General features: G+C 34.6%; 5 protein-coding genes across 5 annotated transcripts in view; 3 read left to right on the top strand and 2 right to left on the bottom strand.

The window, feature by feature from the left end:
- The window catches only part of LOC147405640 (nucleobase-ascorbate transporter 6-like), a 12,049-nt gene extending 6,400 nt beyond the window's left edge, over positions 1-5,649 (bottom strand). Inside the window, exons 1-8 of the mRNA XM_086433440.1 lie at positions 4,873-5,649; positions 3,841-3,938; positions 3,553-3,732; positions 3,365-3,465; positions 2,792-2,867; positions 2,592-2,651; positions 1,834-2,018; positions 214-310 (exon numbers count right to left, since the gene is read on the bottom strand). Coding sequence (XP_086289566.1) covers positions 214-310; positions 1,834-2,018; positions 2,592-2,651; positions 2,792-2,867; positions 3,365-3,465; positions 3,553-3,732; positions 3,841-3,938; positions 4,873-4,966 — 891 coding nt within the window. The 5' untranslated portion in view covers positions 4,967-5,649. The remainder of the gene's footprint in view (positions 1-213; positions 311-1,833; positions 2,019-2,591; positions 2,652-2,791; positions 2,868-3,364; positions 3,466-3,552; positions 3,733-3,840; positions 3,939-4,872) is intronic.
- Positions 5,650-38,217: 32,568 nt separating this feature from the next.
- Positions 38,218-50,487, top strand: LOC147405639 (uncharacterized). The gene is made up of 4 exons (XM_086433439.1): positions 38,218-38,745; positions 44,145-44,519; positions 44,622-49,018; positions 49,914-50,487. The coding sequence occupies exons 1-3, from the start codon at positions 38,623-38,625 to the stop codon at positions 48,975-48,977; spliced, it is 4,854 nt and encodes a 1,617-aa protein (XP_086289565.1). The 5' UTR covers positions 38,218-38,622; the 3' UTR covers positions 48,978-49,018; positions 49,914-50,487.
- A 2,075-nt stretch (positions 50,488-52,562) lies between these two features.
- On the top strand, positions 52,563-58,844 carry LOC147405638 (xyloglucan O-acetyltransferase 4-like). The gene is made up of 3 exons (XM_086433437.1): positions 52,563-52,966; positions 53,073-53,356; positions 57,811-58,844. Exons 1-3 carry the CDS (start codon positions 52,732-52,734, stop codon positions 58,588-58,590), a joined length of 1,299 nt encoding a protein of 432 aa, XP_086289563.1. The 5' UTR covers positions 52,563-52,731; the 3' UTR covers positions 58,591-58,844.
- A 5,840-nt stretch (positions 58,845-64,684) lies between these two features.
- Positions 64,685-68,420, top strand: LOC147405637 (xyloglucan O-acetyltransferase 4-like). The gene is made up of 3 exons (XM_086433436.1): positions 64,685-64,941; positions 65,120-65,403; positions 67,541-68,420. Exons 1-3 carry the CDS (start codon positions 64,725-64,727, stop codon positions 68,309-68,311), a joined length of 1,272 nt encoding a protein of 423 aa, XP_086289562.1. The 5' UTR covers positions 64,685-64,724; the 3' UTR covers positions 68,312-68,420.
- A 3,243-nt stretch (positions 68,421-71,663) lies between these two features.
- The window catches only part of LOC147405636 (uncharacterized), a 6,796-nt gene continuing 6,370 nt past the window's right edge, over positions 71,664-72,089 (bottom strand). Inside the window, exon 2 of the mRNA XM_086433435.1 lies at positions 71,664-71,924. The gene's annotated coding sequence lies outside the window, so the exon portion shown is untranslated. The remainder of the gene's footprint in view (positions 71,925-72,089) is intronic.

Below are 72,089 nucleotides of genomic sequence, written 5' to 3'. Positions count from 1 at the left end.
TTGGCTAACTTAAAACAGAAATAATTATTAATTCTACTCCCAATAAATCTCTAACTCAATCTCCTATAATGGAGGAATATTATCCTCCTTTTTTGGGGCACCAATATAAATAGAAAACCTAAAATAAATATAGAAACACAACAGATATGTAACACGGAACCAATAAGACATTCAATCCCCACTTAATAAGTTAATAGAGGTAATTAAACAAACCTCTACAAGAGAAACAAATGAAGCAGCCATCATGGCAAAGACTTCGCCTGCATCAAAGGTGGGTGCTCCCCATTGAAATGGATACGGAACTTTTATCCTGCACACACAAATTATAGTACAACAATAATTAATATTCTCTATAACATGATATCTTGCATTCTCTCCACATGGACCGTGATTATACACTTGGATCACTAGCTAAATATAATTATATAGCGACGAGAATCATTGAAAATGCCTCAACATAGAATAAAGCTAACATTTGTACTAACAAAGCATCAACCCTCCTAATCAATGTGTTATGGTAGTTTGCAATTTAGCATATGGCATACATGTGCTACAGAAAAAAGCTAGGGTTCGTAAAAAATTATGTTAAAAAAAGGAAGGGAAGACAATGCAGGCATGGAATGGAACCATGTTTAACATGATTTTGCTTTAAAATTTGGGTTTTGTTAACATCTGCCCTAAGGGCACATGTTAAGGTGCATTAAATACACCTTGGAAATTAATTTTGCTACCCAAGAATGCCCTCAATTTTTTTTTCTAACCAGAAATACCTACAAATGCTTATTTCCAAGGTGTATTTATGGCACATGTTAACAAAATCCTTAAAATTTAGGCACACATGCACGATGCGAGCATGAAAAAATTTCAAGAAATTAAGATGAATCAATTTGAAAAGGCTAGCATAAATGGAAAAACCGACATGTCCCAAACAAATGCATTCAAGAAAAATTTAGCAACACCTTTGAACTATACATGCTGGAATTTTGAGGTAAAAAGGACATTACATGTCAGGTGTACATTAAAGGCACTATTCAACCGACCACATTCAAAAAATGGTCTATTATCCTAGATGTGTGGGATCCAAACAATAGCCTTGGGACTTGTGATCTTTAGAGGAGATTAGGGATGAGTGTGAAACGAAGGACAAGACCCCTTTTTGGGACAATCATTCCTGAAACGGGCGGCCCCGTTAAGTCAAGTAAATTGGATCAAGGTAGCCGAAGGGGGGAACCCTCGGCTGGATTGAATCCTTCCATCCCGGTGACTCACCTTCCTTCGTAGCTTTCCAGACGCGTGTAGCCAGCGAGTGTAGGGGGAACGACGGAGCGAGCCTTATGTGGAAAGAACGAGCCATACGTTTTGCGAGAAAGCAAGCTTCCGCGGGACGGGACCATACGTAAAATAAGTCAAAGGTTTTTAATTGTCTTCCTATGTTTACCATTTTTTGTGCGCGATACACTTGTATGCAAAATACGTGCATCTTAACAAATCATTGAAACATAGAACTAAATTATACATGTTTCAAAAATCAGAAAATTGACATCTTACATGCATGTAGGTATACTACACGAATTTGGTGGGTAAAATTCACCCTAGTAATTTGTAATTGTACGTCCATACCATGGGATATTATATAATGAAAAAGATCATATACGGCCACACACAACTGGATCTCATATCTTGGTTAGCAATTTAACATCTCATACAGGGACACACAACTGAATCACATATTAAACAATGAAGTGCCACCCAAAACAACAATAAATAGATAAAATCTAGAGCTATAGAGAACAAAAACATAGCAGTTACAAAAAGAAAGGCCGCAAGCCTTACCATGGAGCACCATCCACAAGACCAGCACGATCAGTACGACAACTCTGTTGAGTCTTTAAAGGTGCATTCTTATAGGCCCCACCGACGGTGAGAAGATGGGCATAAATCCACACTATCGCCACCGAAAATATAACCGCAAACCGGTCAAATATATGCCACTTTGAGTGTAAAACATGGGGTACGTACTGCAATCAAGCATTTTAAAATTGATACAATTAGTAAAATAAATAGCAATCAGGGAAAGATAATATTAGAAAAACATTTTCCTTAACAACTTATTAAGATTTCAAATCTTACTAAGGGTCGTTGAGTTCAAATGGATTACCAAATTGGCAATCCAACATCACAGCCCCTTAGATTTCATGGAAAACTCAAATCCAAAAAATAAAAGAAAATAAAAAAAATTTGGACTAGATCCAAGGTTTTGAAAATGGACGGGTATTGAACTCCCAAATTTAAAATTAAAATTCAACGGTGAAAAAGGAGTTTTGAATTTTTTCGAAGTCCAGATAATTTGGTCCTCTACAATCTCATCGCATCGGATCATGTTTTGGATGCCACAAGGTGAGCTCAACGACCCTCAGTAAGATTTGAAATCTTACTACATTAGTAAGGCTAGCCTCACTCTTAATATTATTGCTAATTTGTTTGGAATTCTTCAGTGCATGAACAAAATGCAATGACTCAATACTTGCTATCATAATAATTATAAGAAGGAAACCAAAACCTCGTTTGCACGATAAATTAAAGAAAATTACCTGTGCAAAAATTAATAGCACAATGAGCCCAGGCAGCCCAATTTCTACACAGTTAGCAACCTAGAAAATTAGACCCGGTTAATACTTTTTCCAGAAATATTGAATCTAAAACCAAATCAACACCACCATTTTGAAAGAGAGAAAGTTACGAAAAGAAATATAATATAAGAAACAGTGACAAACAAACAACAAATACTTACCCCCGGAAACCCAAGCTCGTAGAGTCCAAACCCAGCTAGAGCTACCAAAGGAACAACTGAAAGCGGACTTAAATACCTGAACAAAAGATATGATTAATCAACACAGCTCGCAGAGTCCGCAATGTCAATCACACATTCACAATCAAGGTTTGAACTTATTTGTTGGCCCCAACTCTTATGAGGCCGATGCTGAGACGAGTCGGGTACTAATAGGGTGGGATGAATCATGCATGACCCATATAGGCTTACATATGAGTGAAAACTCAAAAGAACTTGAGCTAGCCCAATATTACGATGTAGGGTTTTGTTAACATGTGCCTTAAGGGTACATGTTAAGATGCATTTATTAGCATTTGAGGGTATTTTTGGTAGGGAAATTTTTTTAGGGCGTTTTAGGTAATAAAATAAGTTTTGGAGGTGCATTTAATGCATCTTAACGTGTGCCCTAAGGGCACACGTTAACAAGAACCAACAATGTATGACCCGATTGAAACAAATTGCAACTAGGATTATACATCAACTCAATTTCAAGATATATGAGTTTGTAATTCATGGTTAAGATTATAAACCAACCTAACAACATGACGCCAAAGGCCACTAAAGCCAATGACAATTTGAAGAGTTGACGCAATGATAAGGGCACCCTGTATTCCACGCATAGTCCGCTTGAATTTCTGCACATTTAACATAAAAATGGTCAATTGAAATGAAATATTGGTAAGATTGGTAACTTAAAAGGGGTTGGATTCAAATCACTAGACCTCACGAGGGTCATCCACAAATTGATTGTATCGACCAGCAAATATTATTGAAAGGGTGGGAACCACAAACGTATAAGATCCTCCAATCACAGCGGGTAGTCGGGTCCCGAATATTGTTTGGGTCAAGGTGTTTATACCAGCAACAAACAGTAGTGTTTGGATAACCCTTGCTTTCTCTTCCTACAAAAAGAAAAAATAAATATATAAAATCATAGATTAACAATGACATTTTTGGGAAAACAAAAGAATCAAGTATTAAGAAATGGGTATTATTTTTCGAAGTCTTACATTTCCTCCTCCCATCTGAGGAACAAGAGCAGTTGGAATAAGAACTGTTGTTCCAAGCATAACTAAGTAATGTTGGAAACCAAGAAGGAAGGCCTCGGCTGTATTAGAAATACCCAAAAGATGTAGAAAATTATATCAAACGGTTTCATAAGTACCAAAAGGGTTGCCAAAAAAAAAATTCGATAAAAGGACATGAATCAAAACCAAATTGAGTTGAGCAACAACAGAAGAAAACTTTAAAGGGTACAATAAAAATAAAAATAAAAACTGAATTGCTATTGATAAAATAATCAAAACTCAGAGATTTCAACAAAATGAGAAGGGAATTAAAATCTAACACGGCCCCCCAACACAAAAACTAAATAATTAAATAAAAACACAAGATTTTTGCTATGTTCATGCCTTGAATTTTGTAGACAAAAGGAACTATATACCAAGCCATTATTTTTTGTAGGTGGGGTAACTCTTTTACCCAATTTCGTAATTGACTATTCTATGGACAAAGATGATATTTTGGGAAGAAAATGAGTTAATTACAATTTGAGAAACTAAAAGATAAAGTTTCTGATTGGGAAACCTACTGTTATAAAAGGGCAGAAATCATTATCAAACATTATCAACTCTTATCCGTGGACGTAGACATAATCGACCCATGTAAATCTTGTGTTTTAGTGGTTTCTTTCTTGTTTTCTTGATTGTTTCTTATTTCATCGTATACTTCGCTAGATCAATGATCAGTGCTCACAAATTTCGTGGACAAAAGAATAGTTAAATGTAAAAGTAAATCCAAATATTCAACAAAGTAGATAGAGAACTTGATGGGAACCAACCAAAACCAGAGGAACACACACACACACAAAGAGGTGAACTTCAACATTTAAATAAAGTGTAAACTACAAATACACACTAAACACAAAAGAGTTCCAAATTAAAAGGCCTAAAAGAATTTAGAAAATAATAAGAGAGAAAGAAACAAACAACAACCACAATAATAAGAGAAAGAAAGAAAGAAACAACAACTGATAAACTCACGCCATGGAGGAGGACTAGTGATGCAGTAAGAAACATTGGGCAACTGATCCTTCGATGGATGTGGCTGTAATTCGTCCGCTTTGGGAGCTGCCATTATTCTTCAACTTTTCTTCTCCTCTACTAAAAACCCAAAATTACTCTTCAATAAATTACCACAAAACCCAGATCTCAACACAACCCAAATCCCAAAATTCTCACAAACCCACAAAGAAAAAAAGCAGAAATCTAAGTTCACAACAAAGTCACTCTCCTACCACCCAAAGAGTGATTGAGTGTCCGAGTCGACCCAAAATCATTCTTTTAATCTTCTCCACTAAACCAAATTGATTTTTAAAAAAAAAACAGGTGTTGCAGCTCAAAATCACCCTTGAAGTTCACAAACAAGAGCAGAAAAACCAGAAATTGTACAACCTCAAAAAAAAAAACCCACTTCAAATATGAAGAAAAGAGACTTAAAAAACAAGACCCAAATCACCAAATGTGATTATGTGAACAAAGTAACGGAAATACGTGTTGGAAGCCTATGAAATCTGTCTCAGCTACTCTGTATTAATTTTGTTTTTTTATAGTTTACAGATAAAGATAAAAAGGCGTTACAGCCTTACAGCACCGTCACCTCCACCAAATAAGTCCATAATTCCAAATAAAACCCAATAAACACACTAAGGAAAGAACTCTGAAGAAAATCAGAAAGACAAAAAGGAATGAAAGCTTTTTTCAAACTTTTTTAACAGCGAGTCTCTGATGTTACTGACGTAAAATAAAGTTGTGTACTTGCTCTGTCTGGTTAAGAAAAAGAGAAGAAAGAAGAGGACAACCAAACAGATTCTTCTCAAATATTTGCAGAGGATTTATTATAGGGTGATTTAGATATACCCCCTACATATTTTAGTGAATATTTGAGTTTCCCCCCTGTATTTTTAAATTGATGATATACCCTTTGATCTTATTCTTCTCTTGTAATAAAAAGTGAGCTGTTATTGGCACTCCAACTTTTACTTATCACACACCAATTAAAAATAAAGAAAATAAATAAAAGTTGGAGGTGCCAATAGAATCTCATTTTATTTTTTAGATTTCTATTTGTTTTATTTAGATTTTTATATGATCCTTAATCATAACAACAAATAACTATTAAAATTGTTTGAAAGAGTGTTATAATGTTAATATAATACTTTGAGACAAACCTTTGTAATGTTTTACTTTGTACAGTGTGTCTTAATCTTTCATTGGGATACAATAAATAATCCAAGAAATTGAGGTGCAATAAGTAAATTTTGTTGTGCCAATAGCAGGTCTAAAAATCCTTGATATTTCTCAAGAGAGTTTGTCATCTTCAACCTCGTGAGTAATTTTTTAACCCACTCTTCAATGCTAAGATTCTATCTATTTTGACTTTCAAACTTCAATAATAAATTACTATATATCTTGTTCAACCTTCAAACCTCATTATCAAGATAGAAGTTTTATATTGAACATGGTGGAATGTTTTTTTTTTTTTTTTTTTTAAATAAACAAAACAAGGGATTAAGATGAGATTGAAGACTAAAGATGACATTCAATGAAGAAGAAAAAAATTACCAAAGAGGTTGAAGAACTTAAAGATAGTTGGCTTTTGAAAAAAAAAATTAAGATAAATTATATTACCACACCAAATTTTGCTAAGTGCATTCCAATCTATATGAAATATCACCAAAGAATTAGCTCACATCTTTGGGTTCTTAGTAAAAGTTGGTGTGGCATTAGAAACTCTCAAAATAATAGGTTTTGAATATCGATTGAGGATGAGGGTATTTAAGATATTTTACTAATGATAAGAGAAGACTAGGGTCAAGAGGGGCATCATGGTTTAAAAACATAGGGTTATCTCAAATATTAACCCAATGTGGCGGGGTATATATCCGTTGAATGATTTTTTTCAATTTAGGTTACAAAACCTCATTTAATAACACTATTTTTAGAAAATGATTTTAAATTCATAACTTTATGAAAAGTGATTTTGAGATTTAGATAAGAAGATCTCATTTAATTACAATATATCTTTAAAAATGATTTTAAAATCAAGAATCATTAATTTTCTTTTTGATATTTGTAAATATTAAATAAGTATAAATATTAGTGCAAGAAACAAATTACCAAATCATACTAAATAAAATTTCGTAATCACTTTTTTAATCTGAATCAAACGCTATAATGAGTTTTAAAGTTAGATTATTAATAAAAATGGGATTCTAAAATCTAAACCTTATAATCGCTTTAAAAATAGACACTCCAACACTCAGATAAGGAGACAATATTGGGGACTCTTATGGTATCTGAAACGCTTAAGATCGTGTGCCTTAGGTAAAGTCACAAACATTGACACATGGCCCCTTTGACTTCTTCAATCTCCATCTTCTTCATCGCAAGTCGTTCAGCAATGTGGAGTGTCTTCATTGGCTAATACTTTTATGCATAATTACAAGATTGATTGAAATTTCTCTCATCTTTGTTAGAAAATCACTTTTATATATAATAGGTATTGTAATAATTATTAATAAAATCTCCTTATTAATTTTATAGTAAATTATATAAAAGAAATTTCTTTTAACTATTATTTATTGTACAAAAAAATTATCATTTTTTGAAAATATTAAAAACCATTTCGGTAATTAGTTTGAATCAAGATTTTGCCTGCGTGCGGACAACTAAGATGTTTATCAATTTTAAAATTTTCTTGTGGAGATGATAGCGGCAGATTTTTTTTATTTTACGATTTTATTATTAATTCATAAATCCTTAAAATTTTTAAAAATTTGTAAATCCACTCATGACCATTTTGGTAAATTTATGTGTATTAATATTGGGATTATTTAGTATTAAAAGGAAAAGGCAAGGTAGTAGGTCATAGAGACCTTTCGTGGTTGGTTCTAGAATCATAAATGGTACTATCAGTAGTAAAATAATAATATGGGATAATGGATCACTGAAAAGTAAATCCAATTGATAGTGATTGGTTTGATTCAAATTTAAAAAAATAGGTGGGAGTAGGAAGAGAAGAAGACAACAAGATAAGAACGTGGTTGTCTCTTTCCCTCTTTATACGACACGTCGACACCACTTCCATGCATAAAGTTGCGGCTTTGAGCCTCATTCCGCTTAAAAGAAACAATAAATTTAGAGAGTTGCTATTGCCACACCAACTGCGGATAATTCATTGATTTACATAAGAATTGGTGTGCATTAGTAAAAGTTGGTATGGCAATAGTAGTTCTCTAAATGTAGGTGGAAGGAGAATGATTTCATAATGGACCTAGTAACATTGAACTTCAGTGATCCCAAAACCCTAAAAGTTGCCATGTGTAACACTCCTTGGGCCCACTTTTGATAATCAAATTCAATCAGATTGATGATTTTGATTGGGGATGAGATTTTTTTGTTTTATTTTGTCAATCCAATATCGATCTCGAGATTTCATTGTAATCAATTCTTCAGTAATTGTATTTTATAATGTCGAGCATCAGTATTATATCTGTCAACGATTCTTCGATGATTATATTTGATTTGTTTAACATGAGTATCTCCCCATTAAAAATCCTACATCATGTTCTTTTTGGATATTCGGTGCTCGTATGCGCTGCATCTGTGTCTCCATGTTAAGGAGTTACCTTCGATTATTATCAGAGTTAAGATCTCTTGATCATGGATAATCATTGGTATTCATTTTGTGATTTGTGCTTATGATTACGTGTGGTTGTTGTAGACACCTCAATTTGAATGGGCCCTCATTCGAAAGGGTCCAAAAACAGTGATTTTCCGATAAATTTGGCCAACGGGCCTCGAAGGCCCGAAGCATTAAAATCTGACATTTTTGTCAAAATCAAAGTCTCTAACACTTCTCAATTAGTTAGTAGGTCCACCAAAAGGATTCGGCATACTCCCTTCTACCCCGCTTCATTCAAAATACCGATTTTCCAACAAAATAGGCCAACGGGCCCCTAAGGCCCAAAACATTAAAAAATGACAGTTTTGATTAAATCGATGCCCCTAAGACCACCCAATGGTCTAAGGGATCCATCAAAGGGACCGGACTCATCCCACGTCATCCCAACCCTCGTCGTTCCACGCTTACATCAACAACAAAAAAAAATTCGATAAAATTCTTCAACGGGCCCAAAAGGCCCAAATTGCCAAACACGTAGCATTTTTTATCAAACCGACAACTACAAAAATCTAAAAAAAAAAAATTAATAAATTAAAAAAATAGGAAACTTGGGATGCCAACCCATCATTCACCCTCCACCTCTCCATCTCGAAATCTACAAACACCTTAAGCCCATGCAAGGCCCATAAACCCTTAACCCTCTCCTAAATCAATTTCCCACTTTATACCATAACCTAAAATTAACTCCATGTCATCTAAACCCTAACACCTACCTTCCCTCAAATATCCAATCCAAAATCAATCCTAATCAAGCCAAAATGACCCACAATCCTCCTAAACTCAAGTCCAACACTTAAAAAACCCATTAATTTATCCAATTCATTATCCAACCCACTACCTTAACCATCATCCACTACCCACATCAACCAATCACCCTCCCAACATCAAAAGATGACACATGTCATTACCACTATTCACCTCTCTCATCTAATCACCTACCCCCATCACCATTCTCTAAACACTCCATCTAATCCATATCACTTCCCTCTAAAATCACCTCAACCCATACCCTACCCTAACCTAATCTATCCCCATTATCTAACCAACCACATCACAACCCATACCCAACATGCCCTAACCTATCACCATTCTTTAACATCAACAACCATCCACATCACAACCCATATCTACACCTATCATTTACCTTAAAACACTCCAATGAAATCACCTCAACCCATACCCCCCTCATAATCAATTAACCAACCCATACCCTTCTCTTTAATCAAATAACCACAATCAACCAATCAACCAATCTCATCACCTCATCCTCTCATCACATGCATCATCCCCTTCCTCCTCCCAAAAACCAATTTACCAACCTCTTACACAATCCATTCTCCTAAATCTAAACACCTCACCTCTTCAACCAACCTAACACTCATTATCTAAACAACCCTCTTACACCCCCACTCCCCCATCAACCATCACTCATCTCATCCCACCAAACACTCTACCCAAATGGATTTGGATAGGATCTAAACCATTTGGGTTAAAACATAACCCATTTCCCTCATTACAAACTACCCTCATTTACACTCAAAATTTCATATCCTTCACTTCAAAAATTGATGTCATTCTCTATTCTCCCAATTCTTCACCTCATCATACCCTCAAACACCCCCCAAACACCTATAAATACCCCTTCCCTCCTTCCAAAAATGGTTACCAAGTCTTACAAAAAAAAATATATAATCTCTACTCCTCTCTCCTCTACTTTACTACTCTCATATCATCTTCTAAAAAATAAGTTCACTCTCATATTTCATTGGACTCAAGAGAAGAAGATGAATAAGAAGAAGAAAAGGAAATCAAAGATACAAGGTGGGTTCGAAGCACACACCCCCTCTTTCTCTTTATCCTCTCCTTCTCCCTCTTCTAATATCCCCTTCTTCTCTTTCATTTTTATTTTAAATGAGTGGACCCCAAGGCTAAAGGTTCATAAGGGTCATTTCCATAAATGAAATGACCCTATGATCAAGGCGAAAATGAATCCCTATCTTGAGAACAAAACGCACACACGTGGCACTTTTATTTTTCTTTTTTTTATTATCAAATAACCGAGTTGCGTAGAGATTACCGCCACTTGGCGGGGAGAAAAGGGTGCCTAACACCTTCCATTTTCTCCAACCGAGCCGCTTACCCCGAATCCCTAGGGTTGATTAGCCCCTTATCCATTGTGAGTCACTAAAAATGCCAAAAATGACAATTTTTCAAAAATGTACATCGGGTGACCATTCACACCTATTTACAACTTTAATGGTGGCGACTCCAATTCATCGTAGATATGATTGTCGGAATGATGACAACCACGTATCTACAGTTGTGATCTATTTATTCTAAAAGGGATATTATATCCTCTTGGTTTTATAACTTAATACTTCATGAATCGAAACTAGGTTGATTTATCTAAGTCATCTCGTTTTAAATAAGATAAATAATTGTATCCAGAAGTAAAAAATGGAGAGAGGTATTATTGAAAAAAAAATGTGATGGACAATACTAACGTACCAATGAGGTCTTGGATATTAGCATTCCCCATATTTAAATTATTGAAAATAAATAATTTTCATAAAAAATTATAAAAATCCGATTGATTCGATTGAGTTTTATTAACTCAAACAATATTTTTGAAATATAGGACGAGTGATATCAGGTCTCGGATGAATCAATGTAAACATCAAGATGGCTTGGGCAAATCATCTCAATGCTGGTTGATTTTTAAAATAAAGCTTGTTGTACCTTATCATAGTTTTTATGATTATGTGAATACTTGTATACGAATCTCGAGCATCCTTTGTCAATATACTTAATCATTAATTGGATCTCGAGAATTTTCATAATAGGTTTTGTTTACAGGATCAATAATAGACTTTCAGTCCATGAAAAAAAATATATAATCACATGGACATAAAATGAGTAGATTTTATTCAAAATCCGTGTGATTTGAAGTTAGTGGGTTTGGACCCTTGGAGTAGATTTGATAAAAAAAATGGGTTAAATATGGTTTGATGTCCCTTGATCAGAATTGGATACAAATACATCCCTATATATGCTTAGATCCAAATGATATATGGTTTTGAAAATTATATTTTTAAGTTTTTCAAAATATCATTTTCTATTATTTTAATATAACATGAATTCTTATAAAATAAAATGATTATAATTGTAAAATAGTATAATATAGGAATTAACAAATAAGTGTATAGTTAGAAAAAAGAATTGAACGGCCCAAAATTAATTGACTTGACCCAATCCAACCCAAACCAAACCAAGCAATTCGATGGAGGAGAATAGATTCCATAACTTAGATTCAAAATGATTTGAATATGATTTTATTTAGTAGATTCTAAATCGGATTTGAATCCAAAAATCGATTCTGAATATGAATATTCTTCGATCCAGCTCAGGTCCATCCCATTTCAAGCCCTAAGGTTAGAAATCACCAATCATTATGATTTTTTTATGCTTAGAATTAGAATAAGTGGGCACCAAAGAACATGCCACGTGGCACTTTCTTAGATGTAGATTCATTAAAGATATGGTATATAGTAAGGTGGCCTTCTCTTTCAATCTCTTACAAATATCTAATGTTCATTGATGATGGATAATAATGTCACAAAAAATATTATAATAGGAGAAATTAAAAAATAATAGTCCATGATTTCATGAATCAAACCTAATTAATCAAAAGCCAATCATTACGCAACAATTGTGATTGATTGGAGTAAGATTTAGTCTATTTTATTTTACCTTAGCTGTTGCTTTAAAATTTTCAATGGTCAAGATGTTGACTTTTAAGTGTGTTAGCTATTTGAGCCACTTAAAATAATGGTGGGTCCATGTTATCTATTAGGGCTCCATCTTTTCAGCAGTAATAACAGCACCAATTCAAGGCCTTAGCTTGAGTTACACGTGTGGTCCATCATCCTTGATGGGCCCCCAAGACCCTAATAATATTCATGGCTTGTCAAATCACTGGTCCACATTGTTCTTTCTTATGGTTAACATTCAAAGTACATTTATTAAGATGATCTTAACATACCAATCAAACTCAATGATTAAGAAAATTACCATCAAACCCTTTTATATCCTGGTTTTCTTATGTGGTCCATCATCCTTGATGGGCCCCAAGAACACTTATCATATTTATAGCTTATCAACTCATTGGTCCACATTTTTCTTTCTTACCGTTAACAATCAAGTTATATTAATTAATTAAAAGGAAAAATTACTTAAAGGATCTTTTAGAAAAAAAAAAAACAAAATCTTTCTAGTTAGCCCGTAAGTTTCAAGACTTCTCTTAATAGTTTATTTAGTAAAACTTTCTCTTCTAGTCAATTTAAACCCCACTACAGATATTTCTCACAATTGAAATGTCGAAACTGCCACAATCATTTAAATTCACCATTTTCATCCAAAAAATTTTGAATTTTCGCCATCCCAATTGAGTTTCGAAAACTCTATTCTGCTGGAAAAGATTTGAGAAGAAAAAAGAAGTCATTTCAAGCATTTTGAAAATACATGTAAAAATTCGAGATTTTTTAATTCTTTTACTTTGTTTTTGGATGAAAATTGATCAAAGATGGTTTTTTTGGTTTGAAATCATCTGCACAAGTCATTATGTAAAGTTTTTAGTTGATTTTTCCATATATTTTAACTGAAAAAATTTGAAGAAAAAAAAAGAGGAAAATCAATGGGTTTTACAAATGTTGAGCTCACAACTTTTTATTTTTGAGTTTAATATTTTTATTGTCGAGTTTGATATTTTTTTAAAATTGTTGAATTTAATAATAAAAATTAGTGAGCTCGACAGTAAAAGGTGGTGGGCTCAACAATAAAATAAAAATTATTGAGCTTGGCAATTATAATAAAAATTAATGAGTTCGAAAAATAAAAAATGAGTGAGTTCAACTGCAAAAAGTGTGAGCTCAACATTGTGAAAAAAAATTGAATGTCAACTTCATTCTTTATTTTTTGTTATAAATCGTTGAAATAAAAAAAAATGCATCTAAATATCCAAAATGAGAAGTATATCATTTTCATTTATCATGCACGATAAAAAGAAAAATCATCAAACATTATTGGAATCGCCTTTGGAAAACCTAAATATATGAAGAAGATGAAACATGGGTAATTTCAGTATTTCAAAAATATTATAACTTAAGATGAAGTTGAGGGACCATTAAGAAAATAAAATTTACTAAATGGACTAGCGAGAGAAGCCCTGAACCTTAGGGACTAACTAGAAAGAAATCCTTTCACCAAGATCTTTTAAGTAATTTTCCAATCAAATTCAATGTTTAAGAAATCATCATCAAAGTCATATCCCAAAAATTGCAAGGTTCGCTAAATGAATTCTAATCTTTTATTTTCTTTTGTACAAAGTCATGTCTTCTTTTATTAAAAGGATATTCGTATCTGTTTTCATGATCATCATTGGTGTTCATTCAAATCTTATATTTGTTCTCTTTAAAATCTCTAACTTGAATATTTATTATAAATACTTCTTTTCTATTAGAGTTTGGGATCAATAATATATAAGAAAATAGTAGTGATTTTCTGATGCCCCCTCTGACATCCCCTTGATATGGCATGGGTTAGAGCTGGATTACACAACTATACATCACCATAAATATGTACAGTTTTGTATCCCTTGTAAAAAAAATTATGGTCCTAACACATACCACGTCAAGGGGCACGTGTCAGAGGGAGTGTCAAAAAATCATTATTCACAAGAAAAAGAATCGTAATAATCGGACTACCCTACATGGCACACTCAATCGACTCTATTGACATGACAAGTTCGAGAATCAATTTGCACAGTTCAAAATACACAATTGCACTTTCCCATAAAAAAGTGTATCCTGAGACATCCATATCACTGTTCTCGAATTTATCATGTTAGGAGAGTCGGTTGATTGTGTGCCACGTGGGGTAGTCCGATTATCATGATTCTAAGAAAAAAAATGAAAATTAGAGAAAAAGGTAATACACTGGCACTTCCCAAGTGTACAAAATGTTAAATGTTTCAGCTTAAAAGTCTATTATGAGGCCCACAATTGAATAATTTTGATTGATCGATTAGCTGGAGTAGGCAACATCTTCATTAAGGGAAGGAAAAGCTCTTTTGAAGATGATAGAGCTCCATCAAACACTCTCCAATAATGTTTCAACATGTCGGCTTGGGCTGATGGTTGATGTGAAAGTTTGTGGATTCAATTTACCTGAACAGGTGTCCCTCCTCATGTGGTGGGAGTCCCATTTTCTTTCATAATTGAGCCAAATCAATCTTCAAATTAGATGATTAACTCAATGGAGTTGTTATTGCTACACTAACTTTTACTAACACCACACCAATTATGTCCAGCACTTTGATAATTTACGTAGGGATTGGTGTGGCAATAGTAGCTCCATAAATCAAACTCAAAAAAAAAAAAATTTGTTTTTTAATTGGGAGTATGTAATTATTGACAACCATCAATAGTCCTCAAATATAACACTCATATTTAGATAGAGGAAAATACTGAAGTAACATTAACATTGACATTGTATCACACATTGCTGATGTGATGTGCTCCAGTGTTTTTCTGCTAAATTTAGGACCATGGTCATGACGGATAATGCCCCTCCCCTATAAAGATCAAAAGGGATCATCATTATCTAACATTGTAATTTCTTGTATAATGGAAGTCTTTAAGTCAAAAGTTCGATGACCCTATTCTTCAAGCTCGACCCAGCTACAATTGCTTCGGCGAGAACTGTTGTTAGTATTGGAAACGTCCTTAGTTCCTCGATCCATTCCGTGGCTAGAAATCTATCATTGACTAAACAATCATTTGGTTATGCCAATTTAGGCTTTCCTCTAATCAAAGCTATTGTATCGTTTGCCGCGTCTCTGATCTCATCTGTATTCCGATCGAACAAAGAAAGTTTCAATTTCATTTTGACCACTCTCTTTTTAAAAGCATAGAGTGCTCATTCTATTTTATATTGAAAAACTTTTTCACTTGCATAGAATCATAGATGATTTTCATCGAGATACAAATAAGAAGCATCTATAATTTTATGCACACCAATGTCCGAAACGATGTCAATTTCAACGTTAATCCAGCACGACTCTTCGAGAAAAAGCATCTATTGTTTTCTGTGCACTCAAGTGCTACTTCAAGACACTTCAGAAAAAAAAAAATTATCTGATTTTAATGAAATCTTATATTCATATTCTTCTATCTAAAATTTGAGTCTGACTTTTGAAGGAACCCTCCTCGTTACAAGACACATGGCATTTTGAATTTATTTCACATCCTTACATTCCTAGCAAAATTGGAATACCTCCTTGGAAATGCCACGTATAATCCAATGGAGAGGGTTCCTTCAAAATTTTGAAGCGGCCTGCCGACTTCAAAGTTTTTTTGCTAAAATTTTGAAAAAAAGAGTCAATCAAAAGAACTTATTCCAAATCTTTTTTTTTGATTTTTGATTTTTGATTTTTGATTTTTAATTTTGGGTTTCGTACAAAAAGTCATTTTAGGACTTAACAAGATGACAGGTGAAAAGTTTGAACTTTCCCCTCTTTCTTCTTCCCAAGCCTTAGATTCACCTTTTGCACCATATGCTTTAGTGGGAGCAGATCCTCCGTAACTCATCGACAAGTTATATCCCATTGTTTAAATTTATGATAAATTAAACTTTAACCTCTTATTATTTGTGGTAATTCCATGATGACTCCTAACATTTTGACAATTGCACTTATCTCCCCTTTGAGAAACTTTGTTAAAGTTTAGATTTATTTTACCATCTTATCATCTCATTTTATTAATTATTATTTTTTAGATATAAAATAAACTAAATTCTAAAACTATTAAAATGTCCCCGTCATTCGCACTCTAACTCATGAACATGGTTTTCAATCTCGTTCGAAATTGAAATGACTCATTTGAATCATCTCGATCTCGTTAAGTAACGATACAGTTTTGCACTGAGGCTCAATATTCACATCTACTCATGAGATAACCGAGATATCTCAGACGATATTTTAAAAATCTTGGCCGAGTCAACCGATATTTTATAGATTTTAATTAAAATAATTAATTTTTTTATTTTAAATATTTATTATATAAAAATAAACATCACTTTATGACTAAACAGTTATGAGTCTATATTATTTTATTACAAAATTATAATTATTTTAATTTAAATATATGTAAATCAATTCATATTAATCGAGTTTATAGGGTTATTTCATCTGATACAAGTTAACTCGTTCGAGACAACTCGATCTCATCCATGGATGAGACATCAAACCGAGATTGAAAACCATGCTCATGAATCCATTTTTTCACGAGGATATTTTTGTTTATAAAAAAGAATAATAGTTTGAAAAGGGTTAAATGGTCTTTATAATAAAATAAAATAAAAGTCAAATTTTTTATTGTTTGGGCGATGGCAAGTAAATGGAAGTAAGGTGAGTGAGCCCTTTAAATAACTATAGGGGAGATAAGTGCAATTGTCAAACGAGTCATCTCGGTCTCGTTCACCTACAATACAGATATACATTGTGTCTCAACATTCACATCATCTCGCAAGATAAACAAGTGTCTCGTACGATATTTTAAAATCGCAGACAAGCCAGTAAAACTCAACCGACTCAACTGGGATTTTGATTAAAATAAATTATTATTTTTTTATAATTTAAATATGGGGGAATGCTAACGCCTAAGACGTCATGAGGACGTTAACATTCTTCAACACTTTCACTTTTCAAAAATACCTTTGTCCATTTTATCTTTTAGTGAAAAATAAGGACATTTTGGTCTTTTACATAATAAATATGTGTTAATATGTCTTTAATAAATATATTTATTATATCGACATTAATTGTCAAAGTATAAATTCCGAACAAAATATTTAAATCTAAAGATTTAAATATCCTTAATATTTACTGTGTAAAAGATCAAGATGCCTTTGCTTTTCTCACTATAAGGCAAAATTAATAGAGGTATTTTTGGAAAGTAAAAGTCTCGGGGAATGCTAACATCCCAAGTCTTGATCGTTAGCATTCCCCATTAATTATTTATTAAATAAAAAAAATATGATTTTAAGATTAAACATCTTCTAATCTACTTTGTTTTATTTAAAAAATTATAATTATTTTAATTTAAATATATGTAAATCAATTATCGTAAATCAAGTCAAATGGTTTCTCTTTTTAAGACAACTCGATCTTGTCCACGGACAAGATGAGACGTCAAATCTAGTTGTGAACCATGATTACAAGAGGATTGAGTTGTTATTTTGACTTATGTGGGTCTAATCAAACCATTTAAATTTATTTAATGTTATATATTAGTTATTTTATTTCAAAAACACAAAATCCGGTTGACTTGAATTTTGATAAATTTGACCTATATTTTCAAAATATCAAACAAGTCTACCTGGATGTCGGACAAGTCAATGTGATGGACGATTCACATTATCCATCTCACTCAATAGCCTCCAAGATCAAGGTCATTCACCTGAATCATCTCCACATTCGAACGAGTTTTAAAACCATGCCCATTTTGTTAATTGTCCAAAGAATTTTAAAAGTTAAAAATAATATTTTATTTATATAATTATAAATAATTTTTTAAATACATTAAAAGATTTATTCAAAGATAATTTTTAATTTTAAAAATATTAATTAATGTGGGGATATTTACGAAAAGGTAGCCAACTTTTGACAAATTTACGATTCCGGTTTATTGTTCATTTTATTTACCAAAACGTGAACAATAACGATATCAGAGGTTTCAAAGTGACTATCTCATAGGTTTCGCTACTTTTAATGTGTAGACACCCGAATTTGAGCGGGTCCTCGACGCAAAAATGCCAAAATAGTGATAAAAGTTGCATCGGGCCCTCAAAGCCCAAGCCCCCCAAAAGCCTTATCTCAATGATCCAAGCCTACTCCCAAACCCACACTATGCTACCCAAGCCCAACAATTCTTCTTAAACCCATGAACCCCAAAACCATCTCTCTACTACCCCTAAGCCCAACCTAAGCTAAGCCCATCACATAAAACCCAAACTATTCTCCTAAATCCAATCCACATAAACCCAACTCAACTAAAAACCCAATCCATCATAAACCCAATTCAATCTAAACCCAAGCCCATCACATAAAACCCAAACTACTTTCCTAAACCCAACCCAACCAAAGCCCAACTCACTACCCAAACCCAATCCAAACCATCATCATCACATCAAACCAATCACCAAGAGATGACACATGTCATCATCTCCTCCCACCTCCCTCATCTAATCAACTCAACCCATAACCCTACCCTAACCTAACCTATTCCCCATCCTCTCATCATCAACCACTAACATCATAACCCATACCCTACCCTAACCTAACCTATTACCCATCCTCTCATCATCATTAACCAACTCCATCACTTCCCTCCAAAAAATCAACTCAACCCATAACCCTACCCTAACCTAACCTATTACCTATCCTCTCATCATCATTAACCAACTCCATCACTTCCCTCCAAAAATCAACTCAACCCATAATCCTACCCTAACCTAACCTATTACCCATCCTCTCATCATCATTAACCAACTCCATCACTTCCCTCCAAAAAATCAACTCAACCCATAATTCTACCCTAACGTAACCTATTACCCATCCTCTCATCATCATTAACCAACTCCATCACTTCCCTCCAAAAATCAACTCAACCCATAACCCTATCCTAACCTAACCTATTCCCCATCCTCTCATCATCAACCACCAACATCATAACCCATAATCCTACCCTAACCTAACCTATTCCCCATCCTCTCATCATCAACCACCAACATCATAACCCATACCCTACCCTAACCTAACCTATTCCCCATTCTCTAACACTATCAACCACCCACATCACAACCCATATCTATCCATCACTTTCCCTTAAAACACTCCCACAAAATCACCCCAACCCATACCTCCCATCATCACCCCCATACTCTTCTCTCTAATCATCTAACCACCATCACCAATCAACCAATCTCATCATCTCCCCCATTTGCCACATGTCATCATCCCTTCACCTCTCCCAAAATCCAACCAATCAACAACCTCTTACACTACACATCATCTCAAATCTAACACCTTACCTCTTCAACCATCTCTACACTCATTCTCCAAACAACTCTCTTACACCCATCAACCATCACTCATCTCACCCCACCAAACACTCTACCCAAATGGATTTGGGTAAGATCCAAACCATTTGGGTTAAAACACAACCCATTTCCATCATTACAAAAATACCCTCATTTTCATCTCAAATTTCATACCCTTTTCCTCTCAAACCCATGCCATTAACCACTACTCTCATCCTTCACCCCATTATACCCTTAAAAAAACCTCTCAACCTCTATAAAAACCCCTCCATTCTCCCCATACAACAACTAATGAAAACTTGACAAAAAAAAATCTCTAAAAAATCACACTCACCTCAACTCTCTACTCTACTCTACTCTCAACACCTCACTCTCAACTCCACTCCATCTTCTACAACTTCAAGCAAGTCCAAGTCAATTCAAGGGAAGACATACTTGAAGATCAAGATTGGGACAAGGTGGGTTCAACAAAAAGAACATCCCCTCTACATCCCCTCTTCTACTTTCCCTCTTCCCACACTTTGCACACACCACAATGATTTGAGTCCTTCAAGGGCCCCTTTTTCAATAAGGGTGCCCTCAATGGACTAAATCAATATCAAAGCCCCTCACACTTGAGGGCATACATCCAATTATTTTTCATTTATTTTCTTTATATTTTAAAAATGACCGAATCCGAGGTTACCACATTACGTGGATGGAGTAGGGTGCCTAACACCTTCCCTACTCCATAAATGGACCCCCTTACCTTCGAATCAAAGGTTGGACCATACACCTTATCTTACGAGAGTCAACAAAAAATGACAAAATGACATGATTTTTCAAAAAGTACAAATCCGGGTGACCATTCACACCCCTTTACCAATTTGAATGGTGGCGACTCCAAAACACCCCAAAGTGGAGGGATGTTTGAAGAATATCAAAACCCCGTGTCCACATAATGAAATCGTTACTGTAAAAATCAGCCAATTTGTCACTTTAAACCTGCAATCTCATCACTTGAAAAGCCTATGATTTTGACCGATCATGTTTTGATAATTAAAATGAATAGTGAGTCAGAATCGTAAATTCGTCAAATTGAGCTCACGAAATGGTAATTCATCCTAAAAAAGCATAAAAGAATTCAGAAGGAAAATTTTCAGGATCCTATAAGAAAGCTTAGAAAATAAAATTTAAAATTTTTTTAATAGAAAGTAAAGTGCTACTACTTTGAAAGATATAAAGCAATAAAAGAACTGAGGAAATATTATTTTGAGGATAATAATTTCTTAGACTCCATACATGTTATGTGAGACTGTCTATGGCCCGGGCCAAATGGCCTAAAATCCCTAACCCATCTCGGCCCAGCTAATGGTTGGGCAAGGCCAAATAAAAAAACCCACATCCAAGCCTAGTCCAGCCCAAATATTTGGGCCAGTCTAGCCCATATTTTTTATAGAACATATAAGAGTCGTGCTGGAGTGACCTTAGGTAGTACCTCACATCGCACTTCTTGGCATAAAAGTAGATGGAAATCGTAGATGCTTTTTCACTTGTATCTCAATGAAAAACATCTAAGATTCCTATCCACTTTCACATCAAGAAGTGCAATATGAGGTTGCAGCGTGAGGTCACTCGGCATTATTCAATATGTAATAAAAGAGAGCTTCTATTGCTCCCTCCCCACCAACTTTTACTAACAGCACCCAAGATGTGTATTAAGTCTTTGGTTATTTACATATAATTGGGGATGATGTTAGCAAAAGTTGGTGTGGCAATAGAATCTCTCTAATAAAATTATAATTTGTCTGTCAGGGCCTAACTCCAAACATGAATCCTGCATGGCCTGACCCGATATCCAAGTGGACCCATTAACAAAACTTTAAACCCAGTTCACAACAGGCCGGATCAGCCCAAACCCAGCCCCATTGATAGCCCCCTGCATACATGCTTATTATACTGGGATCATGGTTGTCATCAAGCACAATGTAACCAGCTTATGAAGATCGGGCCGACCGATCGTTGACTCGAAAATAATCTCCATGTTGATTGGCTCAATTTCATTGTCAGCCTACCATCCACTTTTTTTTTAATGGTTAATGGCTTAAAACTTGTAGAAAATCAATTATTGGGCCTCACTCATTTGGTTGATTAGAATGTTCTTGCAGAAAATACAATTTTCATAAAATCTCTCCTTTGGAAGTAATCCTTCTGTATTTTATGAGAGATTCTATTGACACACCAACTTTTACTTTTAAAATATATTTTTCATGAAAATCTCTCCATCAGAAGAGAGTTTTTGAGAAAAGGATGTAGCCTTAAACACTCTTGGAGTATTCTTCTCGAACTAGACATTTTGAGAATGGTTTTTTAAGTTGGCATGATTTAAAGTACCAAGGATTGGGGTATGAACTAATGTAGGTCGAACCCGAAGAACGATATAACCCCCTTTGTGTCGTATAACAGCAACGCGGTCTTGGAGGTTGAGAAAGCAATCAAAAATCACTTCTACTTAAATTTCTCGGACAAAGAACACGAGGCTTTTCAATAATGTTCTGGCTTTATGCAAAAGGGTTGGTTTGAAGCTAGTGTATGCATGCCGTACCAAATTCTGGGAAGATATTCAGTGTGGGGATATTTCGTTAGCAATTCAGTTTCCAGAGTTGTTCAGGTTGTCTCTAAAGAAAGGGCTTCCCAGGGTTGGGTGGGCTTGGGACTTCGGTTTAGAAGAAATTTCAATGATTGGGAGCTTGTTTGGATTACTTCCTTGATTGAGTTGACGGAAGGGGTTGAGTTAAGGATTGGAGTGGAGGACAGGAGAGTTTGGATAGGAGAGAGGAAGGGACGGGGCCTTTTCGGTGAAATATTTTTAAGGATCTTTGGTGAATCATTATTTGCCGAAGTTTCCAGCATCTTCAGTTTGGGGTCCAAGATTTTAGTCAAGGGTGGCATTCTTCATTTGGTGTGCTTCATTGGAAAGAATTTTGACTCTGAACCAATGCATGAGATGAGGTGTGGTGGGGCCAAATGTATTGCCCTTTGTGTATGCGGAGTGAGGAGTTCATGAATCACATCTTGATCCATTGCCCCGTGGCAAACGGGATATGGAGATACTTCATGGTATTATTTGGGGTGGAGGGGTGCCTACCATTGTCTGTTAAAGGTGTCTTCGAGTCTTGGGCAGCTTGGGGACACTTGCTTAGATTCGCAAAATGACTTTTTACGGAGCATAACCCCTTTTGCAATTTGTTGGGGGATTTGGAAGGAGCGTAATAGTCATGTATTTAAAGGTAATTGTAAGACAGAGGACAACATTACTCTTTCGGTGTTGGGTTTGCTATTTTTTGGTGTAAGGTGTTCAAGGAACTTAATAGGGTCTTTTCTGAAGATTTCTTGGTTAGGTGAGAGCGAATCTGTTGTCTTGAATCCCCTCAAGTCTTCTTGCTTGCTTGTATTGTTTCTTTCGCCGGTCTTCTCCACCACCTTAATGAAATGATATTTTACCTATCCAAAAAAAAAAATATCGAGGCTTAATACTTGACAAGATACAAGAGAAAGTTGTGACATGCTGCGATATGAAACAGATGAATCACAAATTCTGCATGGCTTACATAGGAAGCAAAATTGTAGAACAATAAAATTTTATCAAAAGAGGCAGTCCATAGGAAAAACGAAATCTAGAATGTAACTTTGCACCCCAAACAAAAGAACGTAGGAAAGCCTCAACCCGACATTGAATTTAAAGCCTTGTAGAAAGATCTTGCCCACTCTTTCCATCCCAAATAATCCTTGATTGCTTGTTCGAAACAGAATTGTTAAAAAGACTTCTCAAAAGATTTGACAGAAGAGTAAAAATGAGGTCAAATTTTAATCATTCTTATGAGACCAAAGTCCCCGGACAAATTATCACCATTCCACACCATTGATTCATGAATAAGGTATCACTTCTTAGGTCGATGTTTCTTCACCCACTCATGGGGAGCTGGGGTTCCTCCATAAACATTTTCAAGGTGGTATGGACTGCTTACATGTACTCCGCTTATCACGACTATGACTACTTCGTCCCAAAGAATTTGAAGCCTAACTATAGATGTAAAAGGTACACATAATTTTTTTTGCATTTGATGGTGATGATACAATAATAATAAAAAATGAGTGAGAGGACAACCCAAAAGAACGTGGATTGAAATTGAGATAGTGAAAACGGTTGTGAACACACTTTTGATAATAGATATGGCATCAGAGAGAGTCGAATGAAGGAACCCAAATTTGTTTAGCTGAACCCAAATTCTTGGGATAAGGCTCTGATGGTGAATAAAAATGAAAAAATAGAACATAGACAGCAGATCTTATTTCAAATATTTTAGTTAGGTAAGTAATGTCAACCTGTGTCAAATGATGTGGTACATGGAAAAGGAACATATGCAAGATATTTATGCGATATGTTGTGCTATGACCTTTTAACAATTTACTAAAGAAGCAAGAATCATGCAAGGAACAGAGCTAAGAATATACTTGCATCAGTTTTAGTTGTAACAGAAGACACAGACAAGTGTGTCGGTATCCACCCATACAGAGTGCCCTTTGCCATTTATCTCGGCTGATTGTGCAAAATTCTGAGACATGGGTATTTAGCATCCAACGCTATGCTATTCTATACCATGATGGTGGCTCCATACACGGGAATGAAGGATAGTATCCGACCTGCCTTAATGCCCCGTGCTCGACAGCAATGTAAAGAGTGAAACATACTCAAAATTATAAAGCTAAAAAGGATTAACGCCCCACATTCCATTGGTCGTCTAGATAATAAAACATTAGTGTAAAAACCTAAATTTAGTGTACAAGGAGCAAAATGGATGATTACAAGGAACCTCAACAAAGAGAGAGTCAATTGAGATGGTTTGGGCACATTCAACGAAGGCCAATTACAGCCCAGATGGAAAGAATATACAAGGAATCTAAACCCTCAGGGATTTGTCCCAGAAATTACCTGATGCATGTGAGGGGAGAGGATTGCACGTGCCCCAAGGATTAGTCAGGTACTCTAAGAGGCCCAGACACCTCGGTTACACACACACACACAAATCTGACTTGCACAAAGTAAGTATCTCCAAGTTCTAATCACATCCAACTTGGCCCAAGATGCATCTACTCACTGTGACAACAAGATCTACTCATCAAATAACAATGCCACCAATCCAAATTTTATTGAAGTGGAAATGTACCTACACCATTCTATCCCATATTCATTATATGCCAGTGTCCATGGCTACAAACCATTTGCATGAACATAACTGTATCCTTATCAATATTACCCAATACTACATTATTATTTCTAAAACTCCATCTACTTATGCCATAGTCAATTTTTTTTACCATTCTTTCCACCCAATTGTATGGCTCCGAGGATTTTTACTAAGTCTTGCACGACCCAATATTTTTGGAAATAATACTGCGATTATTGCAGAATCTGTAGTCTAGCTCTTTTCTAAATAGAAACTGGTATCACAAAATTCAAATCAAATCTTTTGTATATCAATAATATTTCAAATAACACAAATCCATAATGTAACAAGGGCTTTAGTCAGTGACGTTTCACCCTTTTGATTAAAAGACATAAGAAAAGATGAAATTTCAGAGAAGAGAGAGGTTCTGTTTTATTTTATTTTTTATTTTGGAGCCGAGCTATCCAGGCTTCTTAGAACACCAGACTAATCCTTGGGGAACATGCAATCCCCTCCCCCCACACCTGTTCAATTTTCTTAGAGTACATGCAAGAGATAAATCTCTTTAAATAGATGCTAGACCCCTGGGATGTTTGTGCAGATTTGTGCTTCTTGGCACGATCTGGTTTTTCTCCAAGGGATATGACCATTCAAACATTATGAACAGACACACCAATTGGACAGCACTATCAAATTGGATTCAAGGAATCTAATGGGCACATAAAACTAATGGGTACAATGTACGAAAGGAATTATAAAAAATAAAAATAAAAATAGGTTATTTTTTGTTTTTTTTTTTTTACTAAAAAGAATTTATCATTAGACCAAAGCCCACATTTTGCTCTATCTTATCTTTACCCAACGCTAGAGCCAAAAAAATCTTATAAACCTCATAAGCACTATTTACTTGTTCCATGTGGGACTAAAAAATACGTAAGAAAATTACGCATTAAAATGTATACAATGAAGCTTTTTCGAGCTACGATTTATTTATCATTGGAATGCTTTATTGAGCAATCAAATGCATGGATCTCAAGATAATGTTGCAAAGATTTGAAACACACCATTGGCTAGAAGAAGAAGGCCCTACAGCCCACTCAAAAGTGGGTCCCAAAAATTCTCATAGATCATTGCAAAATAGAAAAAAGAGAGAGAAAAACAATTGCACTAGCGGTTTGCAGGGATCAAACTTGGAATATATTAATCACTAACATGCATCACACAATTTCTTCAAGTCGTGTTCAAAAGAGCATCAAGCATTGAAACCATCTAACCTTTTAAAAAAAAAAAAGTGTATCTCAATGGGATGTATATGGGGATGTGGACATTCCATCCTAAAGGGACTCCAACTTGTTGACTTTTAAGCCCATGAGTGAGCCCACAAGGATTGGACATCCCACCTATTAGTATCCCTAAGTAATAGGGACCTAAATATTTTAACAACTCAAAACAACTGGGCACACATATATGGTACTATCCATACAGGATGAGGCACTCTTGCCCTCTCCTAAAAGGTAGGAATTATCAACTAGATATATTCCGCACATCCTTGGACGTGGCAATTAGGTAAGCAACTCTTGCTATCTCCTAATAGGTATGCATTCTTTGTTGATCTCTCATCATTATTCAAGCAGATCATAGATCACACTGTTTTCTGGATCAATTTTTTGTTCATAGATGTGGCGTCCCTTTCAGTGCAAGGAATTGGTTGTTTAATTCTTCCGCCTCAGCTTGAAGTCAATCATTAGCCAAATTACAGTATTATCCAAGGGCCTTAAGGTATTTCATACTTCCTTGGCCACTTCATGATCAATAAAATTAGGCTTAACATCATGCATGAAATGAACAATTGGTATGGATGATGAATATATGATTAGTTTTGGCCTATGGACCCATTTGAAAAATGTCCTAGGCATCTTAGGATTACATCATTCTTTGACCCCAAAAAAGCAACTACACTGTCTAGTCTAATGATCTAGTTCCCTAAAAAGGATGTGGTCACCACATGTGAAAGTTACAAGCTTCAGTTTCGTACCATATGGCATATCAAATTGGGACATTAGTATTGTTCGATTGAGTGTATTGACCTTGAACAATAAAGAATCATCTATTCTACATCTTTCTAAAAGGAAAAAAAATATCCAAATACATTATATCAATGACTATTCCAGGGCATCATTTCTATAGCTTCTTCAAACACCAAGACAAAATCTCTTTCGTCCAAAATAAAAAAATGATCCAAATACATTATATAAATGACTATTCCAGGGTATCATTTCTATAGCTTCTTCATACACCAACACACAATCTTCCTCATCCAAAATAGAAAAGGATCTTCAGTTCCAACTCTGAATCTACTGCCACCAAAATCTTATTTTTCCTCCTCATCTATCATAATTAATTTTTAATGATAAGATTTGTAACTCCCTCACCCTTTCCCATTTTATTTACTTGTATACTACTTCCCCTCTTTCACACTTCATTAACCACCTACTCACCTAATCCACTACCCTTATCCTTTTTTCCCCTTTTGTTCAACCTTTTTTTATCAATAAGTTGGATTCGAACCCATGAGCTCTGTGTGGTGTAATTACGTTCAATTATATGGACCAATAAGACATCTCCACATGGACTGTAAAACATAGTTAGGCAGAGTTAGAAGGAACTTGGGTTTTATCCGTGAAGTAAGTAGTACCATTCAGCGGGTGGGTAATCTAGCCGAGAGATCCACGCATCAACACAGCTAGCTCCTTGAGGAGACTCAGTCTAAGTGACGTGTAAGAATCCAAAGCACTTAGCTTAACATAACCGAGAGCTTAATTTGTTGAAGAAAGACTACAGAATTAGCAAGAGAATAAAGACGAACTCTAAACGAAACATTTCCTTAGACCTACGTGATCCTAATTATAATGAAATTGTTAGACCAATTTAGAAGGAGATTGGCATAATAAAAAATAATGATGCGTCACAGAATCAACAAGATAAAGATAGAAATATCCTGATATAAGGAGAATTTGAGGACATGCGCAAATTTTTCAAAGAAGAAAGTTACCAATATGAGAAGAACTCTGGGAATCTATAAACATACGTATATCAACACACAGGTAAAGTATGTTGACTTGTGCTCTAATTAGCCTTTCTTGTTCTTTTTGCTAACTTGATTGTCGAAGGGTCTTAATCTGGAAAATCCCTTCGGATTTGAGACTTTTTGCAGAGAACAGTGGGGAGACCATCATCGAGATGCAAGATGAGGTAATTTCTTTTTATCTACAACCTCAAAGTTATTTTGCAATGTGTCAAACTCAAACCAATTGAACCATGGATCTAAATCCCTCCTTCAACTTATTAGTTTGAACCCAATCTAGTTTTCCTCCCTCCAAATTTAAACTCCATATCACACACAACCTCTCAAAAATCAAAACAAGCCATCCACAAAGAATATAATTGATTATATATATATATATATATATATATATATATATATATATATATATATATATATTATATATATATATATTTTAAACATCATTCATGACACGTCAATGGGGGCAGTTGAACTGTTTGGAAACCTTGATTTCCCATCATATCATGATTCATTATGAAAAAAATTGCATAATAAAACTAATAAATTTGTTCTATTTGATCAAAAAATAGAGCAATTTAATAATTTTTCATAAAAACCAAAACAAGTGATAGAAAGAGTAACACGCTTACATCTTTAAACTGTTATCCGGTAGATACCCGAGAATCGAACAAAATAAAGACTAACCGAGGCTTGTGTTGAACACAATGTCCTTAAGACAATTTTGTTCTTGTAACTTGGTGCCTACGGATCAATGAACAATTGTCTCCTAAGATACAATGATCACACATGCAGATGCAGCACTACAATCCACACGTCTAGCGAACCGAATACTAAGTTTTACTCTCAAAGAATACAGACGAGAAATCAGAATGCAAGTACGTTAAAACATCAGAGAAGAAGAGAAAATTTTGAATTAAAAAAACTAAGGTCGATATGACCTATTTATAGAATTTTAAGAGACAAGGTGTCTCTTGGGAAAAGATGGTTCTAAGAGATATAATATCTCTTGGAAAAGGAAATGTGTGTCTCTTAAGAGACAACCAAAAATCAAAAGAGGTGTCCTTACAGAACGAATAGGCACCCATGGAAACCAAGAGGTGTGTCCTCTCTGAATTAAGGGGTGTGCCCCTTCAAAATCAAGAGGTGTACTCTGATAAGATTAAGGGATTGTTAGGAGTTTTGTCATTCACCCAAAATGGATTTTTGACGATTACATACATGAAATTATTCTCTTCAATGAGAAGAATAAGTTTCCAAGTGGTCCCGCCTCTAATAAATTGTGGGACCCACTTAAATCGTAGCTCAAATAGACCCTCTTGGTCACAAAAATCGAGAAAAAACTGCACATTTTTCCAACATAAACAAAGCCCATTGAAATTTTCATTGATCTTCGTGATCCCTTATGCCTCTCTTCCATCTCTCTTGTCTGCAATTCCACCTAGTACGAACTTCATTTTTAAAAAAATTAAAAAATTAAAATTTTGAGAAATTGGTTTTGCTCCAAACCCCTCAATGGGGTGTTCTTTTGATCAAACTTCGTCAAAATATTCAAACATGGATCAAATAAACAGAGATTCAAATGAAGATTTCTGGAAGAAAAAAAAAAGTACAGACTGGATGACAAGATATAAAGGACGAGAACATTGGAAGACCCATCAAAGATGAAGATTTGGCAGTCAAACTCGTCTTACAGTGTGGGTTTTACTGGCAAGAAAGTGATCCCACTGAGAATTCTTCGCCGCTAATCGCGTTGATGCCATTGCTCTGCTTTTTTTCTCCTCTGCAACCGTGACAGTCTCAGCTGATCTGCTTTGACGAATCCCGATGCGTTATCTTAAGGAAGGAATGATCTGCCGTTACAAGCATGGTTTCAAAACTCGGTTTGCCGTCTCGTCTCGGTCATGGACGAATCAACTCGTCTCTTACTTGTTTATAATGATTTATATATATACGAAAATAATTATAATTTTTTTATAAATAAAATAGGTTAAAAGATATTTAATCATAAATTCATGCTTTTTTTATATATAATAAATATTTAAATTTCTAAAAAAAACATTAATTATTTTAATCAAAATATATTAAATCCCATTTAGGGGTGTCAATGGGTTGTTTTCAGTTACGATTTTAAAATAAGTGAAACCAGAACCGCCAAAAATCACGGGTACCAATCAATTCCGATTCTGAAGAATCGAATGAGAAAATTTATTTTAAAATCATTATATTAAAAAAAAAAAACCTTCTAAAAAATAACATATTATTTATAAAATATCAACTTAATAATAATTTGTTCCACTAAAAAGAAGATTTAATGACTTTTATTTTCAAAAATTAAAATTTATCTCCTTTTACATGTAGTAAATTTTAAACTTAATTATTTAGTTTGTATGAAATTTGAAGAACTTTATATCATAAATGTTAATTTTAAAATATGGGATAACCTCCAATCATACATAATGTCATATATGATGTAAAAGCTAATGACAAAATAAATCGGTTCCAGGTACCTGCGGTTACCCATTGGATAGAACCTAATGGTTCTAGTTCCTATTGGTTCAGTTTCATATTAGACTTGGCTCTAATCAATTCCAATAAAAAGGGAATCGGAATCAGGTTTTTTGGTTTCGATTTCGGGTAAATGAGTACAAATTGACACCCCTAATCCTAGTTGACTTTATCAAGTTTTACGCATATGAGATTTTCAAAATATCATCTGAGTAAAATCTCATTTATCTTGGGAGATGGTGTGAAGTTTGAGCCACGGCTAAATCTGTTTTGTTCATTAATGACACCGAGATTACTAGGACGAATCATCTCAATCTCAGATGAGATTTAAAACCATGGGTACAACTCGTAGTAACATGCTCATCGAACCTAATTCAGCTCAACATCTTGGATGAGTCAAACTCTATAAAATAAAAAAATAAAAATAAATTAAAAATAAAACCAATTCAAATTAATTATAATTTTTAGGGTATTTTAGAAACACCTCCATCTTAACTTGGTGATATTAAGTTTACCCCATTATCATAAGTCAAGATTGCTCTTTCTTGATGATTTAACTATGAATATTTTATTTTATTTTTCAAAATACTCTTTCAATACTTAAATTACAAAATCAAAATTTGAAAAAAAAAAAATTGTTGATAATATGAGGCCCCCCCCCCCCGGACACAAGCTCCCATCACAGAATCGTAGATCATTTGTTTTGGGATATATAAGAAAAAGATTTATAGTTATATGTATCTGGAGGCAATGATCTACGATTATGTGACGGGGCGTGTGTTAGAGGAGGGCATCAGAAAATCATTATACAAAAAAATCAAAATTTCATTATTAAAATCATCAAGAAAAATGAAGAGGGTAAACCTAATCTTGCATTTTGCAAGGATAAACCTAATGTCACCAATTAACTGGGGGTGTTTCTAAAACACCCTAATTTTAAAAACCAATTGAAAATATATATTGAGAAATTTTTCAAAATTTCAAATGAATCTATTCTTTTTTCTTTTTCTTTTCTGACAAGCCAATAAAGTGTTAATAGATTGAACATGGAATAAAAAATGATGTTGAGCCTTGAGATTTATATCTAATCAAGTTTCATGTTAGGGGTTGGTTGGTTGGTTTTTTTACATTGACTGTCAATTTCATGCAACCCTCCTTTATTTTGAAATAGGATGGATAATGTAATGTAAAAGGGACGTTACGCATGCAGAGCTAGAAAGATATTGATAAAGATAAATTATAAATGAAATCATTCTTGCGAACGTAATAACCACCACAATACTGAGAAATTTTAAAAAATAAATAAAAATGAAGACAAGAAAACATATATGAATTTACTCTCATTGAATAAATCTAATCCCATATTTATTTTTAACCAACAAGTGTTGGACATCGTGACCAAGACATCCCTCTAAAAAGGGAGAAGTCTTGAGTTCAAACCCCCTCGTTGGTCTCTCACGGAGATTTATCCCTATTTATCTGGTAGTGTGATTTGTGGGGTATTGCATGTATCCGGGGAGTTTGGATGAGATATGATACTCTAAGAAGTTTGTTGCCTCACTCTTGTTAGTCAAGCTTACGGTCCGAAACACCTATCATAAAAAATAAAAATAAAAAGGAATGGGAAAATAAAATTCATTTAGCCAATCCCAGAGTCTTGTTGTTATTGCTAAAACATAAGCTATACCCTATTTTTTTTCAAAAAAAAAAAAAAGGAATGGGAAAATAAAATTCATGCTAGTCATAGAAGATCAAGAATCTGGTGGTCCAAATCAATGCAAGTTGGGTTCCAAACCAACTACATGATTCACCTTATCATCTCAATGTTGAAGTCAAAGATAAGTCTTTGGAATGGTTCTCAGGAATGACCAATCCCTCCTAAAATATCTACTTCTATATCTCTTGTAACAGTTGTAACAGTGTAATCCTTAAAATAAGGATACCCCTCCAACAGATTTTGTTTATAAAAAGACATCTTATGTACTTGTCATTAATATGAGAAAAAAACAAAGGAAAATAAAGTATATTTTCAAATCTCTTTTGTTATTTAAAACTCTTTACTAGTAGGATCTTTAGCCATAGACTTTGTCAATGAAGCAAGTTAGCATTCCCTACATCTCCATGTGGACCATATGTTTCTAGTTCATAACTTGCCAATGTTTTTAGAGAAAAAAGAAGTCGTGCTCCCATTTTTCTAATCAATCTAATTTTTCTAAGCACGTAGAGGGAATGTTGGGTCCATAACTTAGAATTTGATTCTCGCCTCTAGTTCGAATATCAATTTTCGGGAAAAGGTGGTCATGCTAGATTGTAAATTCTAAAATTTAGTTCCTGTTTTCTAGTCTAATAGGATCGTCAATGAGTTGAGTTTTGGCTTGGCTTGTATCGAGTATAGGTAGTGTTTCTAGGATGTTTGGCTATCAAGTCAGACTAGGCCTGTTTTTTTTTTTTTTTTTTGTGAGATTAGTATAAAATCTTATTAAGAAAGAAATAAGTGGCAAAGGTGACCCTTTTACAAGGAAATAAAATAAGAAAAAACAAACAAATGCAAAACAACTAGCACACAAGTGAGCTACACACGACATAACGCTTCCCACTTAAAAACAAAATTATCAAAAAATACCCTTCCGAACTCCTTGGAAAGTTTGCTTTAATAAAACATACAACCCAAGATATCCAAAGTGACGTCTTAGAGATACTTCTTATCTCCTTGGAACATCCTTATGTTTCTCTCTTTCCAAAATCCCCAATACACAACAAACGAAAGAATGACAAAAAAATGTCTTTTTCTTTTGGACAATACATTAAAATTCCACCCAACGAATAAGGACAGAACCTCCAGAGGGAAAATCAATCTAATTGAAAAAAGAGAAAGGAAGTGTGCCCATATACAAGTTGGAAAGGGACAATGAATAATAATATGATTTCCTGATTCCTCGGCCCTTTTGCAGAGGAAACAAAAAATTTGGAGTTGAGAAATCCCGTTTAATCAGATTATCAAGGGTAAGGAGTTTACCTAGAGAAGTTGTCCACATGAAATTTTTGACTTTTGAGGGAACAATAGATGTCCAAACTACTGACACAGAGAAAGGTGAAGTAAAAAAAAAAAAAAAGAGACAAAAGAAAGTTGTGAAAAGAGCAGATAGTGAATCTTTTGTCTTTACTTATAAGTCATTCTCTTCGATCCTCCTCATTCTCACCAACCTGAAAGGAAATAACGAGATCAAGAAGTGATGCAACCTCATTGACTTCTCAATTGTTCAAATTCTCCTTAAACCCAAGTCTCAAGAGACTAGGCCTAATTCATGTTTAAGATCATACTCAATCTTGGGAACAAAGTTTGTCGGGATCAACCTAACAACTTATACTCTAATTCTATTTCTAAGGTCAGGATCCCTTGACTCCTAAGAATGACTCATGAAAAATACACATGATCCCATAAATCTCAACCATTGGATTTTGCATTTAAAGGGTTGGGATCATGTGTTTTTTTTTTTCATGAGTCGTTTTTAGGAGTCAACGTATCCCACCATTCAAATTTTTACATGACATTCCGACTCGTAAATAGGCCCAAATACTTGTGAGTTGGATTGGACTTGGAGGTAGGCTTGACCCAATCAAGCAATTTACAACTGGGCCTGGCCCATTAACAACCCTAGGTTGTCACAATCCAAGTTACAATCTTATAATTAGAACAAGACACCCACAGAGAATCAAAATCACTATTATTTTAATCAAATAAATTTGATATTCTTTTTTCTCATCAAGAATAGATTTTTAGGGTTAAAATTTCTAGACATCGCTTTCATGGATAAAGTCATCCGTGCAGATGCTTTGACAAGACATAACTTTATACCCAAATGTTGGGCTTCTTTTGGAAAGTCGGACACAGTCCGTTCACTTAATGATTTAAAAAGGTTACACGTGTTATCTGATTGGATTGTTTCGGTATCCATGAAAATGACTCATAGTGGACTATTAAAAATAAATAAAAATGAGAAAAGTAAAACTAAGTTTTTTATTTTTATTTTTTAATTATTAAAATAAAACATGTTCCCAAGTCTATAATGCGACTATCGTGGGATCCACGTCCACAAATCTCGATAACCATCCAATGTTATGGGAGTACAAATGATGAAAAAATAGTCTCAAAGTCAATGGATCAGATCATATGTAAAATCTGATCTGATAATCATGTTTGGATCGAAGATCTTGGCGAATAAGTATTTGATTTCAAAATAATCTGATCTAATAACTTAGCAAATTTTGATAAGGTAGATATAGTATAATATGTCTTCTTTAAATATATAAATTTGGGTAAATTACACTTAGACTCCTTGTAATTTGGTATAATTCTATTTTGACCCTGATGTTTTGATAATTACACTTACCTCTTCATTTTCTTCATATATATATTTTTATTTATAAAAAGAAAAAATATTTAAAAAGGGTAAAATCATCTTTATAAAAGAACCTAACAAATACCTAACAAATAGGTTGACATTAATTTGATGGAAGGGGTAAGTGAACTCCTTAGATAATTATAAGGAAGTAAGTGCAATTATCAAAATATTAGAGGGTCAAATGGAATTACACCAAATTACAAGGGGGTGAAAGTGTAATTTATCCAATGAATTTTGTATATCAAATAGGATGTGATGTAATATATGATGATTATTATTGAATCAGATTTGGATCTTAAATTTGAGATTCAATAAAAATTAAATACGATAAGATTTTGGTCTAATTCAAGCATAATTTGATCCTTATTGGACCAGTATTATTACAAGAGAATGGTTCAATAACATTTATATGGACTTTTCTACCCTCCAATGTTTGAGGGAAAGAGCTTCAAATGTACGGTTGAGATGGAAGAAAAAAAAGCACAAAATTCTTAGGATTGGTACAAATTCTCTTGAAATTCATATTTTGTGGGAATCCCTATGTATATGGTAGTTGGATAGTTACTTTACTCATCTTTTTACACATCCAATGCCTTGTTCTTTGACCATTGGTTGGTGAATGTTTGGCTCATACCTTAATTGACCCAACAAGCCATAAACAAGTCAATTAATAAATATTATAATCATTGGGTTTAATTTTTCTTATTAAATTTTCTTAAATCTATTCATAAACCTAATTAAAATTAATAACTTTATATTAATAATTAGGCTACTTTTTATAGGATTATTTGAATTAGATATAGTGGGAATGAAACAAACAAAGTTACCTACCGAGGGTTAGCTAAGATGATAAGAAGTGTTGGGTCTGAGTGTGCTCCCTAGGTCGTGACTTTGAATCTCTATATACCCTTCCACCAAAAAGGTGGCTACTTAACTGGCTTCTCGTGACACGGTGGGATGGTGCGTGCAGTTCGAGGATTAATCATTTTGAATAAGGTTGGTTGTTTGGGTAGAGCAAAGCCTGATGGACCAAACTAGGCTGGTCGGCTACCATAGGGATCACCTTGTTACAAAAATAAAATAAAATACAACAGATGAATTTTAATGAATAATTTCAAATTTTCTTCATAAATATACATTTACATTTTTACAAAACACACATAAAATGAATTTACAAACTTGCTCAAGATATTGCATTGAGTGGTCAAAATGTCTAAGATAAAAGATTCAAAAGAATATGGATGGAGATACTGAAAATAGATGTGAGATCACTCTCATTAACAAAAGACTTATCTAGGCTTAGACATATGGCTCAATTGGTTTTACGCATTGCAATTGAATTTTGAATTCGTGTGTGTATTGATCATGAATCATCCAATAATTTACAATTTGTAAAGCTTTCACCGTAACCATCCAATGTAACATATATAGGCAACTTCTTGTAGGCATTTGTACATGTTTGGTAGATACAAGTTACGATATTTGTTTTTATTAGAATTAGAACTATGATACTTCTCGATTATCTCTAAGAAATTCACTATGGTTTACAATAATCTTCTAATATCAAACAATGACTAATTCCCAATAATCGATAAATTGTCACGTAACTTGGATTTAATTGAGCTTGAAAACATCTCACATTGATTTGATGTAAGCCGTGACCTGATTTTAAATGCATGTTTTTTGAGGATTTTGTATTTAGATGAGACTCACTGTGTGATTGTTAGTGCTTGCTTGCATTGTGGCCATCATCTCGACTGCTTTCGCTATCGTTGTATTATTTTCTCGTCTTAATAAATTTATACTTATAGAAAAACATCTCATGTTGTTTAGCTTCAACAACAAGCATAGACCCCACAAAAGTGGTGTGGGAGGGTCGAAGTTTGTCAAGTTGCATGGCTTTGACTTGGGAAACCAAATCGGATTAGTTTAGATTGGACCAAGCTCTAGGTCCAAGTTGACCAAGCCTTAGCTCGACCAAACATGTTCCTAATGAATTTGGATTAGGATTTGATTTTGTGCTCCATAAGGTTGATTACAAAATTTATTTATTCCTACTTTGGTGATGCTTTCTATGGTGATTGAGGTAGATTCATAATTTCCTTTTTTGGGTTTCAACTAAGTTTTATTGTGTATTTTAAGAGTACGATAATCACTATAAAAAGGATAATAAGTCCATTATAAACATTAATATTTATCTATTTTTTTATATATAAATAATGATTAAATAAACTTATAGTTTTCAATATCAAAATTAGATTAGAAAAGTAAGAATGGATTGAATTTTTTTGTCACGATAATCTTGAACGTATGGATATTTTTTACATGACTGGATTATCTAAAATAGATACGTTAAATCGACAAAACATTATTTAATTCTTTGCTTGATTAGGATTTTATGAAGTAGAGAATTATAGGTGCAATTTTCGGATTTCCTCTACCAATCAATTACACACACAAAATATGAAAAAAAGATAACACAAGATATTTTTTACAAAGTTCGTCGTGAATCTAATGATTGTCACATGACTCCCTAACAAGCTCTTCCACTAAGAAAATTAGAATTTTGGAACTTTGAGATGCAATTTTTTTTAAGACTTTATTTGTTCCCACTTGTAAAATAGTTATTGATAGGTTGCAGACAAAATAACCTTCGTGATACAATAAACCATGATGAGAATTAACAAACAACAATCTTGACAATTCTCCTTATAAATTCTCTCATGAAACAATATGTAATCTTTGACTTAACAATTTGAGAAAATTAGAACACCTGATTAAGTTTTGAAAAATGCGAGTGATCTGACCTGCTTAATTATCCTATTTAGAGAGATTAAAGTGATTCTTACATTTCTCTCCATAAATAACCAGCCATTTAAATCCTTCGAAGATTTATTTAATCAAAAAAACATATTTTATAAATATAAAACACCAACATCAATATCATCGTGAAACAACGAAAAGTGGGATTTTGATAACTAATCATGAGTAGCTTATAAAATACATTTGGATTGTGATATAATCCATATTTAAACACTATGATCATAAATTCATAATTAAGATTACTTTCATTAAACTTTACTTTTAACTCTAGTAGACAAGTACACAGTAGTTGGAAGTTTAACATATTATAGACCTTATATACCGTCTACTGTCCTACGCATGCCTACGCCATAAGTGCACTTTAGCAAGACCCCGTGAACAAGCGTTTTCTTCTTTTACTTGCCCGAACTGCCCGAGACTGCCCGCTGCCCAAGTTACGGTACCAAGTACACCTTTCGCTTTGCCGTCTGTCGTGGTCTCAAAGGATCTGTCGTTTTTTCTCTCTCACAGATCGCGAAATCCTCGCAAAAATCTCGATTTAGTTCTTCGAATCGATCTTCACTGTACCTAGATCTGAACTACGAAGCTTCTGACCGTCAAATTCGATCTACGAATCGTAAAAAACCGTTGAAAAACAAGCAATTTTATCGGGAAATTCATCTGTTTCGAAGGATAGGTTGTGCGGTAATTAGGGTTTCTGTTTTTAGGGGAAAAAGGGTAGGGAACAGATCTAGGGTTTCCTAGAACGTTAATTAGCGGATTCTAAGGGTTAATTTGATCGATAGGTAGAGTTAGGGCTGGATTGATGTTTCTCGTTCAAGAAGAAGTTTGGATCGAAACCAAAGTTAGCGAAGATGAGAGGCGATTATGCATGGGCGGGAAGGTGAGGAGAGGAAACCGAGGCGGCACATGTGGTCGGTCCCTGCTCTCGGTACGGCTGTAGATGTTGTTGATTCTACCATCACTGCTACCTCTGATTCATTCTGCAAGGTATTTCCTTGTTTATGTATTCGATCTTGGTCTAGTTCTTTGTTTCATTTGTTTTTCGTTTTTCCCATTTTGATTGGTTGCCTGGTTGGTTGTTTCTTGGTTTTTTTTAGGGTTTGTATCGGTGATGGAAATGGAGTAAAATTTTGTTGTTGGGAGTTATGGGTTATTGGGGTTGCTTAATATATGGGAAATCCACTATTTTTTTCGTTTCGCCCATCTTGATTGATTGCATGGTTGGTGTTGTTTTTTTTTTTTTTTTCAAGGGTTTGTATCGGTGATGGAAATGGAGTTAAATTTTTGGGAATTACGGGTAGGGTTCCTTATGGATGAGAAATCCACCAATTTTTTTTTTTGGTTTCACCCATTTTGCTTGCTTGGTGTTGTTTTCTTTGGGTTTTAAGGGTTTGTATTGGTGATGGAAATGGAGTTAAATTTTTGGGAATTATAGGTTATTGGGGTTCCTTAATGGATGGGAAATCCACCAGTTTTTGTTGTTGCCTGGTTGGTGTTGTTTTGTTGGTTTTTTTTTAAGGAAATGGAGTTATTGGGATTCCTTAATTGATAAGAAACCCACCATTGGGATTTATTTATTCTTGCTTATATATTTTTTCTAGTGTTTTTTTAGGTAAGATGTGAACCTGGTATCTGGGATTTTTTGGTTGTAAATAAATTTATTGATTGTTGTCCTTTGGGTTTTTTTTTTTTTTTTTTGAGTTGGGAGATATATGGGCATTTAATGGCCTCTTGGAACTGATTTTTTGGGTTATTTAATTATACGATTGGGAGGTTTGTGTAAATTGAAAGAAATTATTTTATTGGGATATTGGATTTGAGCGCATGGTAGAAATTTTGAATTTTTGGTCGGTTATTGTCATTTGGGCCATCTGATACTACACATTCTGGCTTTCGATTTTTTGAAGTTGTAGTTTGTGAAAAGAGATGGCCTTTGTAGATATTGGAGAGAACTTGCCTATAATAGAGGGGTTTTGGGTGAAAACTGACAATCTTTGTGTGGTTCATTAAGCTTTATTTTAGTGGAGTCCATAGATGCTATGAGCTCATCAGGCACGAGTGTTTTTCATTATGGCTTGATTAATTGGTGCTAGAGATTGTGTGTTGTCCTTCTCATATGAGGGTATGCGGAGTTATAATATCATGTGAATGGGAGAGTGTGACTCCCATCTTTGAAAGGCATAGTTGATTTGGTAAAAGATGTTATGGATTAATCTATGTTATGTAGATTTTGATGTCAATGTGTTTATTGGAAATTTTGTTATCATGGGATTGATCTTTGCTTGATAGGTTTTAATGGGATTGCTCTACTCCTTACATTGCACATTTTGCTCTTATGCTCTTTCTGTACTTATAGAGGTTCTTTTATCTATATATGTTTGTTTGTCATTACTCTTTAGTTTTTAATAATGACTCTTGCTGTGGGACACAAAACTTCTGCTATAGAAGTTCATGTAAGAAAATAACGGAATTTCATTTACACTTATAAAGAAAGTGAATCTCATATTCCTATTTGCAAATGACACAGAATTGTAGAGAAGCATTTGCTTGAAGAAAGATAAAGTTTAAGTTTAGATAGGTCCTTTTGAGTTCCTTGGTAGTTTAGCCCTACATATTTCAGGCTACTATGGTCAAGGTTTGTATAATGAAAATTTCCAGATTTCTCTAAAAATATTACATATTTTAACACTTTAGTTGGTTAATTTGTCGTTAGACCATGTTGGTAATTAAAAGTTAGTGTTGTTCTTATGGTAAATCATGTCTTCAGATATTGCTTGAATTAATTGCCAACTTAAAATTGGAGAACATGACATGCATGCATGTACTTGTGCTTTTTAAATGGCGCTTAAATAAGAAGATTCTTTGACCCTTCCCCACCTCAAAGTGTTTCAATACAAATGAAATGGTAACTAGCAAATACTAAGACAATTCATTTACTACACATAATTAAATAGATAGTCCTTGTACATAGGTGAAATTCCCTAGTTTTTGTTCTTTCTTAAACAAGTCTTTTTTTATCAAAAGAGAAGGGAGAAAGATAGGCAATGAAGATATTATTGAGAATGCTAACATGAGGAGACTTCTCAGTGCACCAACTCCTTGGTTTTTATAGATTTAACTTATAATAATTGTAGGTTGTGTGTACTTAACTAGTCATGCAAGTTACTTTCAGATGCCGTTCCATGGTTAGTCTTTTGATATTGAAGGGTTCTCTTATGGGTGTGACGTCTCTTGTTTTCAAAATTTCTTATAAAATTTAATATAATATTTGATATGCTGGTTATTGAGCAAGTGAACCTAAAGGCACAATGGTGTCCCCCACTATTGAGCCATATGAAACAATCTAGGATCCGTTGGAAACTTGTCTTGTTTTCACTTGGAACCATGGTTCAAAATTTCGTTTCGTTTTGGTATGTTTCGGCTGTAACGTTTTGTTTTTTCAGCATACTCAGACAAAACAAGAGCTGTATCGAAACATTCAAATGAGATCTTTGATTTCGAGAGAGGGAGGGAGGGAGGCTACATTTGTTTCTTGAACAAGTTTCACTCTCTCTCTCTCTCTCTTAATTCTTGCGATTGCATATCTACAGTCGTCTGACCTATATGTTGACTTTATCAGATCCATTGTTGTTATGCTCCATACCCATACTCTTGTAACATAAAACCTTAATATTCTTGCAATATGTATTATTAACTGTTGTACCTTATATTATGATGTGAACTCTGGTTAAATGGAGAATATCTATCTTTAAAGTAATGATAGCTGATGAGATGACAAATGAGGTCAGTAATAACAGGAGGTAAAAACTTCATAGTGGATATTGGGAGATTTGGGGTTAGGCAGTGAAAATCAGAATGGTCAGATGAGTTAGTAGAGAGTTTATATTTGTTTAGTGAAATGAAAATTAGAAAATCCCTCTCATTATTGGTGTTCCTGGATGAACTGTCTCATATGCTACTTTGTAAATGGATGCCCTTTCACAATCAAAGTCTATGAGCCACCAAATATTAGCCTATCAATAATCTTTTCTGTGGAGCTGTATTTGAAAACCAGGAGTTAGTTGAATCACACTGAAGACAGTTTAGTAATAAATTGTTTCAGTCTTAAGTTTTGTTCATTTCAAAGTTTGCACCATTTACAGTAAATGTTCATGACTTCAGAGGTTTGGTGTTGATGCCTGTCAGGTGTCTTTGTAGTAGAATTCTGTATGTTGGAAAAACTTGAATTTCTTCAAGATTACTGAAAATTGTAGAGAGCGTCACTTCTCTTGTACGTATGGACTTTTATTCCATATTAACTGTCCCTTAATGTGTATGATTGTCCTCAATTTTTTTTCCCTTTTTTTGCGTCTGGTGCTTTTGAGAAGAGCTAATTGTTGTTGTATGCCATTGCATTGATTAATTCTGGTAACTTGTTTGAACCTTTATTCCATATATATATATATAACATTTTGTAAAAAGGGTCTTTACAAAATGTTATGGAGATCATCCTCACCAAAAATCGGCGGATTCTGAAACTTCTAACCCCATTAAAAGTGGTTTACAAAAATTGGACAGTCCATGATGGTTCAACTTGTAAACTGGGGTTAGAGGTTTTGGAATGGGCTTGTTTTGGTGAGGATGATTGCCTAACCATAGAGATCATCCTCACAAAAAATCAGTCCATTCTGAATCTTCGAACCCATATATCGAAAACAAGGCTTGGTTTTGTATATGGCCCTTGAACCTGGCCCTATATATATAATGAGAGAAGGGCGGGCATTGTTGATGCAAAAGCACATTAGGTATTTTTTTTCTTTTTTTTTCAAATACAAATATATCCCCCCATTACATTAGTGACATGGCATATTATAAAACTAGATTATCTATCTATTTGAAATTTCTAAATTCTTTAAAATATATATTTTTATTATAATGAGGGAAAAGTGAGTATTGTTTAATATTTTTTAAATTTATAAAATTTCTTTAGATGGATTTATTAATGCATTTGAAATAATCTACTTATAATAATATTAAATAAAATAGTAATTTTAGTTTTTAGAATTCTCTTGACAAGTAACAAAGTGTGCAATGGAAAGAGCCAAAGGTTCCAAGGAGTCTTTACCCTAACAACACATGTACCTTCCCTAATTTATGTATTGAATTATTTGAAGTGCATAGCTGAAATTTCTTAAACTTTTGATACAATTTTTATTGTATCGAAATTTTATGTGGATAGTCGATATAGCTCTCTATCCACAATGATATATCTTGGTACAAAGCAGTTGGATCCCTTCTTGCGTGCTTTGTTACCATTTTACTATTTTCTTTGATGAAGTATTTGGAATAATTGTTTGTAAGTTGATTGCCTTTGAATCCCTAGCATCGCCTGGGTTATTTCCTTGGGCATGATTTAGCTGGCAAAACCTAACCAATTTTGAAAGTCATATGGCATGCATGTCAAAAAATTTAAAGGGATTTTGGCAGAAAAGTAGATGTGGTTTGTGTCCCCCTGATATATTAGTCAACTAATTAATAAGTTTTATACTTCTGAATTTCTTAATAAAATTACATCTTTATACTTTTCAAAAAAATTAATTATTGTTGTAGAATTCATTAGGGTCTATAAGATTCTACAAAATCTGGCTGTACATAGAAGTGATGTATTTAAAGCTTTGCCCTTGCCTGGCCAGGAGCCTAGCATCTAGGCCTACTCTTGCGTTAATCACCAGACAGTTGCCTAGGTCCAGAAGCTCTGGGCTTTCACCCAGGCATTGCATTCAATTCAATATTGCATTTCACCCAGGCATTGCATTCAATTCAATATTGCATGTGTTTTATGCATACTAAAGGTAAGTTTCAACCAATATCTCTTGTTATTCACATTTTGAAGCCCAAGCTATTGAATTTTTCTATTTTTTGGCGTCTCTCTCTCCCTCTCCCTCCCCCCCTCTCTCTCTCTCTCTCTATATATATATATATATATATATATATATATATATATATATATATGAGCTAATCAGCCCATTCTGAATCTTCTAACCCCACTTTCCAAGTTGAAGAATTGTGGACCGTCAATTAGTGTTAATTTGTAAACCACTTATGATGGGGCTAGAAGTTTCGGAATGGGCTGATTTTTTGTGAGGATGATCTCCTCACCATCGAGTTCATCCTCACAAAAATCATCCCATTCTGAAACTTTTAGCCATTTAGGATAACTTTGGCTCCCTAAGGTTTGGCTTCCAAATGCTATATATATATCCTGCATGATTGCATAGAAGTTAGATTTATTAACTGCCATGTCGTTCTAACCACCATTTATATTCTGTTATTAAATATGGTTTTGTGCTGCTCTTCATGTGCCCCATTTACTTAAATTTGTTACTGAGGGAGTTATTGTTTCTTAGGATGGACGCAAGATTAGTGTTGGTGATTGTGCGCTTTTCAAGGCTCCCCATGAGACTTCCCCACCCTTCGTTGGAATAATTCGTTGGTTAACACCAGGCAAAGATAGTAAGCTAAAGTTGGGCGTGAATTGGCTATACCGACCTGCTGATGTAGAACTTGGTAAAGGAATCTTGCTAGAAGCTGCTCCGAACGAAGTCTTTTATTCGTTTCACAAGGATGAGATACCTGCTGCATCGCTTCTCCATCCGTGTAAAGTCTCATTCCTTCGTAAAGGTGTTGAACTTCCTCCACGGATATCCTCATTTGTATGCAGGCGAGTGTATGACACTACAAACAAGCGTCTTTGGTGGCTAACTGATCAAAATTATCTCAATGTAAGTCTTGTTATTATTGTTTCTGTATAGTTATGTATGGTTCGACTATTCTTTTAATTATGCTAGACAAATTTCTTATTGTATCTATTTGATCCTCCACAGGAGCGACAGGAAGAAGTAGATCAGCTATTGGACAAAACACGATTAGAAATGCATGCAACAGTGAAGTCAGGAGGACGTTCTCCAAAACCATTGAATGGTCCAACATCGGCACCGCAGTTAAAGTCTGGTTCGGATGGTGTACAGAGCAGTCCCACCTCCTTACCTTCTCAAGGTAAGGTAAAGAAGAGGGAACGGGGTGATCTGGGTTCAGGGCCAGTCAAAAGAGAACGTTCTCTGAAGATGGATGATGGAGATTCGGGTCATTTAAGACTGGAGAGCTTATTGAAATCTGAGATTACAAAAATAATAGACAGAGGAGGGCTTGTGGACTATGAAGTTGTTGAGAAGTTTGTTCAACTCATGCAACCCGACAGAGCTGAGAAGAAATTAGACTTGTCTTGCCGAATAATGCTTGCAGATGTGATAGCTGCCACAGACAACCTTGATTGCCTTGGGCGGTTTGTGCAGCTCCGGGGTTTGTCTGTATTGGACGAGTGGCTTCAGGAAGTTCATAAAGGGAAGATTGGTGATAGTAGTAGTAGCCCCAAGGAATGTGATAAATCTGTTGAGGAATTTCTTTTGGCTTTGCTTCGCGCACTTGATAAGTTGCCTGTAAACCTTCATGCTTTACAGACCTGTAACGTCGGAAAGTCTGTGAATCTGTTGCGAAGTCATAAAAACTTGGAAATCCAGAAGAAAGCTAGGAGTTTGGTTGACACATGGAAGAAACGCGTTGAAGTAGAAATGGAAATTAGTGATGTGAAGCCTGGGTCAAGCCAGGGTGTTTCATGGTCTAGCAAACAAGGTTTGTCTGAAGGTGCTCATGGAGGAAGCAAACGTGCAGGAGGATCATCTGAGGTTCCCACGAAGAATTCCATTACACAGCCTACTGCATCTAAAACAGCACCAGTTAACCTTGGCCACGTGACCACTTCATCTACGAAGTTGTCAGCATCATTGCCTGCATCAGTGTCTAAAATAACGATTGGCAGCGGAACCTCAGATATGCCCTTAACAACAATAAAGGAGGAGAAGAGCAGCAGTTCTAGTCAATCTCAGACCAATAGTCAGTCTTGTTCAAGTGATCATGCCAAAACTATGGGTTCTTTGTGGAAGGAGGACGCAAGGAGCTCTACTGCTGGGTCAGTAAGTGTGAGTAAGAGCTCTAGTGGTGTGTCTCGCCATCGGAAATCAAGCAATAATGGTATTGTGGCGTCGGCTGTCTCTGGGGTTCAAAAGGAAACTACTTTGGTAAAATGCGGCTCTGTGGACAGAAAGGCCGCACCTGAAAAAGTTTCACAAGTACTTGATGCACCACTTGTCGATCATGGAAACAATCACAGACTGATTGTTAAGATTCCAAATCCTGGCCGTAGTCCTGCACGAAGTGCTAGCGGTGGTTCTTTTGATGATCCATCCCTTATGGTTAGCCGAGCTTCTTCTCCTGGACTTCCTGAGAAGCGTGATCGGAAATTAAAGAGAAAGAGTGACTCTTGTCGAGCTAATATTGCTGCAGATGTGAATACAGAGTCATGGCAGAGCAATGATGTGAAAGATGAAGGTGAGGGTTCACCTGATGCTCTTCTTGATGAACGTGGCCAGACTGGTGATGGGATTGTGAAATCTTCGGAAGTATTTACGGCTCCGTGCTCATCATCAGGAAATGAAAAGGGGGATATTTTGAGTGAACCTAGGCCAGGGAAATTACATGATGCTTCATTCAACTCCATAAATGCTTTGATTGAAGCTAGTGCGTCTATGCCATCTGGGGATGACATTGGTATGAATTTGCTTGCTAGTGTGGCTGCTGGAGAAATGTCCAAAGCAGACATAGTTTCTCCGATTGCTTCTCCTGGGAGAAGCTCAGATGTGCCCGGGGATTCTTTTGCAGGCAAAGATGTGAAGTTGAGATCACCTTGTGGAGATGTTGTGGCTCAAATCCAAGGCCAACCCGATGATTGTGCAGATAGGGACACCGAGAAGCAGGGCACCATAGTTGTCCCTTTGCAGGTTAAAGGGCCTTCGTCCTTGTCTGAAGAGGAGCCAACAAAAGAGCATGATAAAGAACAATTGCATGCTTCCAGTATGAATTTGCAACAAACTACTGAGCCATGCTTGAAATCTGATGGTAAACCTGATGAAACACGGCCTGCTTCTGTGCCCATGTCTGCAGACAAGAGAGGGGATGGTGCAGAGGTTGACGGAGTCGACCAGATTCGTGAGAAAAGGAAGACTGGTGATGGGATTCCAGATTCTAAAACAGGTGTCAAGACTCCAGTGTTGGATGAAATTAAGAAGGTTGACCATGCAGACGTAAAGCTTGCAGAGAATAGCATGACCGCTGCATCTGACTTGGTTGGTGGCTCTGTGGATGATGCATGTGGTTTTGGCAATGAGGCTTCTAGTTTAAATGTCAAGAAGGATGATGTTGTAGAAGAATCGTCATCATGCCCACCTTTGGAAGTTGGTGTTGAGAACAAGAGTTTTGTGCATGGAGAGTCAGATGGTGGCAACTCAACAGAGCATAAGCTACCTCCCATGGATCACAGTGGGAATAAAGAGGGAAGCATTGAGGATCCAAACAATGCCGATGTGATCAAGGTTGAAAGGAAAGATGTCATGGAGGCAAGGACCAATATTGAGCAGGGTGAGAATCAAAGACTCGAACAAGTACGTACAGTTCCTTCAAGTCTTGATAATCAAGTTTCAGCTGTTGTTGAACACACTGATGGTGTTGTGAACTCAGAAAGAAAAGAAAACCTTGAGGACTATTGTACTGGATCTACTCTGCATGAAGAGCCCATAATTCCTGTGCAAGAAGACACTCAGTGCATAAAGTCATCTGCTGTTGAAGCAGATAAGTCAGTGGAAAGTGCGCCTGTTGCAGGAGGATCAGATGTGGCTGCAAAGAGGGACTTTGATTTGAATGAAGGATTCCCTGTGGATGAAGGGAGCCAAGACGATCCGATTACATCTGTTGTTCATCTGCCTGGCACTTTGAATTTTCCTCTTTCATCCATGTCAGTATCAGAGAGCCTGCCTGCTTCAATTACAGTGGCTGCAGCTGCAAAAGGGTCTTTCATTCCTCCTGAAAACCTTTCGAGGAATAAAGGGGAAACTGGATGGAAAGGCTCAGCCGCTACAAGTGCATTCCGACCCGCTGAACCCAGAAAGGTCCTGGAGATGCCACTTAGTACTCTTGGTACCCCTCCCGATACTGCTTCCAGCAAACTGGGCCGACCTCCATTGGATTTTGACCTGAATGTGACGGACGACAGAGTTCTCGAGGACATGACATCTCACAGTGCTGCTCAGGAATCAAGCTCTCAATACGGGTTCATCAGTAATCGTGATTGTGCACGTTCTCCTGCACCCATTCGTAGTGCGGGGGGACTAGATCTAGATCTGAACAAAGTCGACGAAGATACTGATACAGTGCAGTTCTCGGCAAGCACAAGTCGAAAATTGGAATTCCCTTCTATGTCAACTAGGTCATCATCTTCTGGTGGATTTTCTAATGGTGGTGAGGTGAATGTCTTGAGGGACTTTGATTTGAACAATGGACCGGGCCTTGATGAAGTCGGCACGGAACCAGCACCACCACTCAGGCAGCAGCACGCAAAGAGCAATTTGTCGTTCTTTCCCCATGTTTCTGGTCTTAGAATGAACAACAATACAGAGCTTGGAAACCTATCGCCATGGTTTCCTCCCGGGAACTCATATCCATCTGTACCCATCCCAGAGCAGTCTTACCCGATTGTTGCTTCTGCTGGAACACAAAGGATCCTAGGAGGACCACCACCTTCCTTCAGTCCTGATGTCTACAGAGGGCCAATGCTTTCCTCCTCTCCCACAATGACCTTTTCTCCTGCCACCACCCAATTTCCATATCCTGGTTTTCCTTTTGGTACCAATTTCCCTCTTCCCTCGACTTCTTTTCCAAGTGGATCGACAACATATATGGACTCTTCTTCTTGTGGTGGTCTTTGCTTCCCGGCTGTTCCTTCGCAGTTAGTAGGAACTGCGAGTATGGTCTCGTCCCATTATCCAAGGCCTTATTTGATAAGCCTTCCAGATGTTGCTTCCAATGGTGGCGCTGAGAGTAGTAGGAAATGGGTAAGGCAAGGTCTAGATCTTAATGCAGGTCCAGGAGGTACAGATATTGTAGAAGTGAGAGAGGAGAGGTTGTTACCTACATCATCAAGGCAACTCTCCGTTGCCAGTCCTCAGGCCCTTGCGGAGGAGCAAGTGAGGATGTACCAAGCAGCAACTGGTGCGTTATTGAAGAGGAAGGAGCCCGAAGGAGGATGGGATGCAGCAGATAGGTTTAGTTACAAACAACACTCGTGGCAGTAGGAAGGCCTTAAAGAAACAATTTGGCAATCCGCGAAGGCCTGGTAAGCTAGTCCGATTTTTTGTTCTTATAGCTGTGAGTATAATGACGGGATTGGTGTTTATAAGATTGAGATACATTTTTACTGGTTGAGGTCATAGTTACAAAAAACCCTGTTTTTTGTTGTTGTTGAAAAGTATCGTTTAAAATGTGTTTTGTAACTCCAATGATTAAAACAATAAAAACACCTTTAAAAAAAATTTATTTTTATGTTGGAAACACATTTTTTTTATGTTTTAGACACATTTAAAAAAAAATAATAATGAATATAAAATCCCATTTTTTTTATAGCCCTATGGTTATTTTCTCTAGTCTTATGGTTGTTTGTGATTTAATTCATAAATATTGTTTTATATTGGATTTAACGATAATGTCTTGATGTTATGATTTAATTTTTTTTTTCAGAAGTGTCGCATTCTCCTCAAAATATTTGTTGATGGTTAAAACTTTTACTAGGATCATAAAATGTATAATTACGCGTGGAAACATGTTATCATGCATAGATAATCAATAGTAATTTTTTTACTCAATATATTGGAAACTTAGAATCAATGTATAATATATTATTTATGTTATATTTCTTCTTAAATTTTATATTCATTTTTATTTTTATATTTGTCGTTTTTTTTCCCGTTTTGTTCTTGTTTCTTTCCCCTTTTTCCGAAGTTTTCCCTTGCCCTTTTAAACCTGTATTCCGACTTGGTGACTTTGGTCGGGGTCGAATCACACCTTAAATAGAAGTCCAGGTTAGTGTTGGGTAGTCGCACTTTTCTCTCATATCTATGCTCTTAAATCTTTCAAGATTTTGCTTAATTTCTGTAATTATAGAGATTCCAGGTTTTTGATGAAATGATTTACATGGTTTTTAACTGTTCTCGTCTTTCTGATTTTTTTTCCAGCTCTCAGAATGAGCACTGGATAGCTCCCAGAGGATCTTATCTGATTGGTCGGGTTTTGGAGGATGATTGGTAAGTGAGTTATTCCCATATGTTCATAGTCTCCGACCAGCACCTCTTCTGCGGTAGCATGTTTAGCCTCAGAGAATAGTTCGGGTTCTGGAAGCTGTTTGTTTCTCGAATCTTTTCTGGGGCAGAGGATGGCCTTTGCAGATCAGTTTCCCTTTGTAGATATTTAACTGTTGAAAAAGCATGTGTGGCATGTTGTTGCCTTTGTAAGTTTTGAAAATGATGTCTCATGCAGATGAATGGTGCCTCTCAGGTCAACTATTTTCTTTAGGGCCTAAACATACCCACACAACCGACTACTCCTCAACTCTTTTCTATGAAGGTGGTTTGGTTGTATGAACTTCCCTAAGCAGAAGTCCCTTTTTACTTTATTTTATTTTATTTTAATATCTTGTTTATTTATCTCTTTTTCTTGCATATATAGATGTTTTAACTGCCTTTACCACCTAATTTTGGTGACTGAGCATTCTTGATATTGCATGGAACAATGGCTTAATTATTATTATTATTTTCTTTTTTCCTGTTTTGTTTTATAAAATATCCGAGTTTAGTATAATCTTTGGTGTTATTTCGATTCATTGTCAGAACTCATCCATGTTAAGATTTGTTTGGTGGTGTTGATTTGCAACTATTGTTCTTGAATCATTTTTGCCTTCTCTCTCTCTCTCTCTCTATATATATATATATATATATATATATATATATATATATATATATATATATATATATATATATATATATATATGTGGTTAGAAGATCATCCTCACCAAAAATCAGCTCATTCCAAAACTTCTAACCCATCTAGGACAAAACATGTTGGGCAAATTGTTGGGTAAATGGTTGGGTGCTGAACATTTCCCATATATATATTTGTTTACGTAGTGTGATGTGTACGTAGGTTGGTTACTTTGACGAAGAAAAACACGTGTGTTGGTTTGCCTTTTCCCATATATATATTTGTTTAGGTAGTGTGATGTGTATGCAGGTTGGTTACTTTGACGAAGAAGAACACGTGTGTTGGTTTGCCTTGTCTAATTCTACAAGGCCAAGTCCCTTTTGGTTCGCTGTAGCCTTGTGGTTTCTATTGGTCCGTGTTGAAAAGTCAAAAAACAGTAGAAAACGACTTATGAGTTTTCGAACAACTATGGTGCATGTGTTGACTTTAAGTATTAAACCTCCCCAAGTCTCTGATGTGTAGTTTTGACCGACTTAAATGTAGAATTAGAATGAAAAAGCACGGAATTCTTTGGTAATATCAGTACTTGTCAAGAAATGATTTTTGCCAAAATGTAATTGTACAATAGAATTGCCATCGAGAGGGCTGTCTGTAGCATAAAGGAAAAATCTTCGATACATCATAATGTCATGTCAATGTTTTGTTGTTTTGGTTTCGACTAAAATCTGATTGTCTGGTTGAATACTCGGAAGACATGAAGGAGCTCGAGGCACGCCATTTGATTAAGGTGGGGTGATGTTTTTGTTCACTGATTTGCTATAATCATAGGGGCACACCATATGACTATCTTGCATTAAGAACACATGATATTCTTTGGGATTCACAGCTCACATTTCTTGAATAGCACCCCCCCTGAGTCTTGACCTTGAAACGACAAGCTTACCCACAGATACATATAATGGAAAATGTGAAAGAAATGATGATAATAAAGTGAGATAAAGCAAGGATTATTCTATATATGTTTAATCGAGTTCACCATTTATTTATGGATTGATTTTGTGTGGTGCGAATTAGCCCATAATACTCTCCGGGCTAATCGATTCCTTCTTCCTTCTTAAGATTCGAGATGAAGCAAGGATTGACTCTCCCACAACACGTCATGGAGCGAATTGAATCCTTCTTAAGAATCGAGTGGTGCGAGAATCTCAAATTAATGATCACAAATACATTCAAAGATGTAATCGGTTTTAAAGAGGGCTTGGAAATTCCGTGCGTGGTTATTTAGTGGTACTGGATAGGATTCATTCCGCTTGTCCCGTCGTCGCTCCATCACTTGGTGGTTTGGAACGGGACCATCCCTACCAATTTTTCATGTCGATTTACACCCAATCATTCTAAAGAACAAGAATTTTCTATTGAATTTCATTTTTTAAAGTCTTTAAAGATTCCAATTTCTAATTGAAGATAAATGAAAAGATATTCCTAGGGATTTTTGAATAATTTACAAATCCCTATGAAATCTTTGCCCTTATCATCTCAGTTTTACGTTTGATGCTCTGCCTTAAACGTGGGTAATGAGACGACAAAAATTCCCACAACACTTGCCATGAAGTCCACAGTCGCACATGGTAATCAAAATTAGGCTGTAGGTGGGCCCTCTGATTAGATATTCCTAGCCGTTTGATTTAGTGACTAAGTGGATCAATGGGTGACTTTTGAGATTACATGAATGTAGTAAGCGCGTTGGAGGGTGTCGTCATGTCAAAATCTAATGTGGAAACATAACTTATATATATGACCAAAAAGCAAAGTGAAACCAAAGACTCCAAAAGAAGTAGAAATAATATTTCTAAAAGTTGGTGAAATTACGCCTTCAAATCAGGAAATCAATGAAGAAAGCATCATCAGATACACTCTTTCTCGTTGGCTGCCACGTGTAACAATCTCATGGGAAGCGTTTGGTGGGCCATTTCCCATCATTTTCAGTCTTTCCTAAACAAGTTTGGAGTTACAGAATATTTCCAACTCACCTTCATTTAATGCAAAATTAGAAACTTTAACTCTCTCTCTCTCTCAATGAAACTCAACATGAAATCCTCTCCTCCTCCTACTCCACCAACCTTAGAAAACAAGAAAGAAAGAAACATGAATTCAGAGAGATTGGGATTGTTTTTGTTGTGGTCATTAGCTTTAACTTCTATCTTCACCTTCTTCATTCTTTATTCTCCCAACCCTTTCAACCTCACAACTGATCATCTCAAACAACAACAAGAACTCAGTCAAAGGGCCATCCTCATCAAGGCCAATAAAGGTACAAACTTTCCACATTTTGACTAAGGAATCATCTATTCAAGTGAGAATTACTCATTTTCTATACGTTGGGTATAATTAAGAGTTTTTATATTTTTATTGTGTAGATTATGAAAATTGTGACTTGTTTAATGGTCGATGGGTTCCGGACCTTAATGGGTCCCTTTATACCAATTGGAGTTGTCCTCTAATTGCCGACTCGAAGAATTGTGGAAAGTATGGAAGGGAAAATGTTGATTTTGTGAATTGGAGATGGAAACCATATGGATGTGAGCTTCCAAGATTTGAGTCCAATACTTTCTTACAAATTGTTCGAGGGAAGACGTTGGCATTTATAGGTGACTCCGTCGCTAGGAATCAAATGGACTCTCTCCTTTGTCTCTTATCACAGGTATAACCTTCTTCTTCATTCTTCTATTACTACTATTATTACTATTGTTTCTTCCTGTATTTGAAGATTAGGGGTGATGGAGTCACCCATATATATATCTTACTCAACTATAGTCCTTATTTTTGGAATCATGCATGAGTTGGCTAGTAAGATCCTCATAGGCAAAAGGAATGATAGAGCTGTCATTGACATTAGGTCTAAGTTAGGTGGGCCTAGTCTTGTTGGGCAGAAGTGTGTTAAGGTTGTTTTGATCATCATATTACTATTGAATACTCACATCTTTTGGCTTCCGTCGAATGAGTTGGTGCGTGGTCATGGAAATTCTATGCATTTTATACATTAAATAGAGAAAATCATTGAGATTTCATAAATTTTGCAGTCAAATTTATTCCAATCTCAACATTTAGGACTCATCGATATTTAGCTCATATCTAATATTAGTAAGAATAGGGTTTCTCAAACTTTAAAAAAAAAAAAAAAAAAACCTTCAATGTGTTGTTTTAATGTTGTCCAAGTTCTTGAAGTTCAAATGAATGTCAGGCATTTTAAAAATCGACGAGTGCTGATTTCTAATGTCTTCATTTGAAAAATTAATGAGTGTTGGGCGTAGTGGTCAGGGCCTCCCTCCAAAAAGGGAGAGATTTTGAGTTAACCCCTTTATTGACCATCCATAGGGATTTATCCTGTTTTATCTGGTATGTGTGGTAATTAGGTGAGATATGGTACTCTAAGAGGCCAATTGCCTCTCCCCTCATCGGGCCTAGGGGTTTGGACACCCCTTCAAAAAACATAAAAAACACATATTTTAAATCTCTCTCAAGGTATGGTAATCAGATATATTTCAAGTTAATTAGATATGATTTCATATAATACAATAATTTTGGCAAATACTTTCATATAGCAAATAATAATTTTTATTACAGGGCTCAACAAATTTAATGTGTTCCAACTTGTGTATGATCATGCATAATCTACCAACAACAAAACTTTATCTGAAAGATTTGAGGTCTGCTATCCCAAACATTTGAGATCGGTTAGATCTATCTTAATCCTCCATTCCATTATATCTAGAATGGGTTTAACCTAAAAAGTCATGCATGAATTTGAGGAAGATATGATAAAGAGTTAATATATCTTGAGAGTTTCTATTATCATACCAACTTTTACTAAGAGTCCCATCTTGGGGTGCTTTTAGTAAAAGTTGGTGTGGCAATCTAATCTCTTTAAATCTTTCAATTCAAAAGCAAGTTTTTTGCTTTTCCTTCTATCAGATCTTACTTTCCTAATCATAAAGATAAAGAAACCATCTCTATAAGTATCCATCTCTCTTTTATTTATTTATTTAAACATGAATTGAACGTTTGTGGCATTGACCATGTTGGATTTTGGGTATAAAAGGATGTTCTTGTTGTATCTCACCAACTTTTGGGTCCCACTTGTGTTATTAATACGAACCATGTGGGCCAATATCTATGGATGGTTGGTTCAATTTCCCATTTTAATTATATGTGTTCTTTCCTGTTTACGGGATTCAAAAGATGTCCATTTCTTTAATTTTCTAAATCTAAAGATACTTTTTTTTTTTCAAAATTGAGTAGTGCTGGGGTGACACAGGATTTACTGTGATTCTCGCAATTCTGATGTGGAGATGCATACATAACCGTAGATGATTTTTACTCATGTCACGAGGAAATACATCCATGGTAATGTGCACATCGCACGTCAGACTTGTGAGAATCGTAGTAAATACCCAGTGTCATTCCAATATTTTCCTTCCAAATTATATTGCCAGAAACATCTAATATAATAAGAGTGTTGATAATATGACGCAGTTTTGGCCCATGCCCTTGACGTGTTTGTTCACGGTCCAACAAATATTTGACATGTGGCACGAATGACTCTCTTGCCCACTACCCACATATATATATTTTTAGATTTCAAATCTTAAAAAGGGTCGTTGGGCTTACATTGATTATCACATTTACAATCCAACATCACAGTATTTAAATTTCATGAATTCATATTTAGAAAAAATATATATTGTTTTTTGAGCTTGATCCAAAGTGTTGAAAATGGATGGCCAACGGACACGCAAATTTAAAAATAAAATTCAATGGTAAAAAATAAATTTTTTTTTAAAAAATTCATATAGTTTTGTCCTCTATATCTCCATTGCATTAGATTATGTTTTGAATGTCACAAGGTGATCAGATTTTTTTTTCTTCTTTTTTTCACTATGGACAGGAGAAAGAAAATGGCGTCAAGGCGTTAGCCAAAAATTGTGTTATATTATCAAAATTCATATAATAAAACACAACTGAGTTGGTACAAGTTTGAGACACAAACCTAGGACCCACTTTAATCAGTTTATTTTCTTTTCTCTTTACCCCCTTAACGTTATTATCTTTTCTCTTTTACCTTTTTAAACTTATTTTATTATTTTTCATCTTTTATCTCTTTAACCTGAAAATTCTTTAAGAATACTCTTCTAACTTCTTTTTTTCTTCACTTTTATGTTTTTTAGCCTCACATCAAATTATAGTTTTGTAGAATCCATTTTATCTCTTTTACTTTCCACTCCCTATAACTTTACTATATTTCATCTTTTACCCATTTAACCTGTTTTATTATTTTTCATCTTTTATCACTTTAACTTTAAAAAATTTCAATAATACCTCAAATCTAATTAGGCTTGACACAAACTCATTAATTTCATGTCATGTTTATGGGTCGTGTTAAAATTGCCACCAATTACTCCAATTTTATTTATTTTTTCCTTTAACCCCCTTAACTCGAGAGATGACGGTGAACTCTAGTCTATATAATAAAACACAACTGTAAGGCCCACTTGTATGAGACAAACGTCCTATTCAATTATAGTGACCAACTTTATTGCTTTCCTCCGACCCCATCAATTTTATTGTTTTTACTTTCCTTAGCCTTGACCACCTTCCTTTTTTCAATAATGCCTCTCTAGCTTTACTATCTTTCCTCTTTTAATTTGTCATTTTCAAAGATTTTTTTAATAATACCCTTCTAATTTTATTATTTTATCTCGTTTACAATCTTAACCCCAGAAAGAATGGTAGGACCCACTTGTGGGGAGACAAATGTCCCATCCAAATATAATGACCTACTTTATTACTTTTCTATTATCCCTTTAATTTTATCGTCTTTAGTCTCCTCTTCCTACCCTTTTCTCTTTTTCAATAATGCCCTCTAACTTTATTATCTTTCATTTTTTGCTCAATCACCTTTAAAGATTTTTATAATAAACCTCCTCTAATTTTATTATTTTTCATCTTTTCCAGACAATTATTTTAATTGATAAAATATCTTAAATCTTGACAACTATTGAAAAATTAATTCTGTAACATTATTATTTATTTATTTATTTTCAGTTCTTACTTAAAAACATCCTTCAAATATTAATTTACATCATGCTATTTTATTGTTTAAACTCCTACACAGCATAATATTGCAATTTTGTTTAGTTGGAGTCGATTGACTCATGAAAAATATAAAATTCTGACTCTTGAAACATCTCTATCTTTATCTCCTCCATAAAGAACGGTTCTCAAGGAAAAATTTCAACATTATTGTATTACCCTTTTGTCCTTTTTTCGTAATAACACCCTTCCAATTTTGTTGTTTTTCCTCTTTTACCCTCTTAATCTCAAAGAGGATGCCCATGGTGTAGTTAGGGGCAATATATATATATCATGGTTTCAAAACTCATTTTGACATCTGGTCTCTTCCATGTCAACGGAATAGATCGAGATGTCTTAGATGAGTCAATTCTTTTTGGAAAAAGAAAAATTACTTGACTTGGTTTACAATGATTTATTTACATATATTTAAATTAAAATAATTATAATTTTTTAATATAATAAGTTAGATTAGAAGATGTTTAGTCATAAAATCAAATTTTATTTATATAATAAATATTTAAATTCTAAAAAAATAATTATTTTAATTAAAATCTCAATTGACTCAACCAAGATTTTCAAAATATCGTCCGAGTCATCTCGCTCTCGGACGAGATTTAAAACCATGGTATCAATACTCCACCTTTAACCAATTGAGCAAGTTGCCACTTTCAAATGTCTATGAAAAAGGTTATTGGGTCAGGTGCACTGTTAAGTTAGCCCAAATAATATCTCAGCCCTCTAGGATTTATGGTTTAAGTTAAGCTAAAAAAATGTAAAAATAAAGAAAAAAACTTTTTTCTGCTCGATCAAAGGCTCCAAAAATTTATGAAAATATCATTCCTTTTCCCTTTTTTATGTTTTTTGGTCTTTTTTTTTAAGTTCTTAGAAGTGTGTGTTCTACATCCATGTGGCAGCCGATCACATTTTAGGTGCCATGTGGACATACAGTCCATAGGTTGTCCTTGCAACCCAATATAATTATATATTCTGAAATTTCGTAACAAAAATTTCGATTTGTTGCAGGAACAAACTCCAGTAGACATGTACAAGGACTCCAAGGATCGATTTCGAATATGGTACTTCCCATCTCACAATTTCACCCTCATGGTCTTCTGGACAAAATTCCTAGTGACAGGAAATCAAAGAATAATCAACGGTTCAAGCTCTGCGGTGTTCGACTTGCACCTTGACAAAGCCGATGAAAAATGGGCCTCAAAACTCCCTGATGTGGACTACGCCATCATATCCTCCGCTCATTGGTTCTTCCGATTCAACTACTTATACAAAAATGATAAGCTAATCGGTTGTGTATATTGTGACGAACCTAACGTCACCACTCTCAGCCCAGGGTTTGCTCTACGAGGTGCCTTTCGGACTGCTCTAAGGTACATTAATGGTTGCAAAGTGTGCAAAGATAGGGGTCTAGTGACCATACTAAGGACATTCTCCCCATCACATTTTCAAAATGGTAATTGGGACAGTGGAGGGAATTGTAACAAAACAAGTCCTTTAAGTGAAAGTGAGATTAACTTTGGAGGAAATGAGAAGGAATTTAGGAGAATCCAAATACAAGAGATTGATAGAGCAAAGAAAAAAGGGAAGAAGAGTGGGATGAGATTTGAGGCCTTGGATGTAACTAGGGCAATGTTGATGAGGCCTGATGGGCACCCTGATACACATTGGGACAATAGATGGATGAAGGGTTATAGCGATTGCGTTCATTGGTGTTTGCCAGGACCTATCGATGCATGGAATGATATGTTGATGGCGATTTTAAGTAAGGAAGATGTTTTAATCCTTTAATGAAAGGCGGTAAATCGGGTTTTTGTTACATTATAATAGGAGCTTGGGCTCAATCATTTAAAGTGAATAAATTAATGGAATTAGCAAGGGAAGTAATTTTTTATTTTTTGTAGATTTCTGGCTAAGCAAGTAAATGGTTGTATCAAAGAATGAGAAATGTATAAGATTCAAGGAATTACAGTATAATGTCATGGGTCTACCATGCAACTTGAGATTTTTTTCCTATTCAACAAGTTTTAAAGGAACTGCCAAGGGTTGGTTGTTATATTTTACACATTCAAAATCTTAAACATACTTTAATAAACTATGATTCTCAATAGGATCTAATCTATCACATACTTCAAATATACTATTCATTCAAGTATAATCGAGTTGATGGTACTTTCCTTGTGCCATCATAAAGCTATTAATTCAAAATAGTTGGAGGTGTGCCTTGCAATCCACGTATTCGTCGAAGCTTTCGAAACCCAATCGAATTGATCATTGCGTTCTAGACTCACCTTCTCCCTTCTCTCTATGTGGAACTACTAGAGTACTAGTGATTGATGGATATCACTGGTCTTAAAACTCTTTTCTTATGTGCGTTTTCTACACTTTAGTTAATTACCAATATGTGGTTGTTAATCTTCTTTTGTAGATGAAGGTTGAGGGCCTAGAATTCTTTTTTAAACAAGATTTCTATCCATCAAGGTTTTCTTACTAACCTTAAAGAATATTAACTAAATTCAACGAATTTGAGATTCTTTCAATATTGATATCAATTATTATATAGAATCTTTATGCAACTAAACCAAAAAAAATTTGAGGTCAATGGGCCACACATTATAGAGTTCTAACATTGGTGTGATGGCCAAGATCACGTCTCACAAAGAAAAGTTCTTGAGTTCAGATCCCCCCTTAAAGGGGCAACCTTAGGGACTTATCCCAGAAATTACCTAGTGCACATACCCCAATGATTAGTCGAATGCTCTAAGAGGCCTAGATATTTCAATTAAAAATAAAATAAAATTCTAGATAAGTTAAAATTTTCTTAAAAATTTGGAGGGTGCTAGAGCATCACAAACTACTTTAAAAGGGCCTTGAAGATTGTAAACATGTCTCACATTGTTCATAGTAAGATAGCTTTAGAATGTAGAGAATGATAGAATTTGAGCATGTTCTCATAACCATTGAATCGTTGCCATGCATTTCGATCCAGGCCTCCAATTTTGTTCCCCCGAAGTCTATATTAAGGGGGGATGTTTCTCATTTGTGTGCAAGCTTGAAATATGAGTAAAACTTTCAAGATTCAAATTGGAAGTGTGTGTGATCAATCTCTTGAAATTGGATGAGTACCTTAGAGTATTGGGGAACTCTTCGAACTCATTGGGGTCAGATGATTTGGATTATAACATCATGATAAGTTCACATGACACATGGAGACACTAAATCAGGGACTTGATCTTCGACAAGAAGTTCAAGTGTTTTATAGGAGTTACGTGGAAAAAACACATATTCGACAGCCCAAGGCCATTGAATTTAATAAAATTCGACAGACCAAGGCATCAAAATTTTCATTGTTGAATTTTTTTCTTTGACTGGCCGAAACCATCAAATTAATGGGGGATGGGAGATATTCAACGGCTCTAAGCTGTCGAATCTAGAGAACATAAAAAAAATTTCAACAGCCCTGAGCCATCGAAATTCGATTTCTAAAATTTTTAGTCCTTGGCCTGATGAATTTTCCAGTTTTCACATAGTGAGCTCAACGTTAGTTTGTGTAGTGAAACACAAGAAATACAAAAACAAAAGTATTATTAAAAATTAAATTTTATTTGCTATAATGAGAAGTGAAACACAACGAGATCAAGGCCATGCAACTAAGAAACGAAAATAGAAAAGCACAACTCTCACCTGAAAATAAAGCCCTCATTAAGAAAAAAAAAATATTGTAAAACCTACCTAAAATATTAATTGTGAAAAATTAATTACAACCTTAGATAGAATTTTGTGTAGAAAAACCCACTTTTCAAAATACTTCGATTGATATGCACAAGGAATAGACCAATAAAACAAATTGTTGTTCAATTGCTAGAGGAGATCTCTATCCTTCCTCAAACCCTAATGGTCATGTTGATACGGAGAGCTTCAACGGTGAGTTAAGGCTAGAAGTCCATTAGTAAAGTATATGTCCTCAATTGTTGGGCCAACGCTCATCATGTCCAAGTGGCCTAATCTTTTTAGGCCGAAACATGTTAAGGTTGGTCTGGTCATTATATCGCTATTAGGCGATCAAGTCTTTTGGCTTTAGTTGAATGAGTTGGTCTTAGTAATTCCTTTCATCCCATCATTTGATATATAGATGTTGAGATTTTGTGATCTATGTTAGCTCATATCTCGATTTTTTTTTCTTTTAATCCTCTATACGCATTTTATAGTTGTTTAGGATACTATAATTGGATAGATTTCTAGTTAATTAGGCTTGATTTTCATATAATGTAATAATGTCTAGAAAGTAATTTGAGATATTTACAAATATTTTTTGAATAATTAGTGTAGACACCCCAAATTGCATGAGCCCAATCTGAGAAGGAAGCTTTCAAAAAGTTTGATTGCCTTACAAAGCCCAAAAGTCCATTTTGAAGAAATCTTAATTCTTGTCCAAAATAAGAGCCCAAATATCTGAAATCTATGACATTCTTTCAATTACTCTTTCTCTTGCCATTTAGCAAATTTTCATAGCATCCAACATCCAATTCTTTGTCCAAGCCTCCTTTGAGCATGCTCACAATTCTAGCCCATGACCAAAATAAAACCCAGAAGCCCAAGGCCTTTTGGTTTAGCCCATACACCCACCCACACTTCTCTATAAAGTGGACACTTATCACATTTTCATAAATTCCATATTTCAAGAAATCTCCAATTACATTGGTTGGTCAATATTTTATAAGTGAAAAAGTCCATTTTACCCCCAATTAAGACCAAAGTCAATCCAAAAGGTTTCATCCTCTCTTGTAAATTTAACAATGACTTAAAGTTCCTATTATGCCTTTAAAAAGTGAAAAACACTAAAGACACTTGTCACATTCTAATATGGTCAAATTCAAAATTAGAACTTTGACCATATTTTATATGTTATTTATAAAAGAAAAAGAAAAAAGTAAGGTCTACTTTTTACCTATCACATCACCATTACACATATCACTCCCTCATTCGTCCTCTCAAAAACACATTTTGTTTCTCACCTCTCTACCTTTATTATTGAAAATATTTACAAAAAAATTAAAAATCAATTTTTATTTTTAAGATTCCATTATTTTCATCTTTACCCTCATGAAAATTAAAAGTTCAAAAATAAATATGATAGATCCTATTCTTTTTTCATTTATTTTTAGGGTTGAATCACTTTACCGTCAAATTTTTTTTCAAAATTCTATAAAATGTGAGCCCTCCCTAGAGTTGAGATACACTTCATTTTAGCAGAAAACCTATGCTAAAATTCCTCCTCACTCTTTAAGTTTCCATCTTTCAAAAAATCCCTACACGACTTTTTAAGCCTTTTCAAAAATTCCTACACCTCTCTTTAAATCTTCAACCCTCAAGAACCCTTACACTCTTTTCCTTCCATTCTTAAAAACCTCCATTGAAGACCTTAAAGAAAGAAGCAAAATAAAACAACAAATACACAAGGTGGATTATGATAGATTTAAGTTTAAGTATTGCATTCTCCTCCTTTTTTTCCTCTCTATTTCCCTTTTTATTTTCTTGGAGCCCATACTTAATTAGAATAATACAACATAAACTTATCCCAAAGATTTGTGGTTGGCAAAATTGATCTTAAACCTTCATTCCACTCTGTCCAAAGTGAGTTTAACCTAACAAATCATCATTAACAAAATTTTTTTTTCCAATTCTTACTAAAAAGATCCTTGAAATACTAATTTACCTTTTATTAATTTTTTATTTAAAGCCTAGTACATGACATGATAATATTATAATTTTTTTTAGAGTTGGGATCAGTTGACTCATGAAAAATATGACATCTTGACTGTTGAAATATGAAATCCAATCATTAAGATTTTAATGGGTACGCATTTGATCTAGACATGGAATCCACTCTCTCTCCTCCTACCTTAGAACACAAGATAGAAAATTACATGAAGTTAAAGAGATTGGGGTTGTTTTTGTTGTGGTCATTAGCTCTAAGTACTATGTTCACCTTCTTCCTTCTCTATTCTCCCAACCCTTTCAACCTCAATGAAAATATTATCCTCAACAAGCCTAGTAAAGATACAAAGTTTCCATTTTTTGATTTGGAAATCACTTATTTGAATTAGCTTACTTACATTCTTTGTTCAATAAAATTAAAAGTTGATCTTTTTTATTGTGTAGATTATGAACAGTGTGGCTTGTTCACTGGTTGATGGGTTTGGGACCTTAACGGTCCCTTTATACCAATTGGAGTTGTCCTCTAATTTTGGAATCGAGGAATTGTGGGAAGTATGGGAGGGAAGACGTTGATTTTTTTGAATTGGAGATGGAAACCATATGGATGTGAGCTTTCAAGATTTGAGCTTAACACTTTCTTTAAAATTGTTCGACGGAAGATGTTGGCATTTATTGGCGACTCCCTCCCTAGGAATCAAATTGAGTATCTCCTTTGTCTCTTATCATAGGTTAACCTTCTTCTTCTTCTTCTATCATCATTATTATCATTCGAATAATAAGTGAAAAACATCAATGGTTTTGTGCGCACCTCCACGTCAATAAAACGTGAATTGAGACTAATCTTGGGGTCATTCCAACATGTAGGGATTAAAATGGATTGAGTTCGAGCCGGATATGAGTATATCCATATTCGAATTTTTTTATCCGGATTCATATCTAAATTCAACTCGGGTCCTACTAACTAAAATCATATCCAAACCATTTTATTATCATTAAATCTATATCTAGATCCCATCCGACCTAATTAATTGATTCGGGTCAACCAAGTCACATAATGCCATCAAATAAAATTACTAAAATGTGGTCAAATAATAACTTTAACTCAAGACCACTCCATTTTGAAAAGAGGCATTGAAAACTATACCCAATAGTTGTTGGTTAATAAAATATAGTTTGAAAAATATAATAATACAACTTGCAAAATAATATATCATTCAGATCTTGACGGATATAAGGATGAATCCACATCCAACCTATATCCGACTCATATCAAGGGACATCAACCTATATCCGAACCATATTTTAATTCGGATAATTGAAGAAACCAAATCCACTAAATTCAAATTCAGATCACTTAGATTTCAAATAAAATTTGTCCCATTTTAGGCCCTACCAGCATGACTCTTATTATTATTAATATCTACTTAGAATATATATAGATAAAATCTCTGGTGATCTAGTTGTACATTGAGTCATTCTTAAAATTAAGATTATCGATCCCAAAAAGAGTATACTCTAACATACTAAGTATGTTAAAAGGTTAGTATAAATGACCGTTTAAATGAATAGTTCAAAATTTTAAACTCAAATCAAGTTTTAGAAATAAAATATGTTAAAATGGATTGAAATTTTGTTCGGATGATCCATCGGGCATGAAAGATTTACCGTGCGATTGGATTATTTACGAATAATGATAAACTAACTCCCCGTACACCCGAAACAATTGCCATGAGGCCCACAGCCGCACCCATATGATCATCAATGTTAGGCTGTAGGTGGACCCTTTGATCAGATATTCCTAGCCGTTTAATTTAGTGACTAAGTGGATCATATCAAACTCTAATGTTGGAACATAACTTTTATGACCAAAAAGCAAAGAGAAACCATAGACTCAAAAGAAATAGAAATACAATTTCTACTCATCATCTATGGGGATGTACATTTGTGTATCCCGAGGGAAAAATCTATGGTTCTTAGCTTCTTGCACATAAATGAAGGAAGCACCAAAAGATACTTTAATGCAGCCACCCTTTCTTGTTGGCTGCCACGTGTAACAATCTCAGGGGAGGCGTTATGTGGGCCATCTTCCATCATTTTCAGTCTTTTTCAAACAAGTTTGGAGTTACAGAATATTTCCAACTCACCTTCATTTAATGCAAAATTAGAAACTTTAACTCTCTCTCTCTCTCTCTCCCAAGAAGCTCAACATGAAATCCTCTCCTCCTTCTCCTCCAACTTTAGAAAACAAGAAAGAAAGAACCATGAATTTAGAAAGATTGACATTGTTTTTGCTGTGGTCATTAGCTTTAACTTCTATCTTCACCTTCTTCATTCTCTATTCTCCCAACCCTTTCAACCTCACAACTGATCGTCTCAAACAACAAGTCTCCAATGAAAAGGCCATCCTCATCAAGCCTAATAAAGGTACAAACTTTCCAATTTTTTTACTAGGTAATCACCTATTAGAGCGATAATTAATTTTTTGAGAAATTTACTAATACGGCACAATTTTCATAATTATTTATCAAAACGGTAAACTATAGCAATTATTTTTCGAAAACAGTAAATTTACCTAATTTTTTTTTAAATTTATATTGTGTAGATTATGAAAAATGTGACTTGTTTAATGGTCGATGGGTTCCGGACCGTAATGGGTCCCTTTATACCAATTGGAGTTGTCCTCTAATCGCGGATTGGAGGAATTGTGGAATGCATGGGAGGGAAGATGTTGATTTTGTGAATTGGAGATGGAAACCACATGGATGTGAGCTTTCAAGATTTGAGTCCGATACTTTCTTACGAATTGTTCGAGGGAAGACGTTGGCGTTTATAGGTGACTCCGTTGCTCGGAACCAAATGGAGTCTCTCCTTTGTCTCTTATCACAGGTTATAATTAACCTCCTCCTACTTCTTCTTCTTTCTTCTATTACTACTATCATTACTATTGTTTCTTCCTTTATTTGAAGATTAGGGGTGATGGAGTCACCCATATATGAATATCTTACTCTTTCTTCCTTTATTTCAAGATTAGGGGTGATGGAGTCACCCATATATGCATATCTTACTCAACTACAGTCTTCATTTTTGGTATCATGCATGAGTTGTCTAGTAAGATCCTCATAGGCAAAAGGAATGAGAGAGCTATCATTGGGATGCCCTCTTTGCCATTTTAGGTACACAATTAATTCAAAATTTCAAATGTAATTACCATCGACAAATTACTACAATATGCATCCTCATTTGTCCGACCAATGCGTGTCATGTCGATCCATGTAAGGTGGCCTACTCTTGTTGGGTCAAAATGTTAAGGTTTGGCACAATGTGAAAAAGGCACAAATTTAATGGCCTTGGCCCGTCAAATTTCATAAAATTCGATGGACAAAGGGGTCGAATTTTTCATTGTCAAAATTTTGTTTTCGATGGATTGAAATTGTCAAATTAATGAAGGATGAGAGAAATTCAACAACTACAAGCCGTCAAATCTCGGAACATCAAGAATTTCGACTGTCCTAGACCATCAAAATTTAGTTTCTAAAATATGTGGGCCTTGGCCTGTCAATTTTTTCTGTCGAATTTTCTAATTTTCATGTAGTGTGGGTATTGTAATTAGTAATTAAGGTGACAAATACTTTGATGTATCAAATAATAAGTTTTTGAATTATTAGCATGCTCAGCAAATTTAGTGTCTTGCAGCTTGTTCACGATAATGAATAATCCAACAACAACAACAACCTTATCCCAAAGATTTGAGGTCCACTTTCCCAAAGATTTGAGGTCGGCTAGACCGATCTTAATCCTCCATTCCACTCTAGCCAGAATGGGTTTAACCTAATAAGTCGTGCTCGAAATTTGAGGAAGATGTGATATGTTACTAATAAATCCTTTTATTTAGAAACTTTGAGTCTTTTGCTTTTCCTTTAATCGAAACTTATTTCCTTAATCATAAAGATAAAGAAACCAAATCTATTACCATCCATGCATCTTCATTTATTTTACATTGTTTGATCTTTTGTGGCAGTCCAAGAGAATATCAAAAGTCAGATAATCATGGCCGTGGATCTTCTTGACTTTTGGCTATAAGAGGATACCAAATATACAATGAACTGTTAAATTGCCCATGACATTATCCACATGGGCCTCGTTGGGGAGATTATAAAACAAAGAATATTTCTATGGGACAGTAGCAATCTCTACAAACATGTGTTTTACATATTTTTTTTCAAGGTATTTTTTTATTATTTCCTTTTAGTATAAAAAGAAAGGGTACTAAAATAACTTTGCAATGGCATGTTTGTAAAAAATAAAAACAAGGGCACACTGTTGAAATAAAGGAAGCAACAAAGAGAATAGAAATCGCACACAAAACCATAACATAAGGATTTACGTGGTACGAAAAATTGCCTATGGGCAGCGATGAAAGTTTTTTAGTGTTGAAGTCACGAGAACAATACAATTTTAGAGGTTTTAGATAACAGAATATAATATAGCATCCTAGGGCTTCCAATGCATTTTCTAGTATAAAAAATACTCCTAGAAGTTGACTGGCCCCTGAACCACCCGCGATTTGTGAAAAACCCAAAGTAACATGAGATTAGGGCCAAAGCGAACACGCACACATACACACTCACGTCCCGTGCACACGAACCCACCCACATGGATAGAAACCTTGACCAAGATCCTCTTTTGAGCCACGTAGACTGCCACATTGGCCCAAATGGCACTTCATCCCTCTAGGATTTATGGTTTAGTTTTGGAACTTTCCCCTAGATTAACCTTTTTTTTTTTGCTATGGCTTTGAAAATGAATGATCACTGAACTCCAAATTTAAAATGCATTGGTCAATGGTGAAAATTATCTCTTTTTTTTTTCCTTCAAATTTCTTAGAATTTTGTGCTCTATATTCATACTTTCGAGTGCCACATGGACGTATGGTCCATATAGATATGTGATCTTTCAGTCCATGCAACCCAATCTCATTATATATTTTATATTTTCATGACAAAAAAAAATTGATTTGTTGCAGAAACAAACTCCAATAAACATGTACAAGGACTCTGAGGATCGATTTCGAATATGGTACTTCCTATCTCACAATTTCACCCTCATGGTCTTCTGGACAAAATTCCTAGTTATCGGAAATGAAAGAATAATGAACAGTTCAAGCTCTGCGGTGTTCGACTTGCACCTTGACAAAGTCGAAGAAAAATGGGTTTCAAAACTCCATGATGTGGACTACGCCATCATATCCTCCGCTCATTGGTTCTTTCGACAAAACTACTTATACGAAAATGGAAAGCTAATCGGTTGTGTATATTGTGACGAACCTAATGTCACCCATCTAAGCCCAGAGTTTGCTCTTCGAGGCGCCTTTCGGACCACTCTAAGGTACATTAATGATTGCAAAGTGTGCAAAGATAGGGGTCTAGTGACCATACTAAGGACATTCTCCCCATCACATTTTCAAAATGGTGATTGGAACACTGGAGGGAATTGTAACAAAACAAGTCCTTTAAGTGAAAGTGAGATTAGCTTTGGAGGTTCTGAGGAGGAATTTAGGAGAATTCAAATGGAAGAGATTAATAGAGCAAAGAAAGAAGGGAAAAAGAGTGGAATGAGATTTGAGACCTTGGATGTAACAAGGGCAATGTTGATGAGGCCTGATGGGCACCCTGATAAATATTGGGACAATAGATGGTTGAATGGTTACAGCGATTGCGTTCATTGGTGTTTGCCAGGACCTATCGATGCATGGAACGATATGTTGATGGCGATTTTAAGTAAGGAAGATGTTTAAATCCTTTAATGAAAGGCGGTTAATCGGGTATTTGTTATATTGTAATATGAGCATGGGCTCATTCCTATACAATTAATAAATTTGATTGAATGAGCAAGGGAAGGAAAAAAATGGTTAATTTATAGGCGCTTACCCCCCTTCACCGTACGTCAACGTTACATTTTCTTGATGACTTTAATGGTGAATTAATATTTTTACATTTTTTTTTCTTCTCAAAATGCTCTTTGACTAGTGAAATTATTAAATCAAAATTGGAAAATATTAAAATTTCACTATTAAACCATCAAGAAAAAAACAATGTTAATTTATGGTCAAGGGGGTAAATCCAATATCACCAAATTTACAGCGGGGTGTTTCTAAAATACCCTAATTTATATTATAAAGTCTTTTTATTTTTAATATCTGGCTAAAGAGTTGTATTTAAGAATGAGAAATATAAAAGAATCAGGGAATTATTAAAGAGAGCTAAACATGTTTTCAATATAGAGATCATCCTCACAAAAAAGCAACCTATTTTGAAATTTCTAACCTCATCAAAAGTGATTTACGAAAATCAGACGGCCCACGATTCTCCAACTTGTAAACTAGGGTTAAAGAAATGTATTTATAATTTAGAGTATTATATATTATACATTTTATGATGATAAAAAAAAAGTCTAACCATCAAGTATTTTTTGAGCAAAATAAAACACTATCGAGAAAAAAAAATACAATCAAGCGTTATCATCATATCCTACATTAAACAATGAACCAAAGAATAAAGTACAAACAACTATAAGACCATGTAAAATGGTGGACTTTACACTTGTGTTTTATTATATGGATATCTGATGAACCATGACAAATGACTCATGAAAAATACAGACTATCCCAACCGTTTAAATACCAAAGCTCGAGATACGCATCTCTAAGGTAAGTGCTATGGAGATACATATAAATCTTAGCCATTAAATTTTGTGTTTACATAATCAGGATTATTGTGTTTTCTCATGAGTCAACGGATCCCAACTATATATATATAAGGGAATACTAACATTCAAGATCTCATTGAAACGTTAATATTGTCCAACACTTTCTTTTTTTCAATAATATCCTTCTTTATTTTATCTTTTAGTAAAGATAAATGTATAATAGTCTTTTATACAATAAGTACATTTATTACGTTAATATTGATTATCAAAACATTTATTACAAAAAATAACTTTAATTCAAAATACCAAAATGTTCATAATATTTATAATGTAAACAAACATTTATTGTATAAAAGACTAATATATTATTGTCTTTTTCATTAAAAAAAACTAAACAAGAATGGGTATTATTAAAAAAAAAAAGTGTTGGACAATGCTAACTTTCTCATAAAATATTGGACATTATCATATATATTAAAAAAACTAATGCCTTCACTAGAGTAGTGGCCATCCACCATCTTTTATTTAATGTGGATTGATTTTTTTAATGTTAATTTCCCATTTTAATTACTGCGCGCGCGTGTGTGTGTGTTTTTTTTTTGTTCCTGTTTGCAGGATCAAAAGCTGTGCTGCTTTAATTTTCAAGTCTCAATCATAAATTATAAATAAAAGGTTATTTTAGAAATACCCCCTGTTAAATTGGGGATATTAGGTTTTCCGCTGCTAATACAAGATTAAGTTTACACCCTTGATGATTTAACAGTGAATTTTTCATTTTCTTTCCTCCAAATTTTGATTTAGTAATTTAATTTTCTCAAGAACATTTTGATTAATGATCAAGAGGGTAAATCTAATCTTACATTTTGTAGGGGATAGATCTAATATCACTAATTTAAGGAGGGGGTGTTTGGTATTTCTAAAATACCCATTATAAAATCAGTCGGGCTAACCTTACTAAGTTAGTAAGGATTCCAGCCTTACTAAGGGTCCTTGGGCTCATCTTGTGGCATCTTAAAACATGATCCAATGCTTCAAGGTTGTAGAGGAAGAAATTCTATGAATTAAAAAAAATATATATATATTTTTTTCAATGTTGAATTTAAATTTTAAATTTAGGAGTTCTATGAAAGTTTGGTAGCCATCCATTTTCAAAAACTTGGATCAAGTCCAATTCTTTTTTCTTTGAATTTTTTTTTTTTTTTTTTTTAACTAAGTTTTTTTCATGAAATCCAGAGGGCTGAGGTCTTGGATTGCTAATGTGGTAATCCATTTTAGCAAAACCACCCTTAGTAAGAGTTAAAAATTAAAATCTTACTTAGCAAAGAAAGTGTTTTACTTACCTTCTTTTTATATAAATATATATATTTTCAGCCACAATTGCAAAATATCTGAAATTTTGACAACTGTGGAAAACAAATCATCTTCGACAATTTTTTTCTTCACTTCTTACCAAAAAAATATCCTAAAAATACTAATTTACATTATATTAATTTTTTAATTTGTAAATCACTTTTGATGGATATGTACATATACATACATATATATATATAGAGGCAGTTCAAGGGACATATGCAAAAACATATGTAAAAACAATGGTTTTTCAAAATATGGGTTAGAGGTTTTGGATTGAAGAGAAGATCATCCTCATAAAAAATCAACTCAATCTGAAATTTCTAAATCCATCAAAAGAGATTTACAAATTACTGACAAAAATTGGCAAAAGATCGACGGTCCACATTCTAAATCACTTTTAATGAGGTTAGAAGTTTCAGATTGGACTGATTTTTTTTTTTTTTTGATGATCTTCCCATCATAGAGATCATCCTCACAAAAATCAGCTCAATCCGAAACTTCTAATCCATATTTTGAAAATTTATTCATGTTACATTGTTTTTACATATGTTTTTTCATATGTACCTTGATCCTGATCCATGTATATATATATTGGTTAAGCATTATAAATGGTTGTTCTACAGAATGAGAAATGTACAAGATTCAAAGGACTTACAGTATAATGTCAAGAATCTACCTTATAACCTTGGATTTTTTTTCCCTCTTGAACAAGTTATAGAGGAATTGAAGTCTTCTAGAAAAGTTTGGAGAGTGTTCAGAGCGTCATGAACTACTTAAAAAGAGTCTAGAACGTTGTGTACGTGTCTCACATTATTCATACTTCATAGTATGATAGTTCTAACATGTAAATGATGATAGAGAATTTGAGCTTGTTATCGTAACCATTGTATCGTGGCCGTGTATTTCGATCTACACCCCAAATCTATGTGTTATCATTTGTACATAAGCTTGAAAGGTGCGCATATCTTTCGAACATATTGGGGTCATGGGGATTAGATCAGGTGGCAGCACATGGACACTACAAAATGAGGGATTAGGTCTGCGACAAGAAGTTCAAATGTTTTACAGGAGTTCGATGACACATCATGTATGTAGACCCTCTAGTGCATAAGATCTGCTTAGAAGAACAATGTTTATTACATGAAAAATGAAGTCCTCACTCGAAAAACAAAAAGAAAAAAAACTATTAAAATTTTACACCAAAGAAAAAAAGGCCTAAAATACCAAGTCAGATAGATTTTTGAGTAGAAAGATCACCCTACCAGTCCATGAGATTCAGTAAAAAGCCATATTTCCAAATTCCAGCAAGTACCCCTGCATTTCATAAGTTTCTTTGTTTGGGCTTGAACCTGCAGTTTTATCATTTTAAGCATCAACTATATGAGAAGGCAACAACATGAAAACTTTTCTTGTAAGATACTCAAATTGGCAATGCTGCTGGGGCTTAGACCCCCATAGCTTAGTTGGTCCGATACAATGCAAAACAACTTTGAGGTTGTGGGTTCAAATCAAGC

The sequence above is a fragment of the Akebia trifoliata genome, chromosome 3 (genome assembly GCF_017979445.1).
Source record: "Akebia trifoliata isolate Shusen 1 chromosome 3, ASM1797944v1, whole genome shotgun sequence".
In the NCBI taxonomy this organism is placed as follows: domain Eukaryota; kingdom Viridiplantae; phylum Streptophyta; class Magnoliopsida; order Ranunculales; family Lardizabalaceae; genus Akebia; species Akebia trifoliata.
The sequence above is the reverse complement of the archived record's forward strand: the minus strand, read 5'-3'. Positions and strand labels throughout refer to the sequence as shown.

Bases quoted from the DNA above. Each gene is read 5' to 3' on its own strand.
- LOC147405639 (XM_086433439.1), top strand. From the start codon at position 38,623: ATGCATGGGCGGGAAGGTGAGGAGAGGAAACCGAGGCGGCACATGTGG. The intron at 38,746-44,144 runs GTATTTCCTTGT...ATTGTTTCTTAG, and splicing joins CCTCTGATTCATTCTGCAAG to GATGGACGCAAGATTAGTGT. The intron at 44,520-44,621 runs GTAAGTCTTGTT...GATCCTCCACAG, and splicing joins CTGATCAAAATTATCTCAAT to GAGCGACAGGAAGAAGTAGA.
- LOC147405638 (XM_086433437.1), top strand. From the start codon at position 52,732: ATGAAACTCAACATGAAATCCTCTCCTCCTCCTACTCCACCAACCTTA. The intron at 52,967-53,072 runs GTACAAACTTTC...TTTATTGTGTAG, and splicing joins CCTCATCAAGGCCAATAAAG to ATTATGAAAATTGTGACTTG. The intron at 53,357-57,810 runs GTATAACCTTCT...GATTTGTTGCAG, and splicing joins TCCTTTGTCTCTTATCACAG to GAACAAACTCCAGTAGACAT.
- LOC147405637 (XM_086433436.1), top strand. From the start codon at position 64,725: ATGAAATCCTCTCCTCCTTCTCCTCCAACTTTAGAAAACAAGAAAGAA. The intron at 64,942-65,119 runs GTACAAACTTTC...TATATTGTGTAG, and splicing joins CCTCATCAAGCCTAATAAAG to ATTATGAAAAATGTGACTTG. The intron at 65,404-67,540 runs GTTATAATTAAC...GATTTGTTGCAG, and splicing joins TCCTTTGTCTCTTATCACAG to AAACAAACTCCAATAAACAT.